The sequence below is a fragment of the Astyanax mexicanus genome, chromosome 25 (genome assembly GCF_023375975.1).
Source record: "Astyanax mexicanus isolate ESR-SI-001 chromosome 25, AstMex3_surface, whole genome shotgun sequence".
Taxonomy (NCBI): Eukaryota; Metazoa; Chordata; class Actinopteri; order Characiformes; family Acestrorhamphidae; genus Astyanax; species Astyanax mexicanus.
This window is the reverse complement of record NC_064432.1, coordinates 22,839,341-22,911,429: the sequence shown is the minus strand read 5'-3', so window position 1 is coordinate 22,911,429 and position 72,089 is coordinate 22,839,341. Positions and strand designations below refer to the sequence as shown.

Sequence of the window (72,089 nt, the reverse complement as noted above, 5' to 3'; positions counted from 1 at the left end):
ATATCTGCAGCTCCGCCCTCTCCCTGTCTCTGTGCTTTAATTAAGCTCAGGTGGGCGAGGCCTGATTAACTTATTAGGAGCTGAACTGAAGCAGTCCTTTCCAATCCCACTAACATTCCTACTGACCACCATTCCTCTTTTTACTGGAGTTAAAAACCAGTCCTCCCACTATAAACCCAACTACCAGACACTTTAACAGCTGCTCACCTCCACCTGAGACCTGCCATGTGCTTCCTATCACCTGATTAGAGAGTAGCTAAATAAACATCCTGTTCTCTGTGGACAAATTCAGTATTACAGCAGATCTGATTAGAAAAAGCTAAATATGAAGATGTGAAGGATAGAGTTTAAACCATCTAAAAGCTCAGAGAGACGTCTTTTTATGGGGTTGATGTTTCGTTTTAGTCCACATTTTTCTTAAAACAAAAAATGTTTCTTAAAAAACTGAAATTAGTAAAATTAAGTGTTTGAAAGGTTACTTTTGGTGTGAGTTTAATCTCTTTTAAATTAATTATCGAGTGGGAGGAGCTACCATCAGTGTGAAGATCAGTTCTGGAGTGCCGGTCTGTTTAACACAGTGTTGTACGTAGGACTTGAACTTGGAGGAGTAAAGAAAAGATCATGTAAGTAGAATTCAGAGCTCTCCATTCAAAAGTCTTGGAAAATCGAATCTTAAAAAATCTAAACTTTTCTCTCTATATAAAGCTGAATGTATATTTGTTAAATGATTAAATAATAGATGATTATGTTTGCTTGACTTATTATGCCAATTTCTGTAGTGTTAATCCAATCATATTGTCTCTGCTATGTCAGACTCCGCCTCTGTGACCACTTTGGAGAGGTTACCATCAGTGTGAAGCTCGGTGCTGAACATAAGAGCCAATGAAGCTGCTGCCTTTTATAAATTTGGGCTCTCCAAATGGAAGAGGCCAAATTTAACCTGGAGACAAGCCAGTCCTACATAGTGCATGTTGGGTCAGTTTGTAAGGCTGATGGTGGTCCTTGATGGACTTCTGAAAATCCCAGATGGGTGTCTGGGGAGCTGGAGGTTCATTGATGAGGAAATCACCAAGCCAATCCAGGTGTATAAACTGGATAAACTGAACTTCTCAAAATGTTTTAAAGTGTTTCAAAATAATATAATAATATAACTCACATAATTCTATCTCTTCTCTCTTCAAGGTTTTTAATTCAGAAAACTATAGAATTAGAGCCTTATAGAATTAAATAAACTAGGTCATTACACTTTTTTTTCCTCATCTCCACCAATCTTCTTTCTGGATTACTGGAAAGCCGTGCCTGGTGGTCCTTTGGAATGTATCTGGCACCATCCAGGTACAACCAGCAAGACCACCAGCACTATTCACTTATACTGCCCCCCCAACTCCCAGAACACTGGAGCAGCATGAGAGCAATTTAAAATAATTTAAAATAAATATTAGTGCTGCCCCATGTGGATAATCTCAGTATTACAGCATTTCTTATTTATACAGTAAATAACAGTGCTGCCCTCCTGTGGACAAACTCAGTATTACAGCAGCTCTGATTTATATAGTAAATAACAGTGACGCCCTCCTGTGGATGAACTCAGTATTACAGAATTTCTAATTTATATAGTAAATATTAGTGATACCCTCCTGTGGACAAACTCAGCTTTCTTAATCCTGTCTCATAAATATCCTTCTGTTCAGTCACACCCTCAACCAAATACTGATTAATTATGGGATTCAGAGGAGCATAAATATCTGTAAACTCAAAAATCAGGGAATTTGGTGTCGCAGCAGAATTTACAGACACATCCAGTAATGCAAGCCACTTGTTCCAGTCCCGTCATAAGGTCCTTATTCTCTCCCTGAAGGAGCCTAAAAGCTTTAGCAGCTTTTGTACAAGACATGTGATAAACACGAAGTTTGTCTTCTATAAGTGTCTTGTTTCTTTATGAACGACATGAACCTGATGCTCAAACTTCCATAAGTTTAAGATCAGACAGGTGGGCAACTATTCACTTGGAAAAGGTAAAAAGAATGGGATTAGTACTGATTAGATTTAACTGATTAGATTTAGAGGCCAACCTGAAACACTGAGTTACTGCATTCCACTGGTGGGATGACAGCACTGCATCATTTTCTGAGCTGTTTTTATACATTTGCCTATTTTATTTATAAAAAAAAAAAGCGCTTTTATATCTTCCTAATTCAGCAAATCAGACATTAATCTGCAAACTCGATGATATAGTTGGAGCCGTACTCCGCAGTAGAGTCATGAATCAGCAGAGTGAATTGTCTGGGTGTTTCCTGTCTGGTGAGATTAAATCAGCATTATAAATTTAGATGTCTTTTGTTTGAACAACACAGCATTTATCCTTTTTTCCCCCTTTTTTCAGTGTTGATAATAGTTCACCCTGCTTTCATTGTTAATGACCTTTATGTATGATAGTGGCCGCTGTTCTGTGGACAGTAGCTTTAGTAGAAAGAGTCTGGAGGAGAGAATGGAAATAGATGGCATTGTGTCTATGTTTTGTGAGCAAATATAGCTTAATAACTGGCGGCTTGTTGTCTTTCTGTATTGTTTTCAGTACGTCAGGTTCTTACTGCAGAGGAAACAGTCTGGCTTTAAAAAAGCAATAGTGAAATGTACTGGAGTTAAAGATGCTTTTTTAGGTGTGCTCTTTGTCCTCACGCGTTCCCAACCTTGTGGTCACATCTTCACTTTAATCAACCTTGGGCTGAGGAAGCTTTCTCATTGGCTGAGCTGTGGGGTTCTGTAATATACTGGTGGATTTATTGTGTGCACATGGTTCTAGAGGAAATGTTGATTATTCATTCCCATGGCAGCCACTGCCAGCATTTACTCTGAAACACCTCACTCCCTGGGGCAGCTCAGACTGGATCAAACCATTACATTAATACATTTAGACTGACTGACAACAAAAGTGAAAATAGTCTTGTCTGGTATTCTGGTAGTCAAGCGTCACTGTAGGAGCTTTTAAATCACTCATAGAGTACTTACACTATATAATAAAATTATATTTTATGTTACAGTGTCTTTAAAAAGTATTTACTTTAAAAAAAAAAAAGATTATTTTCAATAAAATTTGGCCTTTTTCAAAAAGAAAAAAAACTTTAATGTGAAAGTAAAAACATCAGGAGATGAGATTTTCCCAAACTCATGCTTTGATTTAATTGGATAAGGCCTGTATATAATCTTTGGGGAAGGAGATTCTTTTAGTGTAATACTGCTAGAATCTGTTAGACACTCAAAAATAAGCCCTTAACTGTTAAACAGCTCTGAGATCTAGAGCTTTTCACTACCAGCTTAATTAGTTTAGTTAATTAGTTTAATTAGTTTATCCATTACAAAATAATTCACAAGGCATACATTAAATTATTTAGGAGATACAAAGTGGAACCTATATTCAGTAATTTTTGCAATATTTTTAACTAAGCTTGTCATTCTAACTCTTTTTTTTTTTTTTTTTTACATGAGAAACAGTCAGCATTAAAGAATATAATTGTAATAGTGAGACCCCTCCCAGCTGGCCACCAACGTCAATTGTCATTAATTTCAGGATAACATCTAATACTGTTAAGTGCCTGCAGGGCTGTAATATAATATAATAGTATAATAATATAATTGCACCCTTTAAAAAACAGCTTTTAATTAGTACTAGATTATTTTGCCTGTTAATTGTTTGTAATTAAAAATTCTTAATTTTTAGATTAAGATTATATAAGATTATATAGCAGATTACTATAATCCTGTGCCATTTTGTTATATTTTATCTATACAGTATATACACTGTAAGGCAAAACTATACATATTTGACATAATTGACATTTGAGTATAATGTTCCCAGACCAGAACAGGGTACATTTCTCTATTATCTCCCTATTTTTGCACAATTTCCAGAGTCTATTGTACTGCATGGAAAAATACATTTACTTTTATTTGTTAGTAGGTGTCTTATTTTGAGAACAAAAAAGCATTATGGTGGAAACATCTATTTTTTATACGTATTGCTATTTGAGTGCAAACCACATTTCTCAATTATATTACTAAGTGTTGAAGAGAACTTCATCCTGTAATCCACAAGGAGGCATCTGATTGCTAAGATTCCTCACACTTACAATGAAGTTTGCCATGCTTTCCTTCAGCATTAGAAAACGACATACAGGGAAACCCTACAAATATAAGCTTAATATTATATCAATGAACAATAAGCTTTCTGATAAATCTCCTCTTCCCAGGTTTAAAGGACATCAGGATGGTGAGTATATTTCGTTTTTTTATGGAGTTTTATGGGTCATATATCACAGGTGAACAGATTGCTGTGTACATATTAGCGTATTAGTGAGTATAACAGCATGTAAAGATGGCATGCCAGTTTTACAAGTGAGATATTACTTATACTAATACTACTAAAAAAATAATACTTTAATTATAAAGTATAAGGGAAACATTAGTCAATATGTGTCATATTTAGCAAACACCTTTAAAAAATAGCCACCTTTAAAAAATGGCCAGAGTATGAGGCACAAAGTTTCTGTAAAATAGAATAATACGCCAAAAATCATGAGACTCTGGAATATAATCAAGAGGAAGATGGATGATCACAAACCACCAAACCAAACTGAACTGCTTGATTTTCGTCTTTGCACCAGGAGTGAAATAAAGTTATCCAAAAGCAGTGTGTAAGACTGGTGGAGGAGAACATGATGCCAAGATGCATGAAAACTGTGATTAAAAACCAGGGTTATTCCACCAAATATTGATTTCTGAACTCTTAAAACTTTATGAATATGAACTTGTCTTCTTTGCATTATTTGAGATCTGAAAGCTCTCCATTTTTTTTGTTATTTCAGCCGTTTCTGCAAATAAATGTTGTTTGTAGTTTATAGAATAAAACAACAATGTTTATTTTACACAAACATAAACCTATAAATAGCAAAATCCGAGAAACTGAATTAAGTATTCTCTTAATTTTTTTCAGAGTTGTATATTGATAATGAAGAGTTACCTTACTGGTGAGTTAGGAATGGCAACACCTGTATAGGTTGTGAGTTTGTGAGTGTGGTTAGACACTGGCTGAACAGTGGGTGTGATGGGGTAATGATTGAGACCGGTGACATCTGTCCAGAACTGTCTTTGTGAACATAAAAGCTATTCTTGTGGAAATCACATCCTCATTCAGTGCAGGATTTTTCTAAAAGTTACATAAGGTCACTGTCTGACAAGGTGCTGCAAGCTGAACAAATAAAACCTAAAATAAATCTGACAGAACCAGAAAAACGGTACATGACATTGTTCTGCAGCTTTTAAATTGCATCTTGACATCCATGAAGCTCTAATACAACAAACCTGACAGAAACATCTGACATGGAATTCATACTAACATACCATAACCAGAAAAACAGCCTTCAAACTTTATGATGGTCTATTTGTAATAAAAGGTAAGTTAAATGTATAAGAATTTCATTTTGGTGCATATTATACAGCAATTAAAAATTCTGAGAGACATACTATATACATATCAAGGTCAACACAATAAACATGCTTGTTTATTATACAGATAAACAGACTAATTCACTAATAACTATGTGAATTAATAAAGATAAGGCAGTTATTTGTTTTATTTATAATGTATGTTAAATATACAGATAAAATAAGCATCCCTACATTTAAGTGAACTTAATTTTAGATGTTGCATTCATATGAAGTTTTATATATGGGAATGTATTAATGATACACTATATTGCCAAAAGTATTCACTCACCCATCCAAATCATTGTACCCCGGTTCCTGAATCAGTTCCATGTTCACAGGTGTATAATAAAAGCAGCAGCTAGGCGTGCAGACTGCTTCCACAAACATTAGTGAAAGAATGGGTCTCTCTCAGGAGATCAGTGAACTTACAGTCGTATGAAAAAGTTTGGGCACCCTTATTAATCTTAATCATTTTTAGTTCTAAATATTTGGGTGTTTGCAACAGCCATTTCAGTTTGATATATCTAATAACTGATGGACACAGTAATATTTCAGAGGAAGGATACAAAAAGTTGTCTCAGAGGTTTAACCTGTCAGTTTCCACTGTGAGGAACATAGTAAGGAAATGGAAGACCACAGGGACAGTTCTTATTAAGCCCAGAAGTGGCAGGCCAAGAAAAATATCAGACAGGCAGAGAAGAAGAAGGGTGAGAACAGTCAAGGACAATCCACAGACCACCTCCAAAGAGCTGCAGCATCATCTTGCTGCAGATGGAGTCACTGTGCATCGGTCAACAATACAGCGCACTTTGCACAAGGAGAAGCTGTATGGGAGAGTGATGCGAAAGAAGCCATTTCTGCAAGCACGCCACAAACAGAGTCGCCTGAAGTGTGCTTTTCCCTCATATTACTAACAAGGGATTGCACTTGTGGCAATGTGTCACTCCACAGCAATCTTGAAGCGTTCACCACAAGGCCTTCATTCTCAAACCTGACTCAAACAGATCCCAAACAGAACCTGGATTTGTCACTAAAGATGATACGGTTCCAGTTTGTAGCAGTCCAACTGTCTTATTCAGAACGCCACTGGCTGATGGTCAGTCTAGATTAGACTCTGATAGTCTGCCAACTGGGCAAAATGGCTTCAAGTGCATTACAGAGGCACGTCTAGCCCAACAACGATCAACAATCATCAAAAGTACACAATTTACTCCTTAATCTTAACAGACAAAATATGTGTTTATTTAAAAAGAATTAAACTAATTTCCAAAACACTTATATGATACACATATATAATAGATGTATCTATATAAGTAGGTGAACTTTTCCCCTCTTCTTTTTTATCTCTACATTTCCTTCTTCTTTTATGTTGAGAGGAATGTCTTGCATACTGTTTGGTTGGCCAATTGTGAGAAATTCATTAGAAGTTTCAGGTTTGAGTGTGTGCGTTTTCTTTTCTGCCTTTCAAAAGCATGTCCCTGACACTTTAAAGTGCAACTGCATGCAAGAATGCAGAATCATAACACACAGACACTCACAACTACAGTATATTGAAATAGTTTCAGTTTTGATGAAACTAACTTATTTTAAATCTACTGTGCTGCATAGTTTGATTTCCATCATATTAATTGTTATAAACCAGTAGAAGATGATCAAATTACATCAGATTTGGTGTCAAGAATCCTCAGATTCCTCAGAAGATTTCTGTAATCGGATTATTTTGAGGGTCATGTCAAAGGCATACTCTAATTTCTTGGTCTGGATTAAAAACTAGAATTTAATTAAGAAATCTGATAAACAGAGCTGGATTGTGGCTCAGTAATTGGAAAATCCAAGCTCTGTTTTATATATATACATGAATGAGATTATTTCATTTACACAAATATATGGTAGCTTATTAAAACACTTCCTAGCTTACATAAGGAATCATTTTTATAAAGGTTATTTACCAAATGAGATGTTCTTCCCACTTTTCCTATCTCTTTTACAAACAATACATGCAAAGCATAATTCCAAAAGAAGGGAAAAACATGGCCAATGGCCATTTAATGCCAATCATACATTTGTGCATAATAATGCACCTTAAAATGAGCCTTACAAGCCCTCCGGTCTAGTAAATTCTACAGATGTATGTATCTACACTGACAGCTGTTGTGATAGAATACAAAAGCAAAAATGTAAAGAATTTCGGAGGTGCAAAGGATATTTTTCCCTAAAACACGTTTACGTGTCACATGTCTCCAGGGAACGGACAGACCTACAGTACATGCTTCTGTTCATACCTGACAGCTGGTTATGCTAATGCTATTATTATCCAAAAGCAGTGTGTAAGACTGGTGGAGGAGAACATGATGCCAAGGCGCATGAAAACTGTGATTAAAAACCAGGGTTATTCCACCAAATATTGATGTCTGAACTCTATGAACTTAGAGTTTATGAATATGAACTTGTTTTCTTTTGATCATTTGAGGTCTGAAAGCTTTTCTGCATCTTTTTTGTTATTTCAGCCATTTCTCATTTTCTGCAAATAAATGCTCTAAATGAGAATATTTTTATTCGGAATTTGGGAGAAATGTTGTCTTTAGTTTATAGAATAAAACAACAATGTTCATTTTACTCAAACATAAACCTATAAACAGCAAAATCAGAGAAACTGATTCAGAAACTAAAGTGGTCTCTTATTTTATTTTTTAGAGCTGTGTAATGCTTTTTTCACACCTCTACCAAAAGATAACCTTGTAATTAAATGATGTTCAGAGGACAAGTTTACATAGCAAACCATATCGGCTCTGGAACATTTCCTTTTTTTTTAAACTGATTTAAACTGACACAACCAAAGTTCTTCGCTTAGAGTTTGGCTGTATTCTAGACTTCACAACAGTTTAATTCACACTATTAATTTACTGCTATTCTCAGGCCCCAGATGTCAGGGGTACAGGCATTAATCCAGTGCTAAATTTAACCAATCATGTGATTACAGTTGTGGCAGAGTGCACACTGGGTATTGCCACAAAAGGACACAAAATTGCTTCCCTTGCTGACTAGTAAAAAAAGCTCTTAGAGGTCACTTTTGGGAAGTGCACCTCTTGGTGAGAGATCATTGACAGCTAGACATGCCTCTATGATACACTCCATTATATATAATATTTTACACTACTTTAAGAGAGGGCGCATTATTTGCTGAGAGAAGCAGGATGATCATTTTGACAAATTGCCCAGTGTCAGCAAGGAATCTTTACTTGTGGCTGCATATGGAACAATAGGTATAGTTTTTATTGTAATCACTTTGATATATAATTATTACATTCACTCATGTAAAGCTGTGGGGGATGGTTTATGGTTGGTGCTGATTCCCTGGGATCACTTTGGAAATCAGCACATTTAATTCTGAAGTCAAATAAACAGGAAGGTAAAAAGACTTATAAAACTGCAACTGTATATGTTCCATCCCAACTAACAACAAACACGTAAACAACTCAAAATACCCAACAAATGCACTCTTACACACAATTACATCTGACTGAAAAAAGAAAAGATAAGGATGCCCTGGTTGAAAAGAGAGTATGTATAGTATGTTACCTATTTGTTTTTAACTAATTACTGACATGTCAGTAAGGCTATGTGTCCATTAGCGATTGGTGAAGCACAGCTATAACAACTTTCAGTTTTTTATCTCAGCTGTTCCAGAAAATGAGCTAAAAATAGCCTTGCATGTTCTTACATGAGAAGCCAGTGCTCTTTGATATCTTGGTGGACTGGTTTAGGCAGTGTTTTCTATTGTGTGTGTGTGTGTGTGTGTGTGTCACGTCTGGTGCTGTTAGCTCCTCTGTCCCTTCCACACCCAGCTCTAACGGAGGTTCTCAGGTCAACAACTACATTACCCAGAATGCACCACCCGCTGACATCACTAGGGCTGCAACTAATGATTATTTTGGTAGTCGATTAATCTGATGAAAATTTTTTCGATTAGTCGATTAGTCAACGAATATTTCTGCCATGTCCTCCATCTCTAAAAATAACAGAAAAACAGCTAAACAGGATATTTAAAGGGCATTTAAATGTCCACATGTTGTTTAAACGTGGAGAGTACTGATATTTAGTGAATAAATATGTAATCCGTTGTGTTTGGGCACTTTTGGAGACACAGACCAAGTTTCTTCTTTCCCCAGCACTTTGTGTAATGCAGTACTGTTACAAATTAACGATTAGTCGACAATAAAATGTGTAGTCGACAAATTTAATTAATCAACATTGTCGATTCAGCCCTACATTAATCAACATTGTCGTTACAGCCCTAGACATCACGCACTCACCTGATCACGTGACACCTCACCTGCTTCCTCCAGAAAGTCCTGAATACTGATTACTGGCACTATAAAAGAGCACTCCACACAAACACCCACGCCGCGTATTGTAGGTTCTCCTCTTTACAAAGCGTTTCTATATCTCTTGTCTCAGTTTATCTCGTGTATGACCTTGCCTTTGTTTTCTCGACGCCGATTATTGCCTTTGCCTCTGATACTGGATTGCTTGTGTATTACCTGGACTGTGTTTTCACTACTGCCTCTTGGATTACCTCTGACATTGGATCTCTCGTGTATGAACTCTGGACTGTCTCTCGTTTATGGTATGGTTTTGTCTACATTGCTCTGGTTTCTGGTGATTAACTGTTTTCTGTATCAACCACGTATTACATCTGTTTATTTTTATAATAAACATATATTTTTATCAGTATCTGCACGTGTCTGCAATTCTGTGCTCATCATGACAGTGTGTATGTTTGTGTGTTTTGTAAAATTTCTACTGTTGACATTACATTAATTATAACTATATTTTGCAATGTCATTTAAATGCAGATTCACTTTTGTGGTGAAACGCCAAAGCCAAAGTCTGTATAGGCAAGTCAGTAATTTGCAGACATCCAAACTATCCCTTCCATTTATTTAAAGAGAGGCAGCTTATTGGCTCTTTTTGTTGACGGGTGGGATTTTATTCACTCTATGTTTAGCGTTACCAGAAGTCCCCCTCATGCATGTCAGCAACTGCTCTCCTCATTAATAACGTCTCTGGTCCGGTTGCTGTGTCTGTTATCATCGCAGCTCCAGCCCTGCTAAACCTGGCTGTTAGCATTGCAGCTAACCTGGTTAGTCAAAATAAAGTTTAGCAGAGTTCTCAGGAGGGATGAGTGTCTTATATCAAAAGATTTTAATCAGGCACACAAACTATTGTCACTGAATCATTTTAAACTTTTAGTTTCTAATCACCATCAGAAAGCCTATTTTTTTTATTGTCAGTTTGAGACATTAGCTTACTAAATTAACAAAGTGTGCCTAAGTACCCCTAAAAACAATAAGCTACACCCATGAAACCAAGCATTATAAACAATTATGATGCTAACCTGTATACATTGAGTTTTTTTTGCATTCTACTACCAATATGTTGGTGATGGAGGCCAAGTTAAGGATGATTTGCATCCATTTTATTAACATGGGAATGTGCAATGTTTCAGATTCAGCTTTGTTACAAATCACTTGAATTTATTTCATTATATCGACACCTTCCAAAAATAATCACTAAATTATTTTTCCAAGAAACACAAAAAGACATGACGGCTGTAATGGCTATTTAAAAATTAAATAGTAAACTTTATGTTATGGTACACACCTTATCACATACTGATTGGGGTCAAGCCTTAAATTGTGGAGATTAGTTACTGAAGGTAGCCACATTTTTAATTATCCTAAAGGAGTAGAATAAATTATTCAAATTACAATAATTTTAAGAAAGTGACAATTTATGGTACAGCGATAGTGCTATGACATCAATATTAATAAGAACAAATAGTGCAAATAAATAACAGGGATTAACAGGGGTTGGCACGTTACCTGCACTACATGTCAGGCCATGTTGTGATCTGCTGAAAAGAAATATGAGACAGTCTGTGCTGAGCATTAAGGGCTGTGTTGTTTTTATTGGCAGTGTAAGTGCTGGAATAATTGCTAGTACATTCCATTACAGGCAGTGCTTATTGTTAACCTACCAGTCCATCAATATTTAGCACAGGATTACTGTCTGTGTGCTGATACAGAGTTTTGATTGGTCATTCCGTGACAGTACTGAGACTGAGACTATGACCCACAACCTAACTACTTACTTTCCTCCTCTATCCCACAATTCACCCTTGCCTCCTTCAGGCTTTGTCTAAATATGTTTTTGCCTTGAACTTCTATGTCTCCATTTCTAATGTACATAACTATTTGTAAGTCCCTTTGGATAAAAGCATCCGCTAAATGTGATTAACATTCATTTAATTTCACTTATGGGTTGGACACACCGCACTCAGTGTTTTCTTTATGTATTTAATGTATTTTCTACATTGTAGATTAATATTAAAGACATGAAAACAGTTAAAGAACACACATGGAATTATGTAGTACACAGTAAAAAAGTGTTATTCCTCCACATTAATCCCCTGATCTAAACCTGATGAACTTAGGTGGTGATTTGAGGTGATTTAATTGGGATGAGCTGGAGCTTCACAGCGTGAAGGAAAAGCAGCAACTATTGTTCAGCACTTCCAGGAACTCCTTCAAGATGCTGAGAAAACTATTCCAGGTGACTCTCCCTCATGAAGACACTGAGAGTTAGGGCTAGAAATGATATAATAAAAGAAAATAATGACTTGATTTCATTATTATAAGTATAATTTCGTACAAAAGCAGTATCATCAACAAGCTCTACAATACAGAGTTACTATATTCACTAATAGCACTCACAAATTTACTACTGTACACAACACAAGCCTTATGTTCACCATGACCAGAAGCTCCACCCACTTCTCTACTACAATACAGAGTTACTATATTCACTAATACCACTTTACTACAACTTTACTACTGTACACAACACAAGCCTTATGTTCACCATGACCAGAAGCTCCGCCCACTTCTCTACTACAATACAGAGTTACTATATTCACTAATAGCACTCACAAATTTACTACTGTACACAACACAAGCCTTATGTTCACCATGACCAGAAGAAGCTCCGCCCACTTCTCCACTACAATACAGAGTTACTATATTCACTAATACCACTTTACTACAACTTTACTACTGTACACAACACAAGCCTTATAATCACCATGACCAGAAGAAGCTCCGCCCACTTCTCTACTACAATACAGAGTTACTATATTCACTAATACCACTTTACTACAACTTTACTACTGTACACAACACAAGCCTTATAATCACCATGACCAGAAGCTCCGCCCACTTCTCTACTACAATACAGAGTTACTATATTCACTAATACCACTTACTACAACTTTACTACTGTACACAACACAAGCCTTATGTTCACCATGACCAGAAGAAGCTCCGCCCACTTCTCTACTACAATACAGAGTTACTATATTCACTAATACCACTTACTACAACTTTACTACTGTACACAACACAAGCCTTATGATCACCATGACCAGAAGAAGCTCCGCCCACTTCTCTACTACAATACAGAGTTACTATATTCACTAATACCACTTTACTACAACTTTACTACTGTACACAACACAAGCCTTATGATCACCATGACCAGAAGCTCCGCCCACTTCTCTACTACAATACAGATTTACTATATTCACTAATACCCCTTACAACTTTACTACTGTACACAACACAAGCCTTATGTTCACCATGACCAGAAGCTCCGCCCACTTCTCTACTACAATACAGAGTTACTATATTCACTACTACCCCTTACAACTTTACTATTGTACACAACACAAGCCTTATGATCACCATGACCAGAAGCTCCGCCCACTTCTCTACTACAATACAGATTTACTATATTCACTAATACCCCTTACAACTTTACTACTGTACACAACACAAGCCTTATGTTCACCATGTCCAGAAGCTCCGCCTACTTCTCTACTACAGTACAGAGTCACTATATTCACTAATACCACTTACAACCTCACTTATGATCACCATGAAGAAGAAGCAGTGTTTATTCTCTGCCGGGCTTCTAAGATGGAACATCATACAGTGGAAACACAGTGTGCTTTATTATATGTATTTGTAAAGAATTTTAAAAATGTAAAGAAACTTCAATTGATGTAAAATTTCTTCTACCAATTTCAAAGTATGTCTATTACATACATTTTTTTACTTAGCATTTCTAAGAAACATCTGTCTCCTCCCACTGGCTGAATCACAGCAGCAATAGTTTCAACATTAAGAGAAATGAAAGCAAAACCCAACTGAAGATCAGTTCTATCAGTATGAACAATACAATGTTACTGTCAGATGTATGTGCTTTTATTGTTCTTGGAGGACTGCCCAGTGATAACTGGAATGTTTTGACTTTTATGCTTTATTTTTAAAGGAAGTGACAACAGACAAGTTTGACTGGGCCCTACCTTAATAAAACCTTAATGTATGAAGCAGCGTTTCTTCATTTCTCAGCTCTCACGAACAAAATACAGGGTGACATTCTTGAATAATGACACAAAACATGAACCTAAACAACTCTGCTGTTCCCTTTTTTTAAAACCAAAATGTACATATGCCCAGAATACTCAAAAAATCCTTCTAAAGCTAAACTTATGTCTGTAGAAAAACACGGACGTGGAAATGCAGCCAAAATCATCCAGCATGTTGTCAAATTTGCCACCAGAGTCTGCACAGTTTAGACTACACAGAGCCAGCCTTGCCCATTCATCTGGTGGATGACCCACCCCCCCTTCTTACAGACCAAGCATCTCAGTCCACCTTCATTGAGTTTACATTGCAACCTAAAGTACCAGAAGGAAAGTGAATTTTCCAAATGGATACCCTGTTCTTCAATGCTCAGCACCCCATAGGATCACCACAAAGTGACACTGAGTAGCATAGTGGTGGTGTATGAGGTGTTAGTGTGTGTTGTGCTGATGGTACAGTGAGTGGATCAGATACAGCAGCAGTGCTGCTGGAGTTTTTAAACACTGTGTTTAATCTCTCATTATCCTCCACTCTATTACACACTCCTACCTACATGCTGACTATAGTCTGTAATTATAGAATTATAAAAGGCTCCTATATACTCAATAGAGCTGAAAAATATGGATAATGGCACTTAGATAGAAAGAGGTGGACACAATATCAATCAGATGTATATCATACATGTGTGTGCACTGAGAACACTGTTTGTTTTATTTTATTTGAATAATAAAGTTTTTTTATTTCCCATGACAGAATTCAGTAAATAAATCGTTAATCATTCTATAGTCTATATATATCTTGGCTGCTGCGCCATATGTTATGCCTTCTGTGTTAAACTGCGGATGAATTCCTGTAAAGAAAACGAGATACGTGTAGATTAGTGAATGTGAAATCGTGGATAAGGTATTGCTGAATAGAAGCTGTATAATACAGAGTACAGAGCTGAGATAATGGGAGAGAGGAGGAAGAAAGAATGGAGAAAACCAGTTTGGTTAGAAATACCATGGTATGTTCCCTGGGAAGGTGTGGAGGAAGCAGAGCATGATAAGGTATGGGCCTCTCTTGGTCCATCAAGTATTAAAAGAGTTGTTTTACTTTAAAGCATTGAAGAAGAAGAAAAAATGAGCCCAGATAAAACACGTTCATCACGAATATGCCCTGAGGAACAGTAGCCATTCTTTCATTTCCTAATATAGATTTCTAAAAAGTCTGTAAAATTTGTAGTTTTTCAATAAGGATAGGTAAATTATCATATTTTATAGCAAGTTTCTGGTGCGTTTTTATAGTTTTAATCTGTCAACAAAGAGAGAAGTACTGTTAGATTAAAAAGCCCAAGTTTACATGAATGGTTATAGAATTTCATGAATCACCTCTCAAAAATAAAGACATTTAATTGATCTATACATAGATTTACTGTACATTTAAATAATTCAAAAAATAGTTGCATTCAGAAGGAATCAACTGACAGGAATGAATTTGTGGCAGACTGTCAGAGTGTCAGAGTCACCTTCATTGTCATGGTGTGGGGTGCAATTTTAGATCTCTTTTAGTCTTCTTTACATTATTACAATTCAGCGTTACGTTAATGAGGTCCTGCAACCAGCAGTCCTAACTTTCCTGATCTCTGCACACTATTTTGCGCTATTTCAAAAGGACAATACTCGTCCACATGCTGCTGCCATCTCAAGAGCTTGCCTTAAATACACAGATGCTATGGCATGGCTAGCCACATCGCCAGACCTATCGCTAATTAAAGATATGTGTGATGCTATTAGACATGTTATAAAGACTTTAGGACTCACCTCTACTGCAAAATCAGCAGAAACTGTGTGAGAATATTGGAGCTGCATGAGCTGGTTTATCACAGGACACTATTAGCAGCTTCTATAATTCCATGCTGAGAAAAGAATCTTTAATAGTCTTTTCTGAGTTTAGTGAGGTAGGCTTGGACAGGTTTAAGTAATTGCCACAATAATGAAAACTAGACAGAGTCTAAGCTTTTCGGAATGGGTCAGTATGAGTTATTTTTATTTAAAACAATTAAAGAATGCTTGTTGTTTTACTTTTTTTTCTCGATATTCCACTTACACTGAACACTTTTCATTAAACTGTGCATACTTGTCGTTTTAAAGTAGTTTTCCAGAGAAAGAAAATCAGAGAAAATGCTCTGACCCTTCCTGCACCCAGTGCAAGCCATTCATATTTATATGACTGGTGTACAAAGCTACAAGTAATACAGTGGTACTGAACTGCATGAGAAATGCTGAGAGATTAGCATTGTAGGAATTTAGTAAAGAGTAGAGTCTACTGTGATAAGTAACTGCTTGTTCCTGGAAGAGGAAATAGCTGTCATGCTTTTGTCATACATAGAAATTCTTCATTAGAGTATATATATATATATATATATATATATATATATATATATATATATATATATATATATATATTGGTAACATCAGTAATTTAGACAGACCTAGGGGGTTCTGCATCTAATGGTTAAAAAGTGACTAAAAATAGAAGAATAACCCCTGTTGGCAGCCATACCCGTGGGGAAAAAGTGTTTAAGTGTCTGCTATGAATTCATAATTTTTATAATGTGTCTCAATAAGTGCCCATCTATGGGACCCCCTCTAGTGGAAAAGGGCACTGTTATGAATGAAGTGCCTGCTATTCACCTCTAATAGACAGTGTCCCACAGGTGCTCTTTTTAGTAGAGAAAATGGGATGGGAAGCTGTGTTGTATAGGGGTCTTCTGCATGAGATAAACACAATAAAATGCCTGCTTAGGTGGTCCTCCAATAATGAAGTGCAACACTAGTGGATTTATTGTGTCAAATAAATCCACTTGCCTTTTCAGTATTTATACAGGCGTGTGAATAAAGATTACATGGATTAAGGCTCTTGTGTGTTCATCAGCTTTATCTTCCCTCAAGATTCTTCTCCTATTTTGACCTGCTAGTCATCAAAGCATGCAGAGAACTCAACACTTATAATGAAGTGCAACACAAGTGGATTTATTGTGATGTAGTGCCCTTACAATGCGTTCAGCTGTATTTGATGGTATATGGCATAGTAAATAGTTGTCAATGTTGCTACAAAGTTTAAACCCTTCATTCACTTTTTTATAAACTTGTACCTGTTCCATCGGTATATGTGTTCAATTTTAATCCTCATTTTATATTCTTTCCCATTTCCTGAGCTGTTTAATCCTGATGTAGACCTGTTTGTGTTGCTTCCAGCCTGGGACTCTCTCTCAGCTGTATCTTTGCAGCAGTTTCTAAGTTATTTTCTAATTTCTTTTAATAAAATGCTGCCATTTCCCATTTACCAAGTGGGTCAGTCAGTGGGGTCCAATCAAGTATATTATCGCTGTCCAATTAAAAACATAGAAAAAGAGAGATAAAACATTAATTCCAATGGATGTCAGGTCATTTTGGAGAGTTTCTACTTATTCAGAGCAAAAAGAGCAACTAAAACATACTTCAGTGAGATTCAGTGCTACAAAGTGCTAAAATGTAATTTAAAAAACTAGTGCTGTAATCTTTTGCAGTCTAAGGCGGGAGAAAAAAAATTTAATTAGGTGGGTCATATGCATTTCAAATTTGCTTATCAGTTGCATTAATTAGTTGCATTAACAGCTTCTTGGGCCAGTTTTGGCACGAATCAGCTGTTCAGGTGTGACTGTAAGGATGATTCTATTGCACCAAGGTCATCTCTGTCAAACCTTTGTTCTATTGCCTTTTCAGTATTTATACAGGCGTGTGAATAAAGATTACATGGATTAAGGCTCTTGTGTGTTCATCAGCTTTATCTTCCCTCAAGATTCTTCTCCTATTTTGACCTGCTAGCCATCAAAGCATGCAGAGAACTCAACACTGGTTTGGATCTTTAGTAACGATAAGCAAAAGAGACTTTTTAAAAGTCTGTCATCGATGTTTATCGGTGCTATTTACTGTTTAAATAATCAAAGTAACAGGACACACCTAGGCAACAAAACATACCAGACAGTCACATGATGTTCCAATACTTCCTCTCATAAGAAAATGGGTGGATTCAGATAAAAGGAGCATAAACAGATCATGAAAAAATAAAAGAATAAAAGCTGAAATGTTGAAATGTTGATCTTTTGTCTTATATTCATTGTTTAAAGTTAAACCCAAATGTTTTCATTCTACAGCAGAAATAAACGAATTAGACCTCTCCATTCCAGTACTTCTGAAGGGGACTGTATCACAATGATTTGAATCATGATTGTAAAATCCAGTTAATATCCTGTTGAACATTATTCTCCTTGATAATCGACCAGATCACCCAGTTCACTGTCAGAATGCCAAACCCAAAAAAGAGTGTAAAGTGAAAGAGGTAGAGAACTGGTAATTCCACTTGCTCATTGTGATTCCAAGCTATCAGGTATGCATCTCAATTATATCCGCACATTATTATTTCTAATACGGGCTGCAGTCGGATTGGCCGAAGGGAGTCTGCTTAAAACAAGTATGTCAAGTTCTCCGAGCCTCTTAATATTCCTGTTGCTATTGTCTCTGCTTCCTAATGCTCCGCTTAGTCAATGCGGCGGACTGGGACTGGAGCACTGAGTAGCTGGAGTTCCACTACTCCTGATTTATAATTATCTGTCCTGATCAATATCTGGATTCACCTGTTATCATCCATGCTAACTCATCTGAACGGATAAAGGGGATCACCCAGGGTGAGTACTCGCTGATAACTATAATGACAATTATAGCAGCATTTGAACTGGTCTTGTGGTTTCAGAATAGATTTAAAATATAATAAAAAAAATATTATTATTATTAAAAAATGTATTATTAATTTTATATCTATGCTATCTCCACTTAACTTTCATTCCAGTTTTCAACTTTTTTAACTCGGTACCATATTGACATTGTTTATTCTCATTTACAAATTGAACAGACTTTTATAGAAACAGCTGTCGGCATTGCATAGATATATGACCCACAAAGAAATATTTACCCATATATATTGAATTCATAAATAACATTCTACATTTGTGAACTTTGATGAATAAAAGTAGAAATAAAAAGCAAGGAAAGATGGCTTTTTTTTTCATCTTACACAATTATGCTATATTATACATTGTACATCTCTCATTAGTTAATAAGCATTTAAAACCATTTGTTAAGATGAGGAACAGGAAAGTAAAGGTGTTTGTTTACTGTCAGAGTTCCAGGATTTACTTTCTGTTTGCTCACAGTTTCAGTGATAGATCTTTCTCAGTTGCCGCTCAGTAAAAGGGTATTTTTAGGCTTAAACAGGCAACGTGACCACACAGTTCACCTCTTATATACTATATTAATTAGCTGATAGTGTTCTATTAATAAAATATTTAATAGTGCTACAATAGCCAGCATAGAGGAGCCAAAACGGAGCACACACTGTATTGAATAGCTATAGCTACAGTTGTATAAATAAGCATTAATATCATATTTTACTATACTATATTTTACAAATATATAAATATATATGAGGCTGTAATTGAAGGGTTAGCCAAGTAATTATATTAAGAATAAAAAACAAAGTTGTATTATTTATTATTAATATGTATTGTACTATTTTTAATATATATAAAAGTTAACTTATTTATGTGTCTTATTAAAAAAAAGACATTTTTGGCTTCTCCTGATTTTTTTAGATGATCAACTTGCTATATAGATCAATATAGTATGTAAAAACATCAATATAGCAATAAGAATATTTATTATTTAATACTGTTATTAGAATTATTCTTGCATACTAATGTAACATACTGACAGTTAGCATGTTTAAGATAAAAAAAAAGTCTAAGAATATTCTAATCTTCTAAACTGAAAGTTCTACACAGAGAATTACTGTAGTATAAAATGTTTCACTTTCTAATTAATTGTTCAATACTTGCTACAAATTTCTAATTATAAAGATCATTGTTCTGTATTGTTAGTATAACAAGAGGCAGGTTTTATACAGTATGCATGAACAATCAGCTTTTTAAGGAGAGGTACTGAATTCACCCCTTTCATGTTCTATATGCAGTTATTACAGATCATCTTCGGCATATTAAGTAACTTTTTTTATTACATGTGGATTCATTTTGTTTTAGTGCTCTGTATGTTTAACAAATGGGTAGTATTTTTTTTCTATTAATATATAATTATAATTTAATTTAATTTAATGCAAACAATAAAAGTCAATATTGTAAACATTTTATTTTAGTAATCTTTTTTCTTTAGGTTATTAGAGGGTTTAATCTGTCAAGTTTTCTCGACATTACTAGAAAATGCAATATGTAATATTGATTTCAATTATCCAGTAATATTTATTTATTGATTCTGTATGCATAATTCTTATAAAAAAATTCTTATGTTTTGAAATTTAAACTCCCGATCCAAGTTAAAGCTCAAAGGTGTTTATTTAAGATGTGTACACTCTCTATTGGTTGATGCTGTAACTTTCCCTGTTCTGATTGGAAGGTTTCATAAGGGCATGTGATGTCTGGGGTTGCAGTCATTTTACTGGTTGTCCACAGTGTTGAGGTTTAGAATCGTCATTGAGATCATTGCTACACACAGTTTTGTCCACAATACTTTTTGTCAGAACCATTGTGGATTGTTGATGTGCTCTTTTGCAAACTTCAGGCGTGCAGCAATATTCTTTTATTAAGCAGAGGCTCCTCCGTGGTGTCCTGCCATAGTCACTCTACTTGATCAGGGTTTTATGGATTGTAAACTCATGAACACAGATATAATAATCTATACCAATGATGCCTATAAATCTTTGTCACTCTGTTTTTTTTTTTGTTTTTTTTTTAACCTTATTGATGAGTTTCCGTTGCGCTCTTGGGGTCATTTTTTTAAAGGGTGCCCACCTCTTAGCAACAGAACCAAATTGTCTCTATTTGCAGATCGTTTGCCTTATTGTAGACTGGTAAATTTTGTAGTAATCCAAATTACATTTGAACCCTTTTCTGCTTTACGTATATTAACATTAAATTTTAAAATTAAGCCATCAAACCAAACTGAACTGCTTGATTTTTTGCACCAGGAGTAAAGCAGCATAAAGTTATCCAAAAGCAGTGTGTAAGACTGGTGGAGGAGAACATGCCAAGGTGCATGAAAAAACTGTGATTAAAAACAGGTTTATTCCACCAAATATTGATTTCTAAACATTTAAAACTTGAATATGAATATGAACTTGTTTTCTTTGCATTATTTGAGGTCTGAAAGCTCTGCATCTCCACGTATGCTAACACTGTAATTCGTTTTGTGGTGAGGTTTTATGGTTGAGCTTAATGAGGACATAATTATATTTTTATATTTATTGTTACTTTATATTTGTCAATACCTTGACTTGAATCAAGATCAGATCACATTTTATGACAAATGTATGTAAAACAAAAATTCTTGCCCTGCATTTCTAAATATAGAAGAACTAATGCATGTCATGTACAGTATGCATAAAAAAACTATTTTTTACATAGTGGTATTTAATTAATGTCTGTTTGTATAACATTTAGTAGCACTGTTTACATATGCTGATTAATTATTGTTTTTAATGTTTTGTGCCATATACTGTACATACACAGTAGGTGGTATTTTTAATGTTATGAAATTATTAAGTATTAGGATATGCTGTCCGGTATTGCAGTCCTTTCATTAGTTGATAGTTTTGAAGTTCCGTCCTTGTTTTTAAATCAGATTATTTGTTTCAAGACATATCAACTAGAGCTGCACAATATATTGCTTGAGCATCATCATCACAATGTGTGAATGTGTAACAGTCACATCACAGTCAGGCGCAATCTCAAATTAGAGCAAACGTGTCATGCTACAGCTTTTTACTGATGCTTGATGCAAAAAGGAAAAATTCACACTACTTTTTCCAAATCATTACAAATCTATCTTTAAACTATTATTTTTTATAAGCTTGAATACGCAGAATTCATAACTGCACACACTGTTTTATTATTAACTCTTGGTGACTCCAGGTGAAATCTCCTATAATTTAAAGTATGGCAACACATTACAGAAAAAACAACTATTGCAATGTAACTTTTCCAACCAATCTGCAGCACAGAAACTTACACTAAATTCATTGTAAACACTAAGTAAAGGATTAATAAAGATTCAGTATGCATTTATAAGAATCGCAGTTCAGATATAATACATTCAATTAATTTCCAGCCCCAGTATGTTCATGTACTGGAATTTCTGCACAGCTAGAGTCTGAATCACTTCACCCAGGATTATTTAGTAATTCGGTTTTTATTCACTTATTTTGCATATGTTACTATAGTGTTGTTGGAGTTGTGAACATGCATTATAAATGCCAGTGTGGCGAGGCATGGCCTCAGTTACAGACGAGGCCAGTGTGGCTCTACAGGTATCTATAACATGAACATTATAGGTTAGGTAATGGGTCTGTAAAGTGAGCTTAGAGAGGAGTGCCAGACCTGAGTGTTGGGGGCTTAATTCAGTGAAACACTGACAACAAGTGGGAGGAGCCCATTTTAGTGTGAGGTAGTCTAGTTTGTGATTAGAGTATGGATTTGTGGGTTTGAGCGGTTGACAATTCACTCCCAAGATAGCAATGAACGTCTGACTGTTGACGTCTATCGAGGTTGCTTTCAGTCAGTGGTGCACCTGTGTTTTCTGCTGTCAAGATAGCAATACACCAGATATTTACTTGGACAAACCTCTTTTTAAATCCACCGCATAGATTCTGGATATTCGCAAGCATCGTTGCTATTTAAACGATGCAAGCACAAGGCATGAAAATAGACCGTTGGTGAGGTGTAAGATCGCAATAAGCATTGCGACCTGCCTTGTGAAGGGTGTAGGATAGGGCCAGAGTCTGTCTGAAGTAAAGATGGGCAGATCTTTACCGATCTGCAAAACAACTGTCTCTTAAAGGGGACAAGGCTAGCAGTCAGTATTAAATGCTGGTGATCTTCAGGTCCTCAGGCAGCACTGCATAAAAAAACAGGCTGAAATGATTCTATATGTAAATCACAGCATAGATTTAGAAACACTTCCAGAAATCACTGAGTAGTCCTATAAAGCAAGATGAAGCTGTATTCTGTAAAGAAGTAGCCATTTGTCAACATAATCCAGAAATTGTGCCGTGTTCTCTGGGCCAGAGCTCATTTCTTTTAAAAGGGTTTAACAGGATTCAACTTCTATTATTTTCTAAACAACTGAACTGTTACAGATTTATTCATATACTGACCCTGCTGTTTGATTCCATCACAGAAGACACTTTTTAAATAAAAGTCTGGCCTGTCTGCCTGGTTCAGCAGGTCTTGATCCAGCTGGTTGTTTCTCAGGTGACACATTGTTTCAGTTCAGTGTGTGGCAGTACTGTGATCTACTGAAATATAAACTGGATTAGTTAGTTAGAGGTGTGTGTTTGAAGCTAGAACCTATTTTACTGTCATTTCATTACTGCAGTGACTGAGGTGCTGAGAGATGAGAGTGAATCAGCATTCATGCAGACTGATGAGAAAGTTCAGCAGCAGAACTTTTCAACTTCCCTTTCAAGGTATATAAAATGTCTAAATTAGTGTTGCAGTAGTTTTATTAAGTCTCGTGACCATAATTGAGCAGTCTCAGTCTTGTTTTATTCTTAAGGTGAGGTGAACTAAGGTCAACTGAGTCCAAAATAGGCCCATTAACTTTTTATTGTTATTTACATACAGTATGTGATGGGATCTAAGAAAACTCTTTACATTGTGCACTGGCGTGTGTCTGGGAAAGAGTTAAAATGTGTTGAATGGCAATATTTTGGTAAAATTAGGTTTCTATTCAATTCTAATTTTGTCATATCAAAATATGTTATGTTAAAAAGTGATTTTTTTTTTTTTTTGTTTATAAGTGTGATTCTATTTGGAATGCCAGACTTTAAGAGCCTATAAGAGGCGTGGACCTGTTTTTCCTGTAAAGCGGCTTTGTGACAACCTTTGTTGTAAAAAGCGCTATATAAATAAAATTGAATTGAATTGAATTGAATTGAATTAAGCTTGAAACAGGGTTTCAGGTGGTAGTAAAATCTCAAAAAGGACAAATTTCACCATGTGGAGTTTTTTTCTAGATCCCATCACATTATATTACAGGCTTTTAGGTCTGTTCTGTTTAAGAATTAGCCTGCTCAACACATTATACAGTTTTAATATTATGCTGCTTAAAACTAGACTTTTAACAGATTACACAATACAACACTGCTGTGATCAATAATGATACCAATCAACCTTTATAATAATTAACCTTCAAACAGGGTTTAAAGTTTGTATGTAGACTGTTTCAGATCCAGCCAACTAGGCAAGTATGAAACAGAATACAATAAACATCGCTTAGTGCTTAAATAGAAAATATTACCCCTTCTTACACTTCTTTAAGATTTGTACCAGTGTCAGTGGATGCTTTCCCCCAGTTTCACTCAATTACTGTTTAATGAACTTGCAGTGCACCAGGAAATTAAATCACAGTAATTTAGCGCTTTAATTTGCTTACTTATTTTTATGCTATTGTCAAACCAGTTCAATCATTTTGACAGCAATATAAAATACATATTTCTCATCATCACAACGCAAATCCAGTTAATAGAAGCCGACTGTGAGAGGATCAGTAAGTAGCCTAAACCTAATCTTCTGTTTTTTGTGCTTCTCACTTACCGATAGCTCATCCTCTGATGAAATTACCTTCCTGTCTGTCCGTCTTCATCTCCACCAGCCTGTGGTCGCTCATCAGGTTCAGTTTTCACCAGGTTCTCGATCTTGCTCGATGATTCAGCGCTTTGCTCAACGTCATTGTGCAAGACAGTACTGCTGTTGGCAGTTGAACTCCAGCCAGAAAGCCCTGTAAACCTTTTACATTTGGATGCATCATTTCTTTTAAAGTTTCCTGCCTTTTTTCTTATGTTTTCTGACATTTTCCTGCTAAAACTAAAGATTTACTCACTCTTCTTTGTTGGTGTATGGAATTTATGCTTGACAAAAGGACAAACGATCGTATTAGCACCCCCTGCTGTTAGTGGTTAGAGTCTTTTATTGAACAGGGCCGATGGTCGTAGACTGGACTGCCGTTCTGGATTTTTCCAGAACGCACTGGTGGTTCAGAGCACAGGGTTGTTGGTGTCAGGGTTGTGGGTTTGATACCTGAATTCCTAGACGCTGCCACTGTTGGGCCCTTAACCATTGCTGCTTCCCAGGCACTGCATAGCTGCCCATCACTCCGGGCATGTGTGATCACTATATGTCACTGTGTGTGAAAAGGTGTGTGTATGCTCACTGCACTGATGGGTTGAGACAGTGGCCACATTCCATCTGTTTTTCCAACACCATGCTGAACATAGTTGTACAAATCAGTGTCTATTTTAGCTATTTATATGTAAGCCGTCAACAGCGCATTGTGCAGCTTGATTTAGAGTGTGTCAGTGTGTCTTTGCTATCATAACTATGGGAAAAGTACACCTCGTGCAGCTCAAAATGCGCAAAAAGTATGTACCAATTCTCTTAATTAATCATGAGTGTGTTTTGGGCGTAACGTGAAATTATTACAATCAGCGCGTCACTCGCCATTCCCAGGTGCGCTTTTACTTTAACAGATGAATATTTTAATGGCGCAGCGCTTTTCCACTTTTCAGCAGTGGAAACTGATCTGCAGTGAACATCTGACTGTTGCCTGCTGTCAGGGTTCTAATCAGTGCATCTGTGTTATCTGTTGCCAAGATAACAATATGCTAGAAATTTACATGAACACACCTCATTTCCAGGCCATCGTGATAGACTGTTTGCAGGGTGTAAGATAGCAATAAGCATCACAACGTGCCTTGCGCAATGTTTAAGATAGGGCCCAATGTTTTAAACATCTCAACTCTCTACTTTATCCATTAATGGCACAGAAAGTAATGGATATATTGCTCTTAACATAGTAATTTAATGTTATATTCTACAGCAAATAAAATGTAATATATATTATATTTTAATGAAAATATACTGAAAAGTTGTTTCCACAAGAACCCAAAACAATAGTGTCTATTTATTTATTTGTTTATGTAAGATGCATAAAGTGACCAAGTGGTCTCTTTTCATCAAATCAGTTGATATATAATAATAATTATGGTCCTGAGGCACTTGATCTATGTTTATACAAGAAATGCGCCACAGGTGAACAAAGCAGCATGTCATTTCTACCAGTACAAGGGCAGTTCTGTATTAGAGAATATATATATATATATTCCACAAAAATAGCTTTGAAATCATTTTAATGCTTTCTTGTACTTTGTAGTCATCCTACACACACACACACACACATACACACACACAGATGCGCTGCAGCGTGCAAATCCAGCTTTAACATCAACAATGTAATGTGAATGACCTGCTGAGACATGCAAAAGCGCTGCGCTGTTAAGATACCAATACGCTAAAGTCAGAGCGCACCTGACACTCAAAGGGAATGGCAAGCGCTGATTGGTTTATTTCATGTTAAGCCAAAAACACTTCCATGAGTAAAAAAGAGAATTAGTACATACCTTTTGCACGTCTCGAGCTGAGTAAGGTGTATTTTGCGCTCACGCGATGACAAAGACACACGGACACACCCTAAATCCAACTGCGCAATGTGTGGATGACTGCTTGCCTATAGATCACTAAAATACGGCCTATGGTCTCCTTTTCCAGGCGCAGAAAGTGGAGATGGGTCCCCTGATGGTCCTAGCTGTTCTAGTAGGTAAGAAGATATATTTATTCTTAGTTTTTTATACTGAGAATATTGCATCAAATAGCATAGATAATGCTAAAAATGTCGACAGTATGTCTCTGTCAACATTAACCATACCACATTCTGTTCTTTCATTGGAAACCAGTGCTTTAAGTGGGCTGGTATGTACTATTAGTCCACTGTAAGAACTAGTGTTGCACTGTTGCTGATACTGTATCAGCACCAGAGAGCACCGATACCATGTATCAGTAAATTCTTTTATTTGAGATACAGAATACTACCAGAACACTGCATTTACCAAATATAACAAACACAAAGCCATAAATAAAGTTAATATAATAATAAAAATGAATTACTTTTTTTCTGTCTGTGCACCAGGGCTACTGGGGACAGCGTCTGATTCCACCCAAGTGCAGGTCACAGGTAATACTCAGGACCAGAGCAATGTTCCTGGAGAACCAGAGGAATGTACTTCAGGTCATTTTAGAGAATTTATATCATCCCATTCATAATGAATGACAATGTAAAGAGCAATGGACAGATTAAACTTTAAAAAAGTGAAAAACAGCAAAAATTGAGATATATATGATATATGTTAATTTACTGCTAAATGGCACTGACATGGTAGAATCGTTAATTTTTTCACACACGCACACACATATATATATATATTAAATTATTGATTTTTCCTGTCTCCTCTACAGATTTACCTCAGAATTCATCTTCTTCAACAAACACCAGCTTTGCAGTCGTGATCCACAGAGCTGTAATGGCTTTAAAACATATATCTGTTTAAACCCTTAACACCCATATTTAATACATACTAATGCTTATTATTAGCACAATATTGGGAAAAAAATACATTATGATATCACACTGTCTTGCGATAAAAAGATTATGCATATAAAAAAAATAACAGGATTTTGTTTTTCAAAATCCTTCCAGAAGCCAATAATCCAACATATAATGATAGTAATCATATGTCTCCTTTCTGTCTCTAATATTGCAGTAAAAAAAGTGATATTGAATGCAGATAATCTGCATTTTGTAGATCTATAGCCACAGATGGCAAAAAGACTGGATGAAAATGCAAACTCTTTATTTATAATATAACTCAAAACAAACAATAACATAGACATTCAGAAAAAAACAGCACATCTGGATAAGTTAGAGGAACCATTTATGCAAGTAAATGAGGAACATACACCTTCAGGCTACATATAAACAGGGACAGACAAGAAACACACGGGGAAGATAACATGAGGGCTGAGTAATAAATAAAACACAGGTGGAAACACTAATAAATAGAAGGTGCTAGAGCAGAGACAAGACAGAAACAAAAACAGAGCAAAAATTGAGCTATGAGTCCAAAAAAGTGGGAAAACAGGACAAAAGCATGACATCTATCATGGAAAATGAGAATATTGGATATGTGGAATGTGAACATAATGCTTGCACTAACTGCTTTAATAATACTGAAATTAAGCACATCGGGCATCCCTACTGTTATTCAGTATCTACAGAGAATACAATGCAAACTAGATAACATATTCTTAAAGGTGATAGAAGTATGTAATGCAAACGTTGTCATTTAATGGGTGGAAACAAACTGATTATACTAAAACCAAGTCAATGTACAATGTTAACATAACATTTAATCTCTCTCAAATTGTCTTTTATCTTTTAAATGCATGCACATGCAATTCTTCATGAAATGCAATGCCTGTTTAAATCTCAATCCCTGTTTTCATAGAGCTCTGCACTTCAGTCTTGGCCTGCAGCAGAACAAACAGAAGTTAAAGTTTTTAGGTAAGATGGAAAAATATTTGCTGTTAATCTACAGATATACAGATCCACCAGTTCCAATTTTAAATGTAACTCATGTACACAAAAATTGAATTTCTGTAAATACCAACGGAATGTATTTGTATATATTTTCAGGAGTGGATCAGAAGTCATTTCCAGGAGGTACTGGTATACAAGTGTTGTCTTTGGTAAGCTTTAACCTAAAAAACACTACATTCACAGTGGTCCACTGTAAACACTGGAACCTGTGGATGGGTTGTATGCAGTTATCTGATTATTTTTGAAATAAGTAGTGATGCTAACAGCATACTCTGATTAAATCAATTAGATTAATCTGCTTTAGGGCCTAGAAATTCAAATAAGAAATCCAATACATGTTTAAAAATTATAAATATATGTCACATTGCTTCCGTGAGCTTATTGACTGGTTGCAAAGTAGAAATACAATTATTTCCTGACTCCAGAGTGTATAAATGTGTTGACTGGATTACTAACAAAATTAAATCTATTGCATTTATCAAACTTGTGTTAGTATGAGTGAATCAGACAAAGAAGTGCTGCTGGAGTTTTTAAACACCTCATTTTTAAAACCTTAATGTTACTGCAGCAACCATAAGTAACCATAAATATCAGCATCCTTTTGGCAGGATCCTATGGGCAGTGTTAAGGATGAATATGAGCTTCTGTATCTGACTATAGATACAGCTATAGGTAGGAGTGTGTAATAGAGTGGAATACAGTGAGTGATAATTAAATGCAGTGTTTAAAAAACTCCAGCAGCACTGCTGTATCTAATCCACTCAGCAGCACAACACACACTACTGACACCTCATACACCACCACCATACTAATCAGTGCTAATCACTGCAGTAAATATTTAAAACCAATCGTCAGCCCTTCATTCATGATTTTCCCCCATTCCTCTTCATTCAGGAGTCCGACAACCAGAAACTACACCAGCAATTACATTGTTCACAACACCAGTACAGACCTCATCAGAACAAACTACCACCACAGTGGCAGAAACCAGCACTGTACAATCAACAGAACTGTCAACACAGTCAACAGATGATACAGCACTGACAACAGAAGCCACGACAACGACTGTAATAACAACTAATGCTACATCCAAGCAATCAACAGTCCAAACATCTGCATACCAGGACAGTACTGTCTCACCAGGGACATCGATTTCAACTACAGACCTAGTGGAAACATCTGCAATGACAGAGTCCATGACAACAGATCAAATACCTTCTGTAACACCAACAACTGTAACACCATCTGAAAACCCACCAACTACTGCTGAAAACCCAACAGAAACAACTTTGTCATCAACACAAACACCTTCTGTAGCACCAACAACTGTAACACCATCTGAAAACCCACCAACTACTGCTGAAAACCCAACAGAAACAACTTCATCATCAACACAAACACCTTCTGTAACACCAACAACTGTAACACCATCTGAAAACCCAACAGAAACAACTTCATCATCAACACAAACACCTTCTGTAACACCAACAACTGTAACACCATCTGAAAACCCACCAACTACTGCTGAAAAGCCAACAGAAACAACTTCATCATCAACACAAACACCTTCTGTAACACCATCTGAAAAGCCAACAGAAACAACTTCATCATCAACACAAACACCTTCTGTAACACCAACAACTGTAACACCATCTGAAAATACACCAACTACTGCTGAAAACCCAACAGAAACAACTTCAACATTAACACAAACACCTTCTGCAACACCATCTGAAAACCCACCAACTACTGCTGAAAACCCAACAGAAACAACTTCAATATCAACACAAACACCCTCTGTAACACCAACAACTGTAACACCATCTGAAAATACACCAACTACTGCTGAAAACCCAACAGAAACAACTTCAATATCAACACAAACACCCTCTGTAACACCAACAACTGTAACACCATCTGAAAACCCACCAACTACTGCTGAAAACCCAACAGAAACAACTTCATCATCAACACAAACACCTTCTGTAACACCAACAACTGTAACACCACCTGAAAACCCACCAACTACTGCTGAAAACCCAACAGAAACAACTTCAATATCAACACAAACACCCTCTGTAACACCAACAACTGTAACACCATCTGAAAATACACCAACTACTGCTGAAAACCCAACAGAAACAACTTCAATATCAACACAAACACCCTCTGTAACACCAACAACTGTAACACCATCTGAAAACCCACCCACTACTGCTGAAAACCCAACAGAAACAACTTCATCAACACAAACACCTTCTGTAACACCAACAACTCTAACACCATCCATACCTCCATCAACATCTACTGCAGAACCAACATCTACACCCTCACCTTCCATAACACCAACAACGATAACACCATCCAAATCCACATCAACAATTACTGCAGAACCAACAACATCTACACCAGAACCTTCTGTAACACAAACAACTGTGACGACCACAATTACAACGCCTACAAATTCCACAACAACTACAACACCCACAATGCCTACAACACCTACAACATCCACAACACAAACAAACACAACAGCTACAACAACTACAATCACTACATCCACAAAGCCCACAACACCTACAACTACAACCAATACATCTACAACAACCAACACAGCCCCTACAACCACCACGCCCACAAAGTCCACAACAACTACAACCACCACACCCACAACAACCACCACACCCACAGCAACCACAACTACAACCACCACACCCACAAAGTCCACAGCAACCACAACTACAACCACCACACCCACAAAGTCCACAACAACTACAAAGTCCACAACAACTACAACCACCACACCCACAACAACCACCACACCCACAGCAACCACAACTACAACCACCACACCCACAAAATCCACAGCAACCACAACCACCACACCCACAACAACCACCACACCCACAAAGTCCACAGCAACCATAACTACAACCACCACACTGACAACAACCACCACGCCCACAAAGTCCACAACAACTACAACCACTACACTCACAACTACAACCACCACACCGACAACAACCACCACACCCACAACAACCACCACACCCACAACAACCACCACACCCACAAAGCCCACAACTACAACCACTACACTCACAACTACAACCACCACACCGACAACAACCACCACACCCACAAAGCCCACAACTACAACCACTACACCCACAACTACAACCACCACACCCACAAAGCCCACAACTACAACCACCACAAAGCCCACAACTACAACCACCACACCGACAACAACCACCACACCCACAAAGCCCACAACTACAACCACTACACCCACAACTACAACCACCACACCCACAAAGCCCACAACTACAACCACCACAAAGCCCACAACTACAACCACCACACCGACAACAACCACCACACCCACAAAGCCCACAACTACAACCACTACACCCGCAACTACAACCACCACACCCACAAAGCCCACAACTACAACCACCACACCGACAACAACCACCACACCCACACCAACCATGACAACTACAACCACAACGACCACAACAACTACAACCACAAGGACCACGCCCACAACTACAATAACCACAACAACCCCAACTACTACAACTACTAAACCTACCACAGTTACTATAATAACTGATCCCCCAAACCTCAAGGAAGAGCAGCCAGTGTCTCTCACCTTCAATCTCGTTAAAGAGTTCACAAGTGAGCTTCAGGACAGCATGTCACCTGTCTACATAAACCTGGTTTATATAGTCATTATACAGGTAATTGTTTCATTATTTAACAGAGAGAAATATTATTATTATTTTTTCATGGGGCACTGTAAGAAACACGTAGAATTTGCATTTAAAAAGTCATTTGTAATTTGCACTCTATTTAAGTAGAGCGTAAATATGACCTAAATTGATCAGCTAAAAAAAACACAAAATAATAAGATACAGTTTACTTAATATTTCTTAGTACAATACAGAATAAGTGCATCTACCATACTGGTTCCTAGAATCCTTTATGAGCATGATGGGCATGTCCCTCACATCAACTCATCATCAGCATGCCATGCAGTTTATACTTTACAGAGAAACTTATAACATTATTGCCAGAAGGCATTTGTTTATTAGTCATTATGTATTAATATTATTATTGCCAATCTATGGTCCCAATTACATGGGAAATTAAATCCAGCATAAAGTCTCATGTTTTAGTAAAGAAAACTGTAACTTACTCTTATTGCCTACAACACTGTGGCCAGGCAGTCATACAGCATTATATAAAACATACCTGAATACTTAATGGACCGGAGGCCCTGGTGGGCAAGACTACACACTGATGGTGAGTGAGGATTGGGGGACACATTCATTATCCAAATAAATGATGCCAGAAGCCAATGGAATAGCTGTATTTTTATGTAATGTGCTAAGAAATGTTAAATAAACTTTATCTTATTTTTTAGTGCCTCAGCTGTTTAGTTTGGTAATATTTACTCCTAATATGGGCTAAAATAAAGTGAGTGCATTTTACTTTCTTTAGTACATAAGGTGCACAATGTTCAGCAATATTTAATGGCTTTCCTGAAGAATGTTTTAATACTTCCATTAAGTTCTTCATTAAGTTGCTTACTCAAATTATTTTGTGTAGAAATAAGGGAAAGTATGCACCCACCAATCATTTTTATGGGTGTTTTCTTTTTTTGTTTAAATCAGATTAACATCATTTATCAAGCCAGATTTCCATTAACCTACAAACGATGCATCATCAACGGTTTTACGTGAGTATGATATGTTTATAAAAACCTCACAGACCCACAATAGAATATAGAAAACATATCAGATGTTGGAACATTTCATGAAAAACATTCATTTAGAATTAATTTAGAATGATGGCAGCTCATTTTCGCTCATTTTACATGGACTGGAGCAAAATGTAGAACGTTTCTAGGCTCCAGAGAAGACAGATCCATTTCTCAACCATGGTGACATATGGCTTTTTCTTTCTATAATCCAGTTTTAACCTGCATTTGTGGATTAAAGCATGATGAACTGGGTTCACAGACTGTGATTTCTAGAAATGGTTCTGAGTCTATGCAGTGAATTTCAGTACAGAATCAGAACAGCCTGTTTTTAATGCAGTGCTGCCTGAGGGCCTGAAGATCTCCAGCATCCAGTACTGACTGCTGTTTTTGTCCATTGCACCCAGGATGTTGATCTTTTGATGATATTATGATGGGCTGTAGATGATGGGATATCCAAAGTATTTACAGTTTTACATTTAGTAACATTTTTATTAATTTGTTCCACATTGTCTTTGTTTCTGCAAATTGACGAACCGCTGCCCATATTTACTTCTGAGAGTCTCGGCCTCGTGCGAGTTAGTTGGAAATTACTCCTTTTGCTGCTGTTCATTATTAGTACCACTTCCTTTTGTGAGATCCGTTGCTGTCATCAAGTTCTTAATAAATTAATATTTTTCATGAAATTGTAAAATGTCTGACTTTCCACTTTTTCCCCACTTCTGACTGATATGTGTTCTATGCTAAAATATGGGGCTAAATAATCATCCCAATACACATTTTAGAACTCATGTGTACCAATTATTTTATTTACAGGAAAGGATCAGTTATAGTAGATTCAACACTCGTCTTCTCCAACGAAACACTCCCCACCGATGTCGAGATTGTAGAAACACTTTACGAGGCCTGGCAGGGAAACCAGACTTCCTTGATTCTTGTAAATAACACCATCCATGTTTGTAAGTGCACAGTGTCATTTTTGAGCCTGATATTCAAGAAAATAAAAGAACAACATCAAATAAATGTACAATTAATGTATTATTATTATTTTTCCCTTGCAGTGACTCCAACACCAACACCCGCAGCCACCCCGACCCCGTCTGCCTCCAGTACCTCTCCAGAGATGCTGCTATTTTCAGCAATGGCTCTGCTAATCACAACTGCTCTTTTAATATTACATAACCTTTCATTAGTATAGCATATAATAATATAGGACTTCTGGCCCCGTTCCACCATTCCCAAACCTCTAAAAAAAATCCAAAAGAATCCAGGCATTTAAATGTATTTATGAAGCTTAGAAGCTAATATTAAATTACATTTACCTGAGTTTTGAAATTTGTAAATAAAAATACATACTTCAGATTTTAAAAATTCAAATCCATTATTGAATCTATCAGCTGTTTCACTTCTGGCCAAAGTTTGTATTTCTGAGAATTTATTTGTATCAAATAGATTTGAAATCATGGATCATGTATCACAATATTTTTAAATCTGAAAATATATTGATTTGAATTTTAAAAATGTGCATTTTATGGATCTGAATATTAAAAACTGAAATATCATTATGTTTAAAACACAAACTCTGAATTTCCTAAAACATAAAAAATTGCCTTGTTTATAGATAAAAAAAGATCAATGTAGTGTCCTGATGAATCATATTTTTCTTTTTTATTCATCCATGTGCTGTAATACTTTGGTTCAGTCTCACACTTTGTTCATGTTCTAATGACTGTATTTGTTGTACTGACCAAAACATCTGACAGGGCTGACTGACTGCTGTATATATTATATCTGTTCTGCTATGTATGTTAATTTATTATTATATGTGCACATGTACTGTATATCCAAGTGAAACTGTAAAATATAAATATGTAAAACACTGAATAAAAAAAAAAAAAGTAAACTTCAGTTCTACATGCTATGTACAGAATAACCCGATATACATGTTTATGTAAAAGTAAATAATATAAAAAGTGTCAATATAAGTGGATCAATTTAAATAAAGTATATTTAGCAAAAAAAAGAACTGCAGTCATTTCTGGAATATGTTTATTTTCTCGTTCAATCAATTGGGTTAAAACAGAGTTTAAGACCCAGACAGCTGATTAAAGTTTCTTGAATATTAATGATCAGACGTGTATGATAACATGTGATAGCAGATATTACAATAATAGATTCAGAAAATGTATACGGGTAGGTGGAAAGCAGGGGTTTACAAACCAAACAAGGAGTCAAGCACAGAACATCTACTATACTGCTACACAGCTCCGGAAAAAAATAACGACACCACTTCAGTTTTTTAATCTATTTCTAGGATTTTGCTATTTATACGTTTATGTTTGAGTAAAATGAACATTGTTGTTTTATTCTATAAACTACAGACAACATTTCTCCCAAATTCCACATAAAAATATTCTCATTTAGAGCATTTATTTACAGAAAATGAGAAATGGCTGAAATAACAAAAAAGATGCAGAGCTTTCAGATCTCAAATAATGTAATATTTATAAAGTTTTAAGAGACAAGAAATCAATATTTGGTGGAATAACCCTCGTTTGTAATCACAGTTTTAGGTATCTTGGCATGTTGTCCTCCACCAGTCTTACACACTACTTTTGGATAACTTTATTCTGCTTTACTCCTGGTGCAAATATTCAAGCAGTTCAGTTTGGTGGTTTGATGGCTTTTGATCATCCATCTTCCTCTTGATTATATTCGAGGTTTTAAATTTGTTAAAAGCAAAGAAACTCATCATTTTTAAGTGGTCTTTTATTATATATATAAACACCATACACATACAATAATATAAAGATTTAATTTAAATAGCAACTTTCTAGAAACCCAAAGACACTTTACAATTTACACATTTTTACACACAAGCACATCACACATCAACACTCATCCACACACCGGTGAGAAGCGGCAGCCAATAGCACACAGCGTACTCTTAACCGGAAACCACCATCCAATTTGTCTGGACAATTTAGAATATTTAATTTACATGATCTCAATGTTTTTGGACTGTGGGAGGAAACCCACGCAGTGACAGGGAGAACATGGAAACTCCTATCAGAAAGGTACTTGAACCCAAGACCCCAGTGCTGGGAGGCGAACATGCTAACCACAAACCACTAAGCCACATTTTACCTCCAAAAGTGTAAAAAGTACATGTAGAAAATAATTTGCTGTATTTTTTCATTTTGGCAGAAATGTGATGTCATCACTTTCATATTATTTAATCCCTTTACAGGCCTTACAAGTGTAGATAATAAAAAACGTTTTCTCTTCATTACAATTAGTTATTCACATTCTGAAAACGTTGAGGGCTTTGAAATCTCCTACAGGACACTTGGAGAAGATGCCTGTTTCCTCTCTACTCCACTTAATAATTTTAGATCAGTAACAGGAATCAAACTCAAATTCTGCAGGTTTGAAAATAGATGTAAAACCTAGACAAACATAACGAAACAAAAGGTTTGAAGGACATGAACTGTTGAATTTATATTTAGGAAAATATTGATTTTAAAATGAATTTCAGGAAAGTGCCGATTTTATTCATTATATTTTTAAAGTGGTAGATTTTCTTACATTTTCTTAAATTTCTATTACAATTAAATTAGAATTTGTAGTAACGTTTATTAACACACATGAAAGCTTTTTATGTAATGTTTGAATAGAAATCTTTAAGATTCAGTGGTATAATATCAGGTAGAAAATTGACAAAAATGCTGGAATGTTAGAGGGTTTGTGTAACAATCTAAAAAGTATAAAAAAAATCATTGGTTAAATAATAATAATTAGTAAATAATTGTATTTATATTGAAAGTGACATCAACATTTGATAGGTGTTGGCTCCCTCTAGTGAGCTGTCATGTTAATGAGAGTGTTTCCAGTTTATAAAGCCTAAAATTTAAATACACAGATAAGTACGGATAGGGCCTAAAACATTTCATCAGCCCCAGTTATTTATCTTTGTTTTTTTTTCATGGTAAAACGTCTAAACATTGAGAAAAGGCTGTTTGCATTTCTCAACAATTTTCCCAAAAAAATCTTTTGGGGGTAAATATTTTGTAAAAGGTATTTTAAGATTTTAAGATATTATAAGACCATATCACCAACAGCAATGACTGTTGTTTACTGACTATTATGACCACAACACATAGATGGCGCTCTGTTTGCCATAAATAATATTTCCTAAACAGAATATCTCCTGCCATCTTGTGGACAAAGACAATGTATTACTCTGTATGTAGAAGTATAGATACTAGGGTTTTATTAAATACTTCTGTAGAAGTTGAAGTATCAACTCTTTAAGTAAATGAGTAAAAGTACTGGTTTCAAAAGTATAAAAGTAAAAGTATTGTAACAGGAAAAAAAATAAAGCCGTTAGGAACAAAAGCTTAGGCCCCGCCCACAGAGTCCTATAGTGCACTACCCTCCCTCCCCCATTTTACTAAAAGCCATAAAAAATATAATGTTCTACTGTTATAATGTTAATGTTGATAATATAATTTGGGATGCACTAGACTGTTCCCTGTTTCAGCTGCATATATGCTGGTTGTAAATGAATGTATTTTAGTAGAATAAAGTAAATATATTAAAGTTAAAGTTTAGTTAGACTGGAGTTTGTCTGGAGTTCTCTTGAGTCTCTGCACGGATCATCTTCATACTAGGCTACATACATCTGGTATGTGTTGCTGGAGTGAGTGTGTGTGTGTGTGTGTGTGTGTGTGTATGTGTGTGTGTGTGGGGGGGGGGTTGTACTTCTCTAAAACCAGCTGAAATGAAATAGAAAAAAGAAAAATGAAAAAAAAAAAACAGCTAGATAGGAGAAGAGTGAGTAAGAGAACAGTGAGAGATTAAACATGGTGTTTAAAAACTCCAGCAGCACTGCTGCTGTATCTGATGCATCCACTCACTGTGCCACCAGCACAACACACACTAACCCCTCAAACACCATGCAGATCACTGCAGTGCTGAGAATAATAAAGATCCACCACCCAAACAGTAATAATAGCTGCTCTGAACAGGATGAAAGGTGGATAAAATATGCAGAAAAACAGAAATAATTATAATATGAATATATTTCTATAAAAAATACAGATTGATATAGATCTAGACAGGTGTGTGTGGGTATCATCAGACACACATCGAGTAAGCAAGGCGTGGTGGATTGGGTGACATTCTTTTATAGTCACCGGACGAGAACAGAAACAGGAAACAACACAAAGATGGTCATGCAGCCAGCCAGTTACATACTTGAGAACTGTCAGGCTTTCTACTTGAAATACGTAAACAAATAAAACGAAACCTTCAGTCCTTTAATCTTAAGAAAAAGAATTTCAAACAACACGAGATGATGAACATGACATGTTGCAACTACTATTAAAAACCATAGAAATACTCCTAAACCCTAAATCCACTACAATTCCAACAAAATCATAAAAAAAATGCATTTTTACTTTGAGCAACTTGAACCTGCACTTGTGAAATCTGATTTTATTTTACGTCCTCATTCTTCGATATCTGTTCTGTGATGATTCCGCATAAAAACATTTGCTTTGTAGAAGCTATGAATTATTTGCTTAGAACATTCCATCACACAACCCAGACCAAAGAACACAGACACCACTTCTATAAACATCTAATACAAACACACAATCTCATTACTGAGGAGAAGGAAATGAAATTAGTTACTGTTACAGTACCAGCCACTTCTTATTCAATGTGTTTTCTGTATTTTTTCTTTTCTACATTGTAGATTAATATAGAAGAAGTGTTCAGCACCTCTGGGAACACCTTAAAGACCAGGAAGGAAAATGTTAAAAAAAAGTGTCATAATCCTAATACTTATCAATCTTACCAGTCAGACGTTTGGGGTGAGTTTGGAATGGGTTTGGGGTGAGTTTGAATACAGGAACGGTTCAGGGTGAGTTTGATTTTGGGATAAGTTTGGGGTGAGTTTGAATAAAGGAACGGTTCAGGGTGAGTTTGATTTTGGGATGGGTTTTGGGTGAGTTTGAATATAGAAATTATTTGGGGTGAATTTGAGTTTGGGATGGGTTTGTGGCAAGTTTGAGATACGTTTGGGGTGAGTTTGGAGTGAGTTTGAGATGAGCTTGGGGTTAGTTTGTGATGAGTTTGGGGTGAGTTTGGGTTAAGTTTGTGATGAGATATTCTGTATTGTTCAACTTCTTTTACTACTTTATATTACACAGTAATACCTTCAATAATACAATGTAGGAAATCATGAAAATACATAAAAAAAAACATTGAATGTGAAGAGACGTGTCTAGTCTTTTGACTGACTATTGCACATTAAATATTAAAAATATGATTTTTCCAGTAAATGCTATATTAAAGGGAGGGTAAACTGACTGTATGGATGGGCGGAATTGCCAGTGAAGGAAGTGTACAGTTTAAAATCAGTTTATTAATAGTGAAAGTATGACAATAAATAATATGCACACTGTCTTCATGTGACAACAGCGTGTTTATAAAATGCCGGTATCTAAAAATACTGAGAAGCAGCATTACAGTACACGCCTCACACATAAATTATCTTGATTCAACAGCACTTATCATACTTAAACACTGTCAAATGGGTGCTGTGAACACTTAGCAAAAACATTACAAAATTTTCATTATTTCATATTATTGAAACTAATTTACTTGCTATAAGGTGAGATTTGTGATACAAGATAATATAATACAAATATCAAAAAATAAAAGTGTTGGTTGTAGAGGAAGTGGATATATTTATGCAGTACCAGTCAAATGTTGAGGAGGAAAATGTTTGACTACACTTTGCATATATATACTTTTGTTTACTGCATAACGTCATATGTGTTCTTTTATAGTTTTGATGTGGTCAATATTAATTCACAATATACAAAAAAAATAAAATAAATAAATATATATATATATATATATATATATATATATATATATATATATATATATATATATATATATATTTTTTTTTTTTTTTTCTTTTTGTATATTGTGAACTAATATTGACCTCAGATTAACAAACACATTTTAAAATCAAACAAATATAAGTTTTTAAATGATAATTTAATGTATTAAGGCTGACATTTATTTAAACCAATCTAGCCCTGTGTGAAAAAGTTTGCCCCCGAAATCTAATAACTTTGTTGTTCTACTGCATTCAAGTGTTTGCGATAACTGGCAACGAGTCTTTCAAAGTGTTTTAATTCAGCCACACTGGAGCGTGATCAGCCTGTTTAAAATCATGCAACAATTTAAAGTCAATTAAAGTGAATGCATTTTATCTAGGGATATATGTATCTTATATTCTGATATGTTTTAGTACATTATATTAATATGCAGATATGCATTCTCTTTTCTGCCAGTCAAGCTTTTTTCTAAACTTTGGTCACACATGTACTACAGATTTTCTAACTCTGATTATGGTAATTATTAATAAAGGACATTGACAATTTAATTGAAAAAAAAATCAGGATAAATAATCTATAATACTAAATAATATTTTTATTATATATTGTTTTTATATTTTATAATATTTATATTTTAATATTTCATATTTTTTTTATATTTAATAAATTATCTTCATAATCTCATAAAATGCTTTTTTTGTAGGTTTTAAGCTTGTGAGGTGGAGATTTACAGTTGAATACATATATTTTGATATATATTTTAAATGTAACAATAATTTAAAAAAATGCAAAAAAAAAAACAAACAAACAAAAAAACAGATCCATTAACTTTTAGATAAAAAAACACTCAGATCCATAAATTCAAATCAATTTGATTAAAAATTTAGATTTTCAAAAAAAAAAATAAACATTCATTTTATTGCCTCACCAGCTTAAAACATAAAAAAGCATTGTTATAATAATTTGCATTTATGAATGATGCCATTAAATACAAAAAAGTAAAATGTACATAATTTCAAATATACAAAAAATGTAGGGAAAAAAAAGTTTGACCTAAAAAAAGGTGTGTCTATTTATATAATTTTTGCAAATTTATTAAAAGTAAGGAAAGAAATGTGATCATAGTAAAGTTTTGGGTAATGTTCCTGAAGGTTTTTGAGGAAATTAATGAGGCGACAGTCTTTGTTTAAGCACATGGTAATTTGGCTGTTTTAGTGCACATGGTTTAACATGGTCCTTCAGTATTTGGTCACTGTTTGCTTTTTTCAGAGCCTGAGAATAGAGGATTTATCTTTATGGTGAGCAGTTGAGTGATTGGTGGGAGCGAGTGTTCAGGCGTCTGCAGAGTTGATCACTGACGGATAGTTTCTTTGAGAGAAATATGAGCAGTAGACTGTAATGGAGGGAGAGGGAGGGAGGGCATGTGGTTTTTATGATTGATTTGATGGACCAAAAGCTGTTGAGCCGGTGTTGGTGATGCAGAACCCAGGAATTTAAATGACTTAAAGGCATGAGGATGTTGTTGTTGATCATCTATTGTAGGGTGGGGTAGCAGATGTGAATACAAAATGCACAGGTATGCAGCTTGAGGTTTTTGTCTGCAGACTATTTTGATAGCTCTTACGCCTCCACATAAAGACTTATTCCAACATGTAAGACTGCAACTCTCCTCAATTTCATTTTACCTTTAATTTTTAAATGTTTATGGCACGGTATGTTATGAAACGCTGATATATACACTGCAAAAAATGACAGTAAAGAACTCTAATACCTCGCTGGCAGCAATTAGATAGCAATGTGCTGTAGTATGCGTACTGTCATTTTCATTACAGTAATAATTACAGTATGGTCATTATAATCACAGATATAAGTTTTTTTTTTTACAATATCTATTTAAAAGGCACTACAATTTGCATGCAATTTTAACACTGTAAATTCCACACAGTAAAATAATTATATACTGCATTTTTGCATGCAAATTTTAATTTATCCTATAATAAAAGAAAATACCAACTTCACCAAAAGGAGAAAACTAGCTAGCAATACACACACACACACACTCTCACTCTCACATTTATCCAGTCATGTTACTCACCTACACAAACTAATGCCAGATAACATTTATAAATATTTTATATTGGTGGTTATATGCAATATGTAGGATATAAAGATGATTTGGGTAACAATAGAAACTAGTAATTAATTTTCAAATAATGGAAAACGTACTATAAGAAAACACAGGTATAGGGTAGATGATGATCTAATGTTTCTACTTTTCTGAAATATATATTAACATTTTGATAAAAAAATATTTGTGCTATATTGTTGGAAAAGTAATTTATTTATGTTTTTTTTTTCTTTCTTTAAGGCTTATCGCTACTCATAGGCAGCATTAGATCTCAGGATACTACCACTGCAGTGACACAAGGAACTTCAGAATCAACTACTCCTACAAGCTCTGTTTCATCAACAAGCGCCACAAGTTCCTCTCAAACTACACAAAGCACACATGTAACAAGCAATGGATCTTCAACTCTGATCACAGATTCTACCCTTGGTTCCACAAGTTCCACCGCAACAACACAAGGGACATCTTCCACAACTCCGCCCACAACCACTGGAGACTCAACTACTATTACATCAACTATAGCTTCAACACAAACCACCACCTTCCCCACAACTCCAACCACAGATTCTACAGTAACTTCTGTTGGTTCCACAAGTTCCACCCCAACAACACAAGGTACAACATTAACAAACAGTTTTGGGGCGTCAACCACAACTACGCCCACAACCACTGGAGACTCAACTACTATTACATCAACTATAGCTTCAACACAAACCACCACCTTCCCCACAACTCCAACCACAGATTCTACAGTAACTTCTGTTGGTTCCACAAGTTCCACCCCAACAACACAAGGTACAACACTAACAACCAGTTTAGGGACGTCAACCACAACTCCACCCACAACCACTGGAGACTTAACTACTATTACATCAACTATAGCTTCAACACAAACCACCACCTTCCCCACAACTCCAACCACAGATTCTACATTAACTTCTGTTGGATCCACAAGTTCCATCCCAACAACACAAGGTACAACATTAACAAACAGTTTTGGGGCGTCAACCACAACTCCTCCCACAACCACTGGAGACTCAACTACTATTACATCAACTATAGCTTCAACACAAACCACCACCTTCCCCACAACTCCACCCACAACCACTGGAGACTTAACTACTATTACATCAACTATAGCTTCAACACAAACCACCACCTTCCCCACAACTCCAACCACAGATTCTACATTAACTTCTGTAGGATCCACAAGTTCCACCCCAACAACACAAGGTACAACATTAACAAACAGTTTTGGGGCGTCTACCACAACTCAGTTGTCAACAACTACAGAAACAGCTGGAACTTCTCCAATCACTACAACCACAAGTTCATCTTCAACAATACAGAGTCAAACAGTTACAAGCAGTTTAGGGATTTCTACCACATCTCAGCAGACTACCATAGGAGCACTTGTGAGTTCAGCGTCATCTACTGCTATTTCTACGCAAACCACAACTCCAGCCACTGATTCTACAGTAACATCTCTTGGTTCCACAAGTTCCACCCCAACAACACAAAGTCCACTAGCAACAAGCAGTCCTGCAACATCGATGGCTGCATCTGCAAATACTTCAACAGTAACAACGTTGACATCTACACCAGCCGCTAATCAAACTTCAACTTCTTCTACTTCTCCTCCTCAAACAACAGCCATTCTGGTAACTACAACTACAATTCCCGTACCAATTAACGTAACAGATTCTATGGCCCCACCTTCAAGTAGCGAGGGATCCATGGAACTTGGATTTAGAATGTTGCAGCCATTTGAACAAGACTACGCAGATGAAACAACAGCAAAATACAAGGAACTTGCAGCAAACGTTACCACTGAGGTAAAGGCAGTTTAAAAAAATAGCTTTGTGACATTTTTCATTATATTGTACACTCATCTGAATCTTGTCCTGTTTTACAGGTGAACCGGGGATACAGAATTATCTTCCCTCTCACTTACAGGCGGTGTCGAATATTAAAATTCTCGTAAGTACTTTTATTTTTTCTCTTTTTGCAGAGATTGATAAACGGCTATAATACTTAAATATCACCTTTCAGAAGTGCTTATTATGTCTATTTGTTGTTCGCAGCAAAGGTTCGGTAATTGCCAACATGACGCTGATTTTCAACAACCAGTCAGTGGTTCCTAACACATCACAAGCTGAAAATGGCCTTCAGAAATCTCTAGAAAATGGAAACACATACCTGGGAGCTGTGGACCTGTCCTCTATCACTGCCAGTAAGTGTCTCTGCACAAAATAAAAGAAAAGCACTGTCACAGAAAGTAACAAAATCTCCCAAACCAGAAATGCATGTTTGAATCCCAGGTCAAGCTGCTTTGCCCTCAGCAGTCAGAATCTGAGAGAGCACAATTTGTCATGCTCTTTAGGTGGGTGGATGGTGCTCTCTCCCAACATTATTCACACTGAGATGCACAGGCGTCTATTAGCTGATGTATCAGAGCTGAGGATCCAATACTTTCCTCCAAGTGCTCTGGCTACACAGTAATGCTGCATTGGTGGCTTCATCTGTTTTGGAGTCGGAAAGCTGTGTCCTCACAGTGTTGGATACATTGCAAATGATGGAGGGAGTAAGGGGGTTGCTCCTAGTGAGTGTGTGGGCTACTTTGTCCATTAACTATGAAAATATAAATTAATATAAAGAACTGCCAGAAAAGAGATACAATACAGTGATAGAAATGATAAATAATGTAAGAATAACAGTCATTTTTTTAATCCTAAGTCAATTGTGTGTGAATTGATTCTATTTTTTCTTTCTGACAAATCTTCCACTTAGCTAAACAAACCACTTCAGACACAAGTACAACTGCAAGTACAGCTACAACTGCAAGCTCGACTTCAAGCACAACTGCAAGCACAACTGCAAGTACAACCACAAAAGCACCACAATCCACTACAAACTCGGCTTCAGCTAGTTTCACTGGAACAAGGATACTGTGGATCTTCTTGATATGCTCCATCCTCTGCATTGTGTGAGAGATTCTAATTCTGCTATGAAACAAGGGAGTCAACTTTTTTTTTTTTACTTTTTTTTGTATTGAATGTATAAATGCTTGTTCTCTTCAAACCAATTTAAAATGATTTATCCTTGACATCCTTGACCTCGTTTTAGTTCCTGTTCAATTTTCTGTTTTCGGTCTCTTCTTTTTCAACTTGTTATTCTTATTATTTCTATATGTATTTCATCACTATAGCCCTTGGCCTATCATTTGTTATTTAATTTTTTCAAAACTCATATTCTTGTACTTTATTTAAAATTCACCTTTGCTTTTAAAAGTAAACTACTATGAATTGGGATTTTTGTTATGTATTTACTATGTTCTTTAAAATAAATAAATGTATGTCTTTACATCATTTTCTGTCATCTTTCTTCAGTCCTTATGTTTATTATGGGTTCAGTTACATTGGCATGAGGGTCAGCCTCAGTGTAATCAAAATTTAAATAAAAGTGGATTGATAGATTGTTTCCTGATTAATTGCCTGATTGATTAACTCGCTAATTGACTAACTGGTTGATTGCCTGACTGATGTGCAGAAACAAGAAGTGTAATCAATAACTTTATTATTTTAGGTTGGCCTGACCTTTAATATTCTACAGTAACCAACAATGAGTTCTCATATCTTTCATTAGGTGTTTAACCATGCAATACCCAGATTGTTTATAAGGTGGTTAGCTTTAGCTGGGATTTGATTTATGATCTCTCCTCTAGGGCAGCACTATATTACTAAATAATCAACTAAACTAAACATAATTTTGTTTGTTTGCACCTCAATTAAAATAACAGACAAATAACAATAAACAAAAATGTATATTTCTCTTTCTATATTTTCTTTAACAACTCTTGGCTAAAAAAAAAACGAGTATAAAGCGCAAAGCATTATTTTGTAACAGAGTACGTCTGTTTTGTCATGGCAACCCTTCGCCTGAAATGAGGCATAGTCTGCCTCCTGGCGTGTCAGCGTGGCCTCCATATTGGAGGAGGCAACCCTGCGACCCCAGTGCATTAAGTTACACTGAGGAAGGTGAAAAATACACTAATTTTACATGATTTTTTCCACATGATTTGGTTTGTTACAAAAGGCAAAGATGTGGTTATGATTCACGATGCTGTCACACATTCTAAATATGTGCTTTCATGTTGAAATATTTTATATTATGCTCTTAATATGTACATACATACACATATATACACTAATACACACACACACATATACATACATATACATACAGCTCTGGAAAAAATTAAGAGACAACTTCAGTTTCTGAATCAAATTCTCTGGTTTTGCTATTTATAGGTATGTGTTGGAGTAAAATTAACCAGTTCTGGTTTTATAGATTATATTCCAGAGGTTTTCAATTTGGTATAATCAAATCTATCCATCCATCCATCCATGTGTATGTGGCAGCCAGTCGATGCGGCCTCTAAGTATATGATATCTATGATAGCGAGTGCCACAGGTCAATATTCAGGTGATTGTGGTCTGGGAGGTGTCATGTGATGTGTCATGTGAAGGAGTGAATGAGTGATGTCAGTGTGTGGTGTATTCTGGGCAATGCAGTCTGGAGATGAGAGACCACTGGTAGACAGATGTACAGGAGAAACAGTTATGTGACAGAGTGTGACAGTTATACACACTCAGTTTGTGTCTGTAAAGATAAATGAACCCATATCAAACACGAAAATGTGTCGCTGAAAGCCTTATTTACTTAAGTTTATAAACTATTAATGAACTTCAACTGGGCATTAATTGGCTTTCTGCTGCCATTCTGTGGTACTGCTCTGCTAGCAGCATAGCTAACACAAGCTAAACTGCTCTGGGAGAGAGAACACTGGAGAGAAGCAGATTCCTTTGTTAGTAGGCAGCATATGATTACCTTAAATAAACTATTTGTACATAAAATTTTAATAGATTTTTTTAATGATAATTTTATCGGTTTGGTGTAGAAGTAACATTAAAGTGGATTAAAGTGTGTGTGTGTGTGCGCCTAGATACATTGCTAGCTGACTAGCTCTATTTAGCGTATTTTTGACTCATTTTCCTTTTTTTCCAGCTTATGTTGTTGTTTTTTTGCCTACTGGTTGTATTTTGCATTTTTAAAAATAATGCAGTAATGCCTTTTAAAGTAGTCTAATATTTGCTGTGATAAAAATAAGTAATATTTGTATTTTTGTAATAATAATTACAGTATTTTATAGGTATTATACATTAATGTGCAGTATGGATACTGCAAAATGTACAACAGCAACATATTAACTAGCTGCCACCATCTTACTGTAAAATTCTGTAAATAACATTTAATAAGACTAAGTTCATTTTTTTCTGTTTACTGTTTTTTTTTATTAAATAGGTTCATACTTTTCTCAATCAACTCAAGATGTGCTGTCAACCAAACTGAGATGCAGAACAAAAGAGTTTAGAAATCTGTTGACTAAATTCTGTTACTCAATCCTTACAAGTTGGCATCATTTTTTTTTCATTGAATATAGCCAGTCAAAGGTTTGGACACATTTTTAATCTGCATTTTTTTCCATATTTATATATAATACAGAATTATGTTATAAACAAAGAGCAACAAGTGGTCAGCACCTCTGACACCATTCCAGGGTCTACCTCATGAAGTGAACTGACACAATTCCAAAAGTGAGCAAAGCTGACTTCAGTGCAAAAGCTTTGGAGAATCTAAATAATAAAACACATTTTACTATATAACTCCATTTGTGTTCCTTTATAGTTTTTAATCTTCAGTAAAACTATATTTTTAATACAAATAAAGAAAATATATTGAAGGGGAATTATTGGGAGGTGTTTAGTTCATACAAATGAATTATCATTGGACAAAAACAATGCGGCCTAATTTTATGTTTTATTATTTATTTGACAATGCAGCTTTAATCAAATTCCAGTTATTACAGAATCAATAAATATGAACTTATAGAAATAGCAACTTCATTAGCTACTGGTTTTAGCATTACCATTTAAACAAGTATGTAGATGTTTACAATAGGTTCAGATATAGGTGATTTAAGTGCTTGGTAGTTTCATATCATAACAGTGTCATTTCTTTAGATATATGAAGTTGTCCATTTAATCAATAATTTGGATGTGGAGGAATTTTCAGGCAAGTCCTTACCACTGAGATTTCGCCTTCATTAAATATCCAATGATATTTGTATAAATGTAGAAGTATATTTGTATGTTTTGTATACAAATGAAAAACCCTTCATATAACATAAGAAATGCCTTCCTTTAAACCACAGAGCTTAAACTTAGCTTAGTATTAAACATAGACAAATATAGTAAACATAGACAGTATTGTATATTCACTGTATTACAATACATTTCTTGAGAGCTTTAACTGGTACATGTTTCATGTTGTTTTTGGAGTGTTTATGTTGTGATGCCACAAGATTGGGTTGTGGTTAGTTGTGCAGCATCATTGAAAGCAGAATGGTTATCAGAGAGATCCAGAGCAGAGGAGCTGAGCTAGTCACTCCTAGTGCAGTGGAGCCTGTGAAAATACAAAAATATATTAAATTAAAATGATGAAAGAAAGTATCTATATCTATCAAGTATCTATATGCACTGAAGTGCCATTTAAAGTCCCAAAAACATATACCATACATCAGTGCAGACTTCTGCTCAAAGTCATGGCACATGGGAGTAGTACTGTGTCTCATGACTTTTGCCAAAAGCCTGCACTGATGTGTGGGATATGTGAGTGGATGTGGGTGGGTGTAATTTCTACCAGAATCTCTTATCTGTTACACTGACCTGCAGTGACATTGATAGAATTAACACTAATAGTGAAGGTCAAGTTGCCGCTGTTAATGGCTTCAACAATGGAATCTTTCACTTGGGTGGTATTCGGGAGAGACTGATTGGACGTGAAGGTAATGTTGGAATCGACCAAAATGGAGCCACTCCTGTGAACAAACAAAACATTTACAGACTGGTTAATTCTGGATCATCTTTAAAGTCTGAAATTATTTGGAACTATTTGCATCTAAATTCTCACCGGAATCTCCAGATCAGCATACGGCCGAAATATTTGAACGATTTTTTGAAAAATGGTTCAAGCTGTAAAAAAAAAAAAAAAAAAAGAGAGAAGGATTATTGCAAATTAGAGAACAAAATATAGACCTTGTATACACCTTGTTCTTTGATGTGACTATTGTATTGCATTCTAACTGTTTTCTACTGATACAACTTCACGCTGTGGCCTGAGACACATTTATTAAAATAATCACTTACTAATCTGTATCAGATAAAATGTCAAATTAATCATGATTAAGCATTATCTCTATTTAACAAGTGGATTTGCCAGATTTTTTGTCCCTCACAGCATTCAACTTTTAGCATTCTGAAGTGGTTTTAGTGATCAGAGATGTATCTGTTTTAAATGTTGTGTGGCTTGGCTTTATTCAGATATAATTCTGATACTTAAGACGCACAAAGTGACCAGGTGAGAACTATATCCCTTCTAGGATTAAAAGCAATATTGCGGATGTTCTATCTTAGTTTACATATTACCGTGATGTTATGATTTGCACATTGTATAAAATTATTATTGACAATGACTTAAATACCTGAGTGGTGATGTTTGCAGCGCGTGTTTTAAACTGGGTGGTGGTACTGTCAGACAGGGCTGAATCAAAGGTCTCGTTAATGCTGAAGGACACGTTGAATGATGAGGCAACTGCGGGGGCTGCAGTCGTTGTTACAGTTGTGGCTGTTGATGCAGCTGTTGTTACAGTTGTGGCTGTTGATGCAGCTGTTGTTACAGTTGTGGCTGTTGATGCAGTTGTTGTTACAGTTGTGGCTGTTGATGCAGTTGTTGATGTCTGAGTGGTGGACAATGTCGTGGTTGTAGAAGAAGACTGGGTGGTGGACGGTGCACTGACTGAAGTAGCAGCCCCGGTTGTACTGATTACAGTCACACTGACTGTTGTTGGGGATGAGGTTGGAATGACTAAACAAAGAGAATACAGACAAAAAAGTCAATGAATAAAGCGTGGATAATTAAGGATGTTTTTATATCTGAAGGTCTGGACTGTAGTCTAAATCAAAATTCACGTTTCTGGTACAGGTATACATACATTTTCTGGTTTTGGTTGATTTTGGTTTCACGCTGCAGTTTAATGATTGATTGCACTAAAGCAGGGGCAACCAACCTTTTTGAAACTGAGAGCTACTTCTTGGGTACCAATTAATGCGAAGGTCTACCAGTTTGATACACACTTGTGAAATCACAAAACTGCTTAATTTACCCTTAATTAAATGTTATTACTATTAATAATTAATTATATGTTTAGAACAGGCCTGCGGGCTACTCATAAGGTCCTTGCGGGCTACCTGGCACCACGTTGGTGACCCCTGCACTAAAGATTGTGCATTAAGCTGCTGTCATCAGCTATACTTGACACTGATTGGTTTGTAGAAGTTTCAACATTTTTAGTTTCTGTTTACGAAAAGGGTTCATTTACAGTTGTAATGGAAAAAGGAATTCTCAGCGTAATCAGTTATGCCCTAACTATTGCTGGTAAGTGCTGGCACCATTGTTGAGGCCTTTAGCAAGGTCGTTAACCCTCGCTGCTCCCTGGGCGCTGCAGCAATGATTGCCCACCACTTCGGGCACAAGTTATCACTGTCACCGATTGTGGAGTGTGTTCACAGTTGTGTAAGTGTGTGTGTGTGTGTTTACTGTTGATCTGAATCTAGATCACCACTTTTGATAAAACTAAATTTTGGGGTTTTGGTTCAGACCATGCTTAGCAGCACCAAACTGTTTCCAAGGTCTGGACTAAACAAGGTAGGCCTGAAAGCACTGTTAATGAATTGCAATGTATGACAATGATATTTCTGTCTGGTTTATGAGACTGACCTACTGAGCTGACGTTCAAGTCTCCTGTAATATTAAGCCCCAATGAACCATTGATGAGTTGCTCCTGTAATGTGGCGCTCACATTGGAAGGAGTAGGGAGAGTTCCATTAGAATCGAAAACAACTTCTGTATCAGTTATAACTGAGCCACTCCTGAAATAAGAACAAAAACAAAAAAAATTAAGCTGGAAGTTCACAGATTGTTTTACTCTTATGTGTAAATCACTGCCATAATTAACATCAGCTACATTGGTCCTACAATAGAGCCTCTGGAACCCCAGAAAATATGCTAAACTAAACAGTTTCCAAGTTATTGAATAAACTGAATGAACAACATACAGGTTTCAATGGATTGCCTAATGTTACACAGTACAGACATTCTTTAAATTTCCTGTTTTATGCAAATAAACGTTCACTTACCTGAATCTGCGCACAATGATTCTGAGGAAGTTGAGGAATTTTCTTTTGTATATAGGCTCAAGCTGGAAAAAAACAGAACTCTCATGAATTCCTAAATTAATTTCTTTAAACATAATCAGATATTGTACATTTTTCAGTTGATGCCAGTACAGACATGTTCTCATTATTATGTTCACAGTGGCGGAATTCAATTTGGTTCCATATGCAAATTGTTATTGTTGTAACAATGCAAGCATCACAATTTAGACTGTATTGGCATCTGTACACATAGTAATATATGTAAAGTAGTTGGACTTACTGCATTCCTGACTTTAGTCTCACGGGCGATAAAAACCGGAGAATCTCTATTGTCCAAGTCTGCTACAAATGTATCAGGTTCTCTGAAAGACAGTGTGAAATATGGTGTTGTTGGTGCAGCTGCGGTAGTTGTAGTAGTAGTTGGGATCGTTGTAGTAGTTGGGGTTGTTGTGGTAGTTGGGGTTGCTGTGGTAGTTGGAGTTGCTGTGGTACTTGGAGTCGCTGTGGTAGATGGTGCTGATGTTCCATTGATAGGAGGAGTAGGCTGGGTGCCATTGACAGGTGGTGTAGACTGTGATGTACTGGCGGGTGGTGTAGGCTGGGTGCCATTGACAGGAGGTGTAGACTGTGATATATTGGCAGGTGGTGTAGGCTGGGTGCCATTGACAGGAGGTGTAGACTGTGATGTACTGGCGGGTGGTGTAGGCTGGGTGCCATTGACAGGAGGTGTAGACTGTGTTATATTGGCAGGTGGTGTAGGCTGAGTGCCATTGACAGGAGGTGTAGACTGTGATGTACTGGCGGGTGGTGTAGGCTGGGTGCCATTGACAGGAGGTGTAGACTGTGTTATATTGGCAGGTGGTGTAGGCTGAGTGCCATTGACAGCAGGTGTAGTCTGTGATATATTGGCAGGTGGTGTAGGCTGGGTGCCATTGACAGCAGGTGTAGACTGTGATGTACTGGCGGGTGGTGTAGGCTGGGTGCCATTCACAGCAGGTGTAGACTGTGATGTACTGGCAGGTGGTGTAGACTGGGTGCCATTGACAAGGGGAACAGCTGATGTGGCCGTAGAAGGAACAGCTGTGACCGGCGGGGGATTGGTTGGTATGACTAAACAGATGACAAAAAAGATCATTTTTATTAATAAAGTAAAGCTAAACTACGCAATTTGTAAGATTTTGCCAACCTTGGTCAAACATGCAACATCTGCAATATTCAAAAAAAAGGATTAACCCTGATAGCTCAATATATTAAAAAAATAATAATATTATGCCCTATTTAAACAAGATTATTTGTACATAAGGAGGTGGACATTTCTGGGTAGTTTTAGTACCATCAGAAAGAGCCATGTCAGTCATTTTTCAGCCTTTTACATTCTGTAAAACAAGGCGTGAAAATTACCTTAGGTAATATTCCACCTTTGCGAATTAACATTATTTTGTAAAGGAAGAGTCCATCATATTGGATTGACAATTAGAGCACTCGAGGAGGCATTCAGGTTTATTATGAATGGCATCAGATACCTCAACCTCAGGTCATTCAATTTGGATGAAAAACCTCCGAATCCAGAGGATGTGCAGAAGGACTCTGGCAGCTTTATGTGGGCAAATCACTGTGTGACGTAGCCTAATGTTTGTATTTCCTACATACATACAATGTACATGTAGCTGTTGATTTTAAATTGAACTTTATTGAACTTATTATTACTATATGTCTGGTTATCATCACATTTCTTTGGCTGTATGTAAATTGAGTATCAACTCTGATTTGAATGAGGTTTCTCGTGCATCTCATGCTAACTGGTTACGCTGCTCCATACAGTTACTAATCCCCGCTGATAAAGGCTATATTTTGGAAAAAAGGTGTTTCAGAAAATACTGACCTACTGTGCTGACGTTGATCGAGTCTGCTGTGATGTTAAAGCCCAGTGAAGCATTGCTGGCTGCCTCCTTTAATGTAGTACTCACATTGGACACATCAGGAAGTGCTGCATTTGGCTGGAACACAATCTGCGTTTCAGTTATAATTGAGCCACTCCTGAAAAGAAACATTTCAAACTTGATCAATAAATATTTTTAAAGATAGTAAAAGAGAAAACCTAATATTTTTAGAATCTTTGTGTATTAATTGTCACTTACTTGAAAGATAGCACTTCAATGTAAAGGAAGTTGACAAATTTTATTTTGTATGCAGGCTCGAGCTGAAAGAGAAACAGATCCCACGTTTTTTTTTTATTCTCTCTTCATTAAATACATTATATATGAACTAGAACTAGCATTGTTATTTAAAATAGCATTAGCTGACTTACACACACACAGTATGAATACAACATTATTTGTTGTCAAATTTACAAATCTTTTTTATTTCTATTTTACTATGAGCATGGTCTTCTTATCTTAGTTATAAAGTTAATACGTAAAATCAAGTGTATTTTATTATTACAAGAACAGTTTATGCTATGTTTTTATGCAGTATAACAATAAATACAGATACCGTTTTGATAACAGTAATTAAAGTTTATGGGAGCTTAATTATAAATAAAAAAGGGTTAAACTTACTGCATCCTTGACCTTTTTTGCTCGGTCAACAAATTCTGAAGAAAATTTGTTTGACAATTCAGGTTTGAATGGTTCAGGTGAGCTAAAGGTTACAGGGAAAAATGGTTTTTGTGGAGCAGCTGTAGTTGTAGGTGTGGTAGTTGTAGGTGTGGTAGTTGTAGGTGTGGTAGGAGGAGATCCACTGACAGGAGAAGTAGGGGGGGATCCACTGTTGGGAGGAGTCGGTGGCGATCCACCGACAGTAGGAGTAGGAGGAGATCCACTGACAGGAGAAGTAGAAGGGGATCCACTGACAGGAGGAGTCGGTGGTGATCCACCGACAGTAGGAGTAGGAGGAGAGCCACTGACAGGAGAAGTAGAAGGGGATCCACTTACAGGAGGAGTCGGTGGCGATCCACCGAAAGTAGGAGTAGGAGGGGATCCACTGACAGGAGAAGTAGAAGGGGATCCACTGACAGCAGGAGTCGGTGGTGATCCAACGACAGTAGGAGTAGGAGGGGATCCACTGACAGGAGAAGTAGTAGGGGATCCACTGACAGGTGGAGTTGGTGGCGATCCACTGACAGTAGGAGTAGGAGGAGACCCACTGACAGGAGAAGTACTAAGGGATCCACCAAAAGTAGGAGTAGGAGGGGATCCACTGACAGGAGAAGTAGAAGGGGATCCACTGACAGGGGGAGTCAGTGGCGATCCAACGACAGTAGGAGTAGGAGGGGATCCACTGACAGGAGAAGTAGTAGGGGATCCACTGACAGGAGGAGTTGGTGGCGATCCGCCGACAGTAGGAGTAGGAGGGGATCCACTGACAGGAAAAGTACTAGGGGATCCACTGACAGGAAAAGTACTAGGGGATCCACTGACAGGAGAAGTAGTAGGGGATCCACTGACAGGAGAAGTAGGTTGTGATCCACTGACAGTGGGAGTTGGCTCAGATACACTGACAGGAGAAGTAGGAGGGGATCCACTGACAGAAGGAGTCGGTGGCAATCCACCAACAGTAGGAGTAGGTAGGGATCCACTGACAGGAGAAGTACTAGGGTAACCACTGACAGGAGAAGTAGACTGTGACCCACCGACAGGAGGAGTAGGAGGGGATCCACTGACAGTAGGAGTTGGCTGAGATGCACTGACAGGAGAAGAGGGCTGGGATCCACTCACAGGAAGAGTTGATGGAGATTCACTAGCGTGAGGAGCAGGAGGGGATCCACTGAGAGTTGGAGTTTCCTGAGATACACTAACAGGAGAAGTGGGCTGGGATCCACTGACAGTAGGAGTTGGCTGAGATACACTGACAGGAGAAGAGGGCTGGGATCCACTCACAGGAAGAGTTGATGGAGATTCACTAGCGTGAGGAGCAGGAGGGGATCCACTGAGAGTTGGAGTTTCCTGAGATACACTGACAGGAGAAGTGGGCTGGGATCCACTCACAGGAGGAGTTGATGGAGATTCACTAGCATAAGGAGTAGGAGGGGATCCACCGACAGTAGGAGTTGGCTGAGATACACTGACAGGGTCAGTAGGCTGGGATCCACTGATAGGAGAAGTTGCTGGGGTTCCACTGACAGTAGGAGAGGGAGTGGGTTGACTGGTATTCTCTGTTCCAGCTGTTATATTTAGTGGCGTTTGTGTAGAAGAAACATCAGGCACTCCTGTTGTAGTATTATCTGAACGGACTACCTGGATAGCACATCCTCCTGTTCAATAGAAGTTGGTTTCAGAAAAATAAAATGTATTTAAGATAATGTTAATTCAGATAAGGTTAGAAATATACACTAGCACGTCAAAAGTCATGGGACAGGAACTAACACAACTTTTACTGACCTCAGGGATGTGCTTTGAGGTTTGAATTGAATGTAGATACTATTATGTCAGGGTTGCTCCCTGTCTCAATCATTACCACCCACTGAGCTGTCCACTGTGGGTGGTAATGCCTTTTGTAATGTTTTCCTGGCATACATGTGAATGTCCTTGGAATGTACAGGGGTTGGACAATGAAACTAAAACCACCTGGTTTTAGACCACAATAATTTATTGTCCTGACGGACAGTTCTGGTGAAAACAGGAGAGTTGAGGTGCACATTGAATTCTGCTGTGATTTGATCAGCCGTGGTTTTATGTTTTTTGGATACACTCCGGGTTAGCACCCGAACATCCCTTTCAGACAGCTTCCTCTAGCATCCACAGTTAATCCTGTTGAATGTGGTTTGTCCTTCTTGGTGGTATGCTGACATTACCCTGGATACCGTGACTCTTGATGCATCACAAAGACTTGCTGTCTTGGTCACAGATATGCCAGCAAGACGTGCACCAACAATTTGTCCTATTTTGAACTCTGGTATGTCACCCATAATGTTGTGTGCATTGCAATATTTTGAGCAAAACTGTGCTCTTAACCTGCTAAATGAACCTTCACACTCTGCTCTTACTGGTGCAATGTGCAATTAATTGGCCACCAGGCTGCTCCAATTTAGACATGAAACCTTCCACACTAAAATGTCAGATGTTTCAGTTTCATTGTCCAACCCCTGTACTGTCCATCCATGTGCAAAGTTTTTTCATATCTCAGCTTGTATCCTGTTCGTGCAACAATATAACCCCATTTAAGCCTGTTCACTACATTCACCCTAATTTTAGAACTATGTCTGAGACAATTTTTAAACAGATACAAATCCAATCACTCAAACCGCTTCAGGAGGAGGTCTGAGACACATTTAAAACAGATACAAATCCAATCACTTAAACCACTTCAGGAGGAGGTCTGAGACACATTTAAAACAGATACAAATCCAATCACTCAAACCACTTCAGGAGGTGGTCTGAGACGCATTTGAGTCACGTTATAAAAGGGTAAACGTATTCACCTATGTAAGTAACATTCAACAACCAAACCACCAACCAAAAAAATACATAGTCCGTGTGATATAATCTGATATTAGCAGTTCTGACTGGAAATAGAAACTCTTATCATGCCTGTCTTCTTATAATTTCTGTTTACTTAATACATGCTTGAATACGAATGTTATATTTTATTCCTAGAAAAAAGGCGCTGAACTTCCTGCTTCTGAACATATTTGTAGAAACATAGAACATTCAGTAAAACTACCTACAGAACAGGTTGAGCAACATTTTTCTTCAGTAGAACAGGTCCTAATTACAGGTCCTAATTATGTAGAACTTTCTTTAAGTTTCTTAAGAACGGTGACTAAATCCTACAATACCAATGTTTCTCTTTGAGAACATCAACATTATTATTATATTATTAATATTGATATGAACTGTTTTCTAAAGTGAAAATTTTTCCTCATGGACTTTTGTTAGTTTAAATTACCTTACATTTTTTTTTATAGGAGACAGTCACACGTCAGACATTGTTATTTGAGGAGATCTTAGCCCACACAAATGTCTTCATGAGATGTAAATATCAACCGAACTTAAATAATAGTTCTGCCTCATGACAGTGATATAAAATTTTAGTAAAGCTGAACAGTATAGAAATTATCATTTTTTTATTGTTAGATTACATTTAGAGTAATTGGGGTTCAGTCTGGCTAACATGAGACCGCATTTGGCTAGTTAGTGTAAATACATGTAATTAAAATGATATCAGGACACGATACAGGAAGTGACCAGGTGTGAAAGGGGTCTATATGTCTTAAAAGGACTTCTGTTCATTTATTATATATATTTAACTAAAACCAGCACTGTCAGAACTGACCCACCATTTAAGCATCAAATTCAGCTTCAATTTTTATTAAACCACATCTGGCCCATTCTCATCATTCTGTGGTATGTGTGGTATGTGGGCCAATAGTAATTGCAAGATGTGCTTTAAGGAAAAGATGCTCCCATCAAAATGACTTAAAACACATATTTTTACATTGACATTTCATTGTACTTTAAATGTTAACATTAAAAAAACATTTTAAAATAAAGCATCACCAGCAGTTTTTACATCAGTTTTCAAGTTAAAATAATTTGTTTTATTTGATTAGATAAAGTGCTGTAAATGACATATGCATATATAATGATAAGAAACCACTGTCAGACTTACCAATGAGACACAGCACAGCCAGTATGACCTTTAAATCCATCGTCCTGCTGCCCACACCTTAAAATGGAAACGATAATATTAAAAATAGATACACAATTAAATGTAATTAACTTAAAGAAAAAATTGTTTTATGCAAAATAAATAGATATAAATAAGTCAATAGATGTAAGAGGCCATTGATCCACGACCATCCTTTGAAAACCCCTCTAACATCATTTTACAACTTGTGCTTTTTATACAATATCATTCTATATACTGTTTATATTAAACTAATATTATTCATATTAGACTACAAATTCCAAGGTTAATAATAATACTCAATTCTAATGAAATAAAACAAGTTAAAGCTCTGCTTGATTGAAAGCTGATTTAACTAAAGCCAGTGGTAATTTTAGATTCACCTGTATTGAGCTGTCAGTAACTCACCTGTATTACAGGTAGCTTTCGTGTGGGAGCTGAATGATGTTGGAGCAGTGCTGAGGCACCTTTGTGACAGGAGTGTTTGTGATGGGGCATTTTGAGGAAGTACCATACAGAGGTCCTGCCAATCCCACAGCTTTGATGATGGTCCAATCAGAGGCCGGCAGCAGCTGCCTTGACAAACTTGAAAAACAACATGTGTTTAAAAAACCCAACAAGTGACAAGTGTTTTGTTACGTTTGGACATACCTATGTAGATTAAGAAAGACTACCTGAACAGTATGATCAGGGTACTGATCATACATATATATTTTTTTCTTATACTGTTTCCTTTGTGTTTTTTGTTAACAAGTACAAGTACCAAAACCTTTATTTTCAATGAAAGTCGATGTAAAATGTTTTTGGTCCATTATTTATTGGTCCATTCAAGAATAATTTTAAAATGAGGTGAAAAACTGCAGGATTCAAATTGTGTCAAACATTAAAATAGAAGAAATTTAGCATCCCTCATATCTTTTCAAAGAAAATTGTTTTTTTCTTTTTCTGCTGTGAAAAGTCCTGGAATTTAATAAGAAAAGGCATTTTAGGCATCTTTCTACTCTGACAGCACAATTATTCTTAAGATATAAAGGGTGAAAGCTGTAAAAAAAAAAGATGGAATATAGGATGAAAAAATGACAAACCGATGAGTGTAGGTAAGTGTGGTCGCAGTTCGTTGGAGTTTAATACAGACTCAATTAAAAAGGAGTTAATGGTGTATATAAATCAAGCAGAAGTACGTAAACAATTTACAAATTGCACTACAGTTCTACAGGTAAATTACAGTCTATAGTCCTGATTTGGGTGGTGGGTTGTTATTATTATCAGTACTGCAGTGATTAGCAGTGATTAGCATGGTGGTGGTGTATGAGCTGTTAGTGTGTGTTGTGTTAGTGTACGAGCGAGTGGATCAGATACAGTAGATTTGTTGCTCTCTTTGAAAAATAAAACTGGCTGCTCACACTATCAAACAGAGACTATCCAACTATCAGTACAAAGAAAACAGAAAAAAATATTGTCATTAGATTGTGCTGTTTTAGAGACATTCTCAAAGAGGTATGACTTAATTAGTGCTTTCTTTTAATGTTTGGACAGAAAACATAGTTTTGTTTTACAAGCACAGATAAAGCCAAGTTTGAATTACTCTGGGGTAGGGTTTCCATTAAAGGTATACAAAATATTACAGGTATGTCAGGGTTACAGGACAGTGAGTATGTTTACATTTACTCCATCAAATCAAATGACTGTGCAACATCAGAGTTTATCAGTAATCTAAACTGAGCATTCACATAAACTTGGGCAGATACTGGGAAAACTCATTTTAGTGTACATGAGCAGGTAAGCTATTCGATTCAATATAAAAAAGTCACAGGACAACACCTGATGTCAACGTCACATATAAGCCATCAAGAAGAAGATATAGATTATTAAAATTCTTCAGTTTCACTGTGGCACTGGGCACTGTGTTAAATGCTATTGTATCTGGTACCAGGGTCTGTTTTTGCTCGTGCACAGAATAAATATAAAATGAGAAATAATGACTGAGCTAAATTCCAGCACTCTTTATCAAATTTCTTAATAAAATTATAATACCTTACTCTGATCTAAGAAATGAAAGGTTGCTGTTAACATGACTTATTGAATAATCAGATAACTGCAGTAATCCACTGATGGGACACTTTATCCCCTGTAGGAGACCCCCCCTGGATTTCACCAGAGGTTAAGTGGTTGCTAAGGTGTTGCTCTGGCATAGCCCCATGGACAAACTGCTTCTAATCAAGTGTGAGGAGATCATATGTTCAAATCCCAGCAAAGGCTCAGCACTCCCAGGTTGTGATAATAGGGGAGTTCTAACCTTAACAAATAAAGGGGGCGGAGCAACAGTTTAAACATCTTACATAATGTTACTCAGTATTTAAATCAGCTGAAGCTCATTCACTAATGTTTAGTTTTGAGTCCCAGCTTGCTAAAAAGTAGATGTTTCTGTGAAGTGAAGATGAAAATGTAAATAATAAGTCATTGTGCGGCCTTGTCTTCAGAGAATCTTCCTTCTTTCCCAGAATGTAGAATTTAATCAGTCAACAAAGGAAAATGTTCACTGCTGATCGTGAGTCATGAAGACATGAAAAAAAAGATAAGGTGTTGCTCTGGTATAGGTGCTGGGCTGGTTGCTGAGGTATTGCTTTGCAGTTTTTGAGGTGTTGATATGTGATTGATAAGCTATTGATCTGGTATATGTGCCGGGTTGGTTGCTGAGGTATTGCTTTGCAGTTTCTGAGGTGTTGATATGTGATTGATAAGGTGTTGCTCTGATATATATGCTGGGCTGGTTGCTGAGGTATTTTGCTTTGCCGTTTCTGAGGTGTTGATACGTGGCTAATAAGGTGTTGCTCTGGTATAGATTCTGGGCTGGTTGCTGAGGTATTGCTTTGCAGTTTTTGAGGTGTTGATATGTGATTGATAAGCTGTTGATCTGGTATATGTACCGAGTAGGTTGCTGAGGTATTTTGCTTTGCAGTTTCTGAGGTGTTGATATGTGATTGATAAGGTGTTGCTCTGGTATAGGTGCTGGGCTGGTTGCTGAGGTATTGCTTTGCAGTTTTTAAGGTGTTGATATGTGATTGATGAGGTGATGCGCTAGTTTAGGTGCTGGGCTGGTTGCTGAGGTATTTTGCTTTGCAGTTTCTGAGGTGTTGATACGTGGCTAATAAGGTGTTGCTCTGGTATAGATTCTGGGCTGGTTGCTGAGGTATTGCTTTGCAGTTTTTGAGGTGCTGATATGTGATTGATAAGCTGTTGATCTGGTATATGTACCGAGTAGGTTGCTGAGGTATTTTGCTTTGCAGTTTCTGAGGTGTTGATATGTGATTGATAAGGTGTTGCTCTGGTATAGGTGCTGGGCTGGTTGCTGAGGTATTGCTTTGCAGTTTTTAAGGTGTTGATATGTGATTGATGAGGTGATGCGCTAGTTTAGGTGCTGGGCTGGTTGCTGAGGTATTTTGCTTTGCAGTTTCTGAGGTGTTGATACGTGGCTAATAAGGTGTTGCTCTGGTATAGATTCTGGGCTGGTTGCTGAGGTATTGCTTTGCAGTTTTTGAGGTGCTGATATGTGATTGATAAGCTGTTGATCTGGTATATGTGCCGGGTTGGTTGCTGAGGTATTGCTTTGTAGTTTCTAAGGTTTTGATACATAATTTATAATGTGTTGCTGTGGTATAGGTGATGGGCTGGATGCTGAGGTATTGCTTTGCAGTTTCTGAGGTGTTGAGAATTAGTGATTATGACAAAGATTTCTAAGGATTTTATCTCACTAGTGATGTTTGCGGATGCTGCATATAACATGCCTTAATTATGACACACACTATTTCTACAACTTGGAATGTTTTTAGGTCTGAAATTGTAGATGTTTTTACCATTATCTCTGCACATTTCTGCAAGTCACACCGGTTTTATTTTTGGGTTGGGGGGAAACTACCATGATATTGATGTGTTGTCTGAACATTCCACATTCCTTGTTGTGCCTTTGATGTACCCATGCTTAATCTGGTACAAAAAATCTATGATATATCATATGATATATCACACAATTTCACACACCTTTTTTTCTTACATATTGATTACATACCCAAAACATGCTTGCAGTTTTACTCAAATTAATAGTTTGGAGAAATAAAAGAGTGCAGAGATGTGTCACATGGCTAAGCTTTTTCTTTCTTTTTCAGTGAAGACTGTTTCTCTGAAAGTGAAGCAGTATGTTTTTTATTTTACGCTTGTACAAAACACCTGTGGTGCCATTATCAGTCAAAACAGTCACATGTCTTATCACATGCCTGTCTCTCTGTCCACAGGTTGTGTTAGTAGTAAATAGGTTGCCTATCCCTGTTTTATTCCTCAAAATGATGGCAGCATTATATTATGTGATGTGAAACGCAACACAAGCACAGAACAATGCTTTTTAGCAATGCTTTTTTACTGATAAAAAAAAGCATCCGGCGTTTTCATGTTGCTACAACAACAAAGCAACTGACGCACTTGTAATTCTGTCATGACAAAGGGACTTTAGGTCAGCAGATCTGAAGTGAGGTGTACAGTGTAAACACAGAGTTAAAAGGAGCGTCATGTTACACTAATTCACACACAGTTAGAGTCATAGTAAAGTTTACTTTTTATAAACATTATTTGCACTCGTAATCTCCCAAGTGCTAATGTGTGTGTTTGCTAACATTCTACAAATATTCCAGAGATTATCACTTTCTAATAACCCTAATCTTCATGTTCTGTACTATTTCTAGTTTATTTTGTGCCGCCACAATGGATTTTAAATTAAGCCACCAAAATTTAACCAAAGGTTAGATTCTCTTTAAATCTATACTTTAAGGACTTCTGAAGTAAAAGAAATTGGACAGTTTTATGGCCAAGTGATGCAAGGTAGAATTAAGGTCTGGAGTTGTTTTAGAAGGAAATGAAAAATTAACATTTATATTATAATTTTTTTTTCTATTCAGGTTTTGGTAACCCTTTGCAATAAGGGTCTCAATGTACAGTGCTTATGACAGTTATATAAAGAACTGTGCAAAATATTTACAGTAGGCACCAAAGCAAATTACACTAATCCCTTTATCTCAGCAATACGAGTGTTTTTACCTGAGAAAAGCACCACATAAGATTTGAACAGATGCAAATAAACATAAATACATTAAAACGTAACAAGGAATTCTCATTTTTAACTAAGTGTGTTGTATCCTGTGAGCAGAGCTGAAGAACAAAGTGTAGAGATTCCAGATTTCTACTGGATGCTCCTCAGCCAGCATGTTTACATTATGTTCAGTTCCGTCAGCAGCTCACCTTATTTACCAAACCAGGTGTTGATTAATATGATGAGAACTCTACTAAACTCAGATGAGGAGAGATTAGTTTTAAGTGCTGTAAAAGCTCTGCTTTTTGTAAAATTGCTGTTTGTATTTATTGTAATGCTGGTAGTGTTTTACTGAGCTAATAAACGTACTTACTGTACAGATAAGACACTTATTCTTTAGTGAAATTCCCACAGGTGCCTAAAACAATTGCTGTACAATACTGTACATTATAAGTAATGTAAGTAATGTCTGAACTAATTATTAATTGACACTAGTTTAATATAACAATTAAACATTACTACATTTTAAGTCTGAAGAATGTTGTAAATAACATTCAAAAAATTATATTAAAAAATAAAGAATATCTGAACTTGTATCAACTAATAATAATTTAAGACTTACTGTTTTAAGTACTGGTAATTAATGTGCCCTTATTGTAAAAAGTGATACCCAGGTTTTTTAATTCTCATTTTCAAAAATCACAAAAACTTGACATAATATATATATAATGACATTCAAACTGCACAAATGGAAGCATAGAAGGCAATAATATGTCGACAAAAGTAAAAATTTGGCACATTCTTAAACATTTTAAATGTACTGGTGAGACAAACATCACGAAAACGCCAAAAAGAGCATGAAATATTACTAAAGTAGAAACAGATTTTTTGCTAAATTAAAAACGTAAAATTAAAGGCAGAAGGAAAGAAACAAAAGTGAAAGCATGTTAAAAGATCTTTAGTGTGGGAACTCAGCAACTGGGGCTTTCCAGATTGCAGGTAGTCATTCAAATGGAAATGATTTAAAAATATTAAAAATACACTTTACATTATTAATTATGTTAGATTGCCAAATGACCCAGCTGGAAAATGACCAACATTTAATGTTAAAATATAATTAGAGAGTAGATTAAACAGTGAATATACTCTATAGTTTATTAAATGTTGAAAAAGTAATATAGTAAAACAAAAGAAACATACTTAACATTGACTTATACTTGATATACTTGATTCTACTATAAATACATGGTAATATACTGGTGGGTACTTTTATGCACACAAGCATACAAATAAATAAAAAATGGGGAAAAAATTTAAGTAGCTGTAATTCTGTAAAAAAAAAAAAGTAGCTGTAAAAAGTGAAAAAAAAAGGCTCAGCTAAACAACACCTAAAAAAAGATGAGCAATTAAAGACGAAACAGCCACTAGCATTGTCCTAAATCTACACACCTATGATTGGCGTCAAGAAGTGACTTTTAAGCTCCAGAGGTGCCCAACCCCAGATTAACTGACAAGCCCTGACGTGTGACTGACTACAATCCTGAAACTTATCTTTCATACATCACTGAACCATACAGCAACCCACATTTACTGTGTGTACTCTTAGTTTCTCACTGATTGGCTGATTGATTTAAAAATCATTTAAAATAGGGTTTTATTAAAACAATAACAGTAGGCTAATGAAACTTCATCAGAAGCAAAAAGGGTTTGATCTAGACACATATCATTTACTGTTTAAAAATAGGTCATAATGTAATTGGTGGACGGGTGGGAGGCATGATAAATATAGTGTATCACGAGATTTAAACACACTTATACATTACACTATGAATGATCAATGTTCATTGTCACTCATAAGATAATACCTCCTAACTTATACAGGTGTGGGCCTTCCCAAGTTGTCCTCTGAGGTAACACTTTGGGATTCATTTGCATAATGCTGTTCTATGAATCAATAGTGAAATAATGTGATTATACACAGATTAAGCTGAACATTATGACCATGCCTTCGTTTCTACACCCTTTATCTACACCCTTTATTACTTCCACTGATCATAGTTCTATAATTAAGATCGCTGTGGTGAGAATAGTCCACCAACCAGAAACATCAAGCAAAGGGCGTCCTGAGGGCAGCGTCCTGTCTCTACTGATGAAAAACTATATAACCACCAACACAAACTGGGCAGCAACAGCTTCAGAGCTTCTGTCTCTGACTCTACTTTATCTACAGGGTGTTTTAGCTGTAGGTAGGAGTGTGTAATAGAGTGGAGGACAGTGAGTGATGATTAAACACAGTGTTTAAAAACTCCAGCAGCACTGCTGCTGTATCTGATACACACTCTACTAACAACACCTCATACACCACCACCAAGCTAATCAGTGCTAATCACTGCAGTACTGAGAATAATAACGACCCACCACCCAAATAATAATAATAATAATAATAATAATAATAATAATAATAATAATAATTAAATGAAGATAGGAATAAAGTAAGCAGAGAGACTACACAGTGTTTATCTTAACAGGTGTCTGCGGATAGCTCACAGTGTCTTGTATCTGCTTTCAGTTGCAGTCAGCTACACTGTAAGCTCGGATAAGTTGAATTTACTCAAAAAAATGTAGGAAACCGGTTGCCTTAAAAAGGTTAAGTGATGGGTAATGAAAACTTTAATTAGCATAACTTAGAACATTAAGTTATTACAACTAAAGGGGAAGTTGATTTCACTTTTTTTTTTTTTACGGTAAGACCGGATAGGTTGGGTTTACTTAATTATTAAAGGCAGTCGCTTTGCTCAATTTTTTTAAGTATTGGGGAATAAAAATTTGAGTTAGCATACATTAAAACATCAAGTTATTACAACTAAAGGGGAACTTGATTTATTTCTAAGGTAGACCAGGGGGGAATCACTACACACTGATGGTGAGTGTCAGAAACTGTTGGACACACCCAGCATGCAAATAAATAAAGTTGGTTCAACTCAAAGATCTCAGTTTAAATGTATATGTGCACAAATGCAACTAAATCAAATTAGTTGAGGATTGTTTAGAAATATCAAATTTTATTTTACTTAAATCATTTAAGTTCAAACAACTTCTGGGTTTACAGCGTATTTCATTTGCAGACTAAACCACACAGTATACAAGTACTGATCTCAAGTGCTGATCTCAAGTACTGTGCCCTCTGTAATCAGATAATACATACAGTATCAGTAAAACACACAATAATACAGAGTTTATCGAGCTACAACATGAACATACATACTGCAGACTGCAGGAGCTGTGTTAAACACTGTTCACTTATTTATACTACCAGGGTCTAGCTAAAAAGCTAAAATCCAGCTCTCTTTATCAGATTTCAGATGTGAAATGTACATAAACAAACTCATCTCACTGCAGTGCTGCAAACATTATAATACCTGCTCTGTGAATGTTAATTCACATCAACCCAAACCTAAACTTAACCTACTACACCTAAACATAACATTATCCCAACCTAAACTTATTCTAAATTAACTAAAATGTATTTATATAGTGCTTTTACAACTGATGTCACAAAGCAGCTGGACAGAAATCTGGAAACAGAACAAATAATCGAACAAAACACAAATCGTAGAATGTGAAATCTACTACTACTGTGTCTGTTCGAGTTTTAATCCATAGCTCCATAGAGGAGATATCGGCATGAATGTATGTATAGCGATGCTGTTTTTTTTTTCAATTCTTTTTCGAGTACATGGCAGACAGGTTGTGTGTATACTGGGCAAAACAGCATCACCAGTGGGTGAACTTTGTAATATGAACTGTACAGGTTTACAAATTTCTTGGGGTGCACTTTGAGCTGTGTATGTACATATTTTATGAGATCTTTATAAGATTGCTTCAGATGAGCACTCTTTAGTGCTGACAAATGTTGACAGGAATTTGTACGATAGGCAGAGTAAATTTTTAATTTAATTCAAATTTCCAGGGGCTTGCTGAGCATGGCTGCTGCATTGTGAGCTCCTGCTTACTTCAGCAGTTATTTTGTTTTACATTTGTGTGTATGTGTGTCACTCTTATTGCACTAAACATGGATAACACAATCAACTATGAAAGAAGAAAACGTCTACAAACCAGATCAATGATCACTCGCCGCAAACTGATTTCACAACACTGAGTCCTCCCGCCCATTTACATAAAGAACTTGTTAATTCACATTCATCCAGTGGTCCATGTGTAATAGCAATGTATACATGTATGTTCAAAATGAATATAAGTTTATTTTAATACATTCTACAGTGCAATAATGTATGTATAGTGTAAGTATGTGTGAGCTTCTTTATTTTCTTTATCTCTGTTTGATCTGATTTGATTCGATGGATTAGAAAAAAAACATAACAAAGTTTAACTCTGACTCAAGCATTTGTGTTATGTACTTCCTCCATTTTTCCGAGAAGCCATTTGCACAGTTTAGCCGGAGGCTTGTTTGGAGAAGCAAAAATGTGAGGCATTCAACCCTACAAATGTACATGAGAACTCTTTAGCATGTCCTGAAACCTGCAGCTAGAAAATAGATGAAGGTTGAAACACATTTAAGTCTTCTAAAAACCCAATGAAAGAAATGGGGTCAATGATAATAGTGAAATAATGTGCTTTAAAATGGGCCAATGGCAGGAAACCAAGAAATTTCATATTATTATATTAATTTTATTGAAAAGATAGTAGTATATACTGTAGTGCAGATAGAATGGGATTTCAAGATATGTACTGATTCTGTAGTGTTACCTCAGAGGACAGCTTGGAAAACCCCACACCTCTTGTGAGATGTTATGTTGTGTTGAGTGTTGGGTTGAACACAGGCCAGCATGCTCATGAATTATGGGAATTAAAGTGAGGTGATACTGACAGTCAGACTGTCAAATCTGCAGCGTCATGTGTGTATCAGGAACACTGTAAACCTACAGCACAAGATTTTTTTAATTATGAGATCAATTCTTTTAAGTTTTGAAGAAAACACCCTCCAGTTGTGCCATCTAGAAATCTTCAGTTTAACCTAAAAATGTACTTTATGTTTTAATTTGTCCTATTTTTGATTAAGTTCTATAAAATGTATATGTGCATTCTGTTGACTATCCTTAAGGATCAACTAAAAACTAAAAAAATATGTTGGGATGTGTTTTACTTTAATGTAATTTATGCAGTGGGCACCCAGTTACACTGTAAACCCAGACGTTTTCTTTTCCATTGGCTTCTGTCACAATCTATTTGCATACTGGGTGTGTCCAACAGTTTCTGACTAACACTCAGCATCAGTGTGTAGTGATTCCCCCTGGGCTACCTTACAAATAAATCAACTTCCCATTTAGTTGTAATAACTTGATGTTTGAAGTTATGAAAACTTAAGTTTTCATTACCCATTACTTAACTTTTTTAAGGCAACCGTTTTCCTAATTTTTTCAACTTTTTTAACTTCAGCTGGGACTTTATCTGTCTTTTTGTAAGTCATATAAGCGTCCATTAATGCTGGATTCAGCCAGCATATAGTCTATATACACACAGCAACACAAAACACAGTAACTTGCTCTTACAGCCTTCAACACTGGGCCCAGGCAGTTTTTACTATATCATATTATTATATTATATATATTATTATATTATATTACTATTATATAACACCTAAAGTGTATTGTAAATTCCAAAAGAAGCAGCAGGAGAAGCCTGTGAAGAATCACTTCACACTGATGGTGAGTGAGAGGTGGGAGGACATGCCCCAACTTAAAAAAAAAAAAAAAAAACTTTACAACGTTAGTTGAGGCAGTTAATTTGGTATAGTTTACTGTGCAATTCTATATTTTTTGTTCAGCTGAGTTAAAAATCACATTAAGGAGAACTTTTGTTTAGTTACAGTGGATACATCATAGGATGGCGTAGGTATTATCACTGACAGTGGACAGTGCAGTGCAGTGGTACTCAATTATTACTACTTAATAAACAATAAAATGTGGCAGGTAGTGATTGTGACCGGCAGTGTCTTGCCTGAATTGCCATGTGAACAGCAACCAAGCAGAAATCACTACATCCACTTTCAATACAGCAACCTCACATAGAAAAAAATTGTAGGTACTAAGATTTAGTACTTTTTTCATACTAAATAATTACTAATTAATTAACTTATTAACTAATTAATAAGTTCTGAATAAGTATTAGTTACTAATAGTAGATTCAGACACTTAGTACGTATTGAATTAATATATACTGAATAATCAGCAGGTACTGATAATTAACAGGTAATAACTTAGTAGGTACTGATTAATTACTATGTAATTAACAACAGGTCCTGAATAATCAGTAGGTATTAATAATAATCAGTGCTAGTAATTATTAGTGATTTTCACATAACTTAACTATTTAACTTTGTATGAATCAAGACCATAATAAAGGAATCTTAATGTTTAGTAAACCAATAATTTAGTATCAAATCAAATCAAAGCTTAAATGAACAAAAAACAAATACCTTAATAAACTATAATAACAATCTGTTTTAGTATTTAAAGCATTTTTAATAGTATGAAATATATCATTATTAAAAAGCTTCAGAGATGTAATTTTTTGCATTGCTGTGTGACCCCAAATCCCATCTATGAATGTAAATGAATTCTTATTTGTTTATCTAAAAAAAAAAATAGGGAAAATCACTAGTGCCAGTAACAGGACTGAGTGCCAGTAACAGGAGTGATTTTTTAGTCAGAAATATCAATTATTTGAACATACAGTCAACCATTTCTTTAAAATTAAGACACTTTCTTTTAAACATGCATTTTAAATGTCACGGGTTTTGTAACCATCCTCGGCTTAGAAACCTTGTAAAAAAATAAGTGAAGCTGCAAATACAACTATTCGTTAGAATGGCTCAATTATATTTATTAACCCCATGAAAGGGTTTTAAAGAGTGTACAGTGTATATTATAATGTGTCTCTGACCTAAATCAGTCTAAAAGCTAAAAGCTTTACATCTTCTTGTGTTTATTATTAAAAGTGTTGAATACTGAGGAAGCTGCACTCAATCATACTCTTATTGTTGTTGACTAAAGATTTGGGGTCAAGTCAAAACTTTTGGGACACAGCAGAATTTGCAGACTGGTTCTCACCTCAAGCTGACAAATACGGAACACAAGTTAAAGTATGCTGATCTTCTGACATGCTGAAAAACTACTTTATGTCATTCTTTACAGACAAAAGGACAGATTTTTACCATTCCACTCTGTGAGAATGAGCGTCTAGGAAAATTCCAATCAGTCTGTCCTGATTTAGGTTAATTTTACTTGATTTTTTTGAGTTTATCACACTAAATCAATTACTTCATTACTACATACAGCATTACTGTACTCTCTGGGGAAAATCACAAATAGAATAAAATATCACACATCATTGGATCACACATCAGGAAATTCACAGTGAAAAAAGCGTGGTTTAAAGGAATGATGTTCAACAAGAACAGGAGGTAAAAAAAATCCTGGTGAACTGGTCTGGAGTGTGAAAACACACGCTGATTACTAAAGCATGAAAAAATGCAGAAAGAACGGTAGTAGCATAGTTCACCATTATCTTTCTACAATACCACGACACAATAACACGGCACAATACACAGTAAGAGAGCATAAAACATCCTGATACGATTAAAGAACATTACATTACATAAACACTTTTAACCTGACAAGGTTCTGTTTCTTGTTCTTGTTCTGTTTTTACAAAGCAGTGATTTTATATGGTAATATTATTCATATTATTCAATATTATTGACATCAATAATTTAAAAGTATTTCTATTGGTCCATGCATCATAAAAATCTGATTCAATAGAAAAAAACAACCAGATTAAAACCATTTAAACAATTGAGAATAAGAAGTACTCAAGAGCAGTGAAATAATTATTTAAATGGGGAAATCTGTCAGAACATACACTTTTTAGGTCCAATTTTGTATTGATTGAATATAATGTTATGAAGAAAGTGAATGCACCTTTAAAAGTACAATACGTACCTTAGGACTGATAACTTATAAAATATTGCTATTTGAGATCAGTAACTTACATATTTTCTCCATGTTAAAGTCAACAAATATAATTTTTTGATAATTTGCTGTTGCATATTTATTCATCTTTTGTTTTTATATTATAAATATATTTTTATTTTAAAGGTGGTTAATGGTTGAAGTGAAATTGCTAATTAAATCAAACACATTCAAAACAGTTCAACATTTAAAACCTGCCAGAGTACCTTTTTAATGTGTTGTGTTAATTTAATAGTCAAAATCATTAAGCAAACACTGAAAAGATAAAAAGAAATTATTAGAAGATTATTCAATTAATATGGATAACTATTGCGCATTAAAAAAATTAGCTTGTGTTAGCTTGTGTTTTTGGATCTTAACACTGAATAAAACATCCCTGCTTTTGTTTTATATGATATATATATATTATGTATTATATTTCCTTTTAAAGTAAAGTAATCATGGTTGATGTTTTGCTGATAAGACAATGTTTTATTTGTGTTTAATACTTTATTACACTGGAATCTCACTGTGTCTCAATTTTTTTTAAAGAAATCAAATTACTTTTGGTAAAATGTTATATTTATACTCTTTATATCCTTCATTCAATGTTCTATATGAACTATCTATGTTTAGGAGGGTTGAAAACACTTTAAAT

At 35.9% G+C, this 72,089-nt stretch overlaps 2 protein-coding genes and 1 long non-coding RNA gene across 9 annotated transcripts; 1 reads left to right on the top strand and 2 right to left on the bottom strand.

The window, feature by feature from the left end:
• Positions 1 to 29,775: 29,775 nt before the first annotated feature.
• LOC125787756 (uncharacterized) lies at positions 29,776 to 30,249 on the bottom strand. Of its 2 annotated transcripts, none has more exons than XR_007429529.1 (3): positions 30,170 to 30,249; positions 29,948 to 29,998; positions 29,776 to 29,854 (listed from the first exon to the last, which is right to left on the bottom strand). It is a non-coding gene; the product is annotated as an uncharacterized LOC125787756 (long non-coding RNA). The 2 variants fall into 2 exon arrangements; XR_007429528.1 differs by having other exon boundaries at positions 29,814 to 29,899; positions 29,942 to 29,998.
• A 786-nt stretch (positions 30,250 to 31,035) lies between these two features.
• On the top strand, positions 31,036 to 32,138 carry LOC111196456 (histidine-rich glycoprotein-like). Its single transcript, XM_049472386.1, has 2 exons — positions 31,036 to 31,112; positions 31,163 to 32,138. The coding sequence occupies exons 1-2, from the start codon at positions 31,036 to 31,038 to the stop codon at positions 32,136 to 32,138; spliced, it is 1,053 nt and encodes a 350-aa protein (XP_049328343.1).
• A 16,092-nt stretch (positions 32,139 to 48,230) lies between these two features.
• On the bottom strand, positions 48,231 to 58,866 carry LOC103034425 (mucin-2). Of its 6 annotated transcripts, none has more exons than XM_049472415.1 (15): positions 58,733 to 58,866; positions 58,307 to 58,363; positions 54,256 to 55,949; positions 53,836 to 53,897; positions 53,580 to 53,734; positions 52,478 to 52,807; positions 52,313 to 52,423; positions 52,189 to 52,258; positions 51,978 to 52,152; positions 51,680 to 51,741; positions 51,261 to 51,412; positions 49,966 to 50,348; positions 49,395 to 49,456; positions 49,151 to 49,302; positions 48,231 to 48,887 (listed from the first exon to the last, which is right to left on the bottom strand). In XM_049472415.1, the coding sequence occupies exons 1-15, from the start codon at positions 58,836 to 58,838 to the stop codon at positions 48,799 to 48,801; spliced, it is 3,660 nt and encodes a 1,219-aa protein (XP_049328372.1). In that variant the 5' UTR covers positions 58,839 to 58,866; the 3' UTR covers positions 48,231 to 48,798. The 6 variants fall into 6 exon arrangements, with proteins under 6 accessions (XP_049328372.1, XP_049328374.1, XP_049328371.1 ...); XM_049472417.1 differs by having other exon boundaries at positions 49,966 to 50,120; positions 50,211 to 50,348; positions 51,978 to 52,258; positions 58,733 to 58,865; XM_049472414.1 differs by having other exon boundaries at positions 51,978 to 52,258; positions 58,733 to 58,864.
• Between the last annotated feature and the right edge of the window lie 13,223 nt (positions 58,867 to 72,089).

Excerpts from the sequence above, each read along its gene's own strand:
- LOC111196456 (XM_049472386.1), top strand. The coding sequence starts at position 31,036 with ATGCCTACAACACCTACAACATCCACAACACAAACAAACACAACAGCT. Across the intron at positions 31,113-31,162 it reads ACAATCACTACATCCACAAA|CCCCTACAACCACCACGCCC; the intron begins GCCCACAACACC and ends CAACCAACACAG.
- LOC103034425 (XM_049472414.1), bottom strand. The coding sequence starts at position 58,838 with ATGGTACTTCCTCAAAATGCCCCATCACAAACACTCCTGTCACAAAGG. Across the intron at positions 53,898-54,255 it reads CAAAAAAGGTCAAGGATGCA|CTCGAGCCTGCATACAAAAT; the intron begins GTAAGTTTAACC and ends TTTCTCTTTCAG. Across the intron at positions 52,808-53,579 it reads GATCAACGTCAGCACAGTAG|TCATACCAACCAATCCCCCG; the intron begins GTCAGTATTTTC and ends TCATCTGTTTAG.